General features: G+C 38.6%; 1 protein-coding gene across 1 annotated transcript; it reads right to left on the reverse strand.

The window, feature by feature from the left end:
- Window positions 1-12,949: 12,949 nt before the first annotated feature.
- On the reverse strand, window positions 12,950-60,548 carry TES (testin LIM domain protein). Its single transcript, XM_030857608.3, has 7 exons — window positions 60,398-60,548; window positions 34,491-34,576; window positions 23,100-23,352; window positions 21,586-21,921; window positions 20,403-20,618; window positions 19,826-19,984; window positions 12,950-14,201 (listed from the first exon to the last, which is right to left on the reverse strand). Exons 1-7 carry the CDS (start codon window positions 60,422-60,424, stop codon window positions 14,013-14,015), a joined length of 1,266 nt encoding a protein of 421 aa, XP_030713468.1. The 5' UTR covers window positions 60,425-60,548; the 3' UTR covers window positions 12,950-14,012.
- Between the last annotated feature and the right edge of the window lie 11,541 nt (window positions 60,549-72,089).

A 72,089-nucleotide genomic window follows, 5' to 3' on the forward strand; every position in this document is an offset into this window, starting at 1 on the left:
AAAAAAACGAACAGAAAGACCACATTCCTGTGTGTTCCTTTTCCTGCTTACAGAGAACACTTCAGTGGCCAGATGTGTGTTTCCTTGCTCTCACACTGCACTACTTTACTTCTGGTATTTCTGATCACCAAATGTGTGGTAGTTTTCCCACACCAGACAATTCTGTGACACCAGTTGGGTACCCTACAATTTACCTCAGTTCTGACACTATCTACCTGGAGATTGCAGATCCCACAAGTTAAGGGCCCAGTCCCGCAAGACTGCCTCTCCACGTCCCCCACTTCAGATGCCAGTCACACATCTGGGTTGCTACCTGTGTTCTGACCACTGGCTGTAAACTGGGGGGTCTCTACAACCTACTCCTCAGGTCAATTAATTTGCTAGAGAGGCTCATGGATCAGGAACATAGTTTACTTATGAGATTACTGGTTTATTATAAAAGTCTATAACTCAGGAACGACCAGCTGGAAGAGATGAATGGGGCAAGGTATGTGAGGAGAGGCACAGAGCTTCCATGTTCTCTCTGGGCACAGCACCCTCCCTGTATCTCCAAGTGTTCAGCAACCTGGAAGCTCTTAGAACCCCATCCTTCTGAGTTTTTATGGAAGCCTCATTACCTAGGCATGATTGATTAAATCATCGGCCATTGGTGACTGATCTCAGTCTCCAACCCCTCTGTCCTCCCCAGAGGTCAGGCAGTGGGGCTGAAAGTTCCAACCCTCTGATCACGTGGTTGGTTCCCCTGGCAGACTAAAGTGTGGTTGAAAAAGGCTTGTTATGAATAACTAAAGACATTTTTACCTCTATTATCACTTAGGGAATTTCAAGGATTTTGGGAGCCCTGTGCCAGGAACTGGACAAAGACCAAGTACATATTTCTTACTATAAATCACATTATCAAAACCTCCCACCCGTTCTCCTGGGTCACTTACACTCCTGTTAACGACCCAGTTCAACTATTGCCTTTCTCCCGAAGTCTGCCCTGGTCTTCTTCTCTCTGCTCCCTTCATGTTCCACTCTGTTGAGGGCTTTTTTTTTTTTTTTTTAGAAACTGAAAAAGAATTTATTTATATCTCTGTGTAAGTGACTCAGGTGGATGTACAGCAAGAAACACAGCATTGAAAATCAGCTATACCCCATTATAAAAATAAATTTTTAAAAGAAGAGCAAAGACTGAGAGAGAAATTCTTTTTTTTTTTTTATAGCAGTTTCTTATTAGTCCTCAATTGTTGAGGGCTTAACATGCTCATGCTTATTACTTGTTGGCATGTCTGCCTCTCTCCCCAAATGGTGAGCTTCCTGAGCTTATGGGCTCCTTGTACACCTTGTAAACATCACAAAATTTGGTAAGCCCTGAGTGATTGATTGTTGAATAAATGAGTGAACACAGGCTTGATATTTTCTACATACTGATGAGACTGCTGACATCAGCCATATCCAGTGATTGTATTAGATGATTGACACTGAAGGGACTTCTGTATCAAGCCAAAATTATGAGTATCCAAAATAGATTACTTATTATTATTATTCATTCCTCTTTTCTCACATCACTTACCTTTACTTGGAAATATATGTTACAAGGTATATGAGCAAAATAACTTGACTTATTTCTTTGAATATTAATCAAAGTCAGCAGGTATCAGACTTATTTCCATTTATAAGATTTGTGAATTAAGAAGGTATAATCATTTTATTGCCTAGTAACCAGAGAAAACTTTATGATATATGTGCATTTTACATTTCTGAAACATGATTTATTCTCTATAGTTTGGGAGAATATGTGAGTTTGATACATTTAGCTTCTAGGGCAAATTCTAAGCTTATAGCCACACATTTCCCAGTTTTTCTGTTCATTCAAAATGCCTTTATCAGTCTTTTTTTTTTCATTTAAGATATTTGCGTACTTAGTGCAATCTAAGAAGAAAATAAAAGATTTGGTTAGTACAGTGTATCTAGTTTCTTTGAAATGAAATTTAGAACTGGATAGCTAGTTGCAATTCATTTTGCCAGGTAAGTGCATGTTGCTGATAAGTAAACCCCTTTTCTTTAACATAACGTAAACAGGTGATGACAGGTGATGGGAAAGTGTTCTCACATTTATTCTGACTTTTATAAACACACCTATCTTATAATATTCTTAGCCTTCGTCTTGCAGTTATAGATGTGATCCATCAGACTTTACATTTGTTCAATAGAATTGATGAAAACTGTTGTCTATGGCAACTGTGTATTCTTAACCACACGCCTTTCCAGTTCAGCCCACCAAAGGATGTAATAAAAGTATATTAACTGAACAGGAAAGTTGGGTCATCTAAAAGTGTCGAGAAATGGACTCCTTCCTAATCAGAGACCTCAGAGCCTGAAAGTGCGCAACTTAGTTCCTGTCCCTTTGGAGACAATGTTAATGGGAATAAACTTTTCCACAGCAGTAGAGACACAGTGTTTTTTCCACATCGCACTCCAATTTTTTGAGAATGTGCTTGAAGTCAGATGTTGAACTAAACTCTAGATTTCTGTCTTCTATTTCAAATACATTCCACACAGATTATGGCACAAGTGAGGGGTATACCACTCAGCCTCCCCACGCACTATGATTCATAAGGAAACCCCTTTTACCGGCTGCCAACAAATCAAGAGCTTGGGAGAGCAGGGTTTGAGAGCGGGCGGATTCAGAGTGAGCTTGGGCTGGGCAGGAACACAGTGTGCATTCCAAGTTGGCAAAAGTGTGCAGTTTACAATTACAAGGCAAGGAGGAGCTGCTGTTGCTGAAGAACAGTCAAAGAGGCTAATAAATACTTAGTAAATGAAGCCAAAAATTGAACAGTTCTCTCTGTTTCTCTCTCTCTCTCTTTCTCCCTCTCTCTCTCTCTCTCTCATTTCTCCAGTGTGTTTTCAAAACTGAGACATTAATTGTAAAATTTCCAAAGTCCCTTATTAATTGTTAATGGGCAAACCACTGTGTTATACTTAGTAATCTCTGCAGCTACACACTGATCCATCCTTAAAATTACAGCTAAACTTACAATGCTGAGCTATGTGGTGGTTTGAATCAGCATTACCATACAAGGCAGCTTTGAATTCCTCATGGTAATCTTTTGTTACTCTTTTTAAGTTTCCCTAGCAGTGCCAAACGTCTTGAACTTTGTGGAATGAATATAAACTTTATAAACATAAACCTTTGATTCCACTTTGAAATCTGTTAAATAATGCCAAAATTATATTAATAATGTACATTTCAAAATCAAAGGCCTAGATTACTTTGTTTACTTTAACCTTAGAAAACATTTGTTGTTATCTTTGGACGACTGATAATTGGGCATCGCAACAGCTGCTTTCAGGAAGAAGATTATACAACCCAGAAGCGATACTTGGGCTGCAAAGCTGGCCTGTGTTTCTGGGTTGTTTGCAAATGTCTCAAATATTTAGAAAGTTGTCCCTTTAAAGTCTCCAAAACATTTGTTAGAAACAGTTCATAATGTAAGTATGTTTCCCTTGGCACCTCAGCAGGGCAGTTCTTGTTTTCTGCTCAAAATATAAGGGATTTGGTTGAGAAACAGAAAGGGTTTTGTCTTTAGCAGGCTGACATGGGGCTGCTGCTGGCTGCATGGCCCAGAATCAATGTGATGTGGAGCAACTTCTTAAGGAGAGAAGACCTTTCTTTAAAGGATGCGCTAATAAAGCTTTTGGAAGATGCAGAGGTGCATGGGAGAAATTCCTGTACAGGGCAAACAAGCCAAAGAAAACTATTTTTATGTGGTCCTGACATAGTTTATATGAAAGGGAAGAGACATGTACTCACTATGGCAGTATAGTGAGGTGAGTAAGAATTCAGACTTTGGGGGCAGATTGCCAGAGTTCGAATTTCAGTTCTTCCCGTTCCTAACTCTGTGACTTGTGCCAAATTACATAATTGCACTGTCCTCAGTTTCCTTATCTGTCAAATGATATAGTAAAAAATACCTACCTGAAAGGTTTGTTGTAAGGATTGAGTGTATATGTATAAAACACTTAGAACAGTGACTAGCTTTGCTGTTCAAAAGAATGTTAAGGTGGGGCTTCCCTGGTGGCACAGTGGTTGAGAGTCTGCCTGCCGATGCAGGGGACACGGGTTTGTGCCCCGGTCCAGGAAGATCCCACGTGCTGTGGAGCGGCTGGGCCCGTGAGCCATGGCCACTGAGCCTGCGCGTCCGGAGGCTGTGCTCTGCAACGGGGGAGGCCACAACAGTGAGAGGCCCGTGTACCACAAAAAAAAAAAAAAAAAAAAAAAAAAAAAGAATGTTAAGGCAATTTTAAAAAGGAGAAAGTGACTATGAATGAAATTTGTTTTAAAAAAAAATGTTCCAGCCCAAATTTGCTCTCATTTAATAATGCTTGCCCCAACACACACAAATAAGAAATGTCATTTTAAAGCTTTAAACTCTTCCTTTGGTAAAATCCTTATTAAGTTCTCCGAATAAGGCTCTGTGATTATCCTGCAATGAGTTTTTTGCTGGAGATAAGTAATGGAAATTCCTATGTTCATTTTATAAGTGAAGAAGCAAGAATTATTCTCAGTCTTCGATGGGAATACTGAACTCTCCCTCTAAGATAAAACACTTTATGTCAGCAGCTCCGCCTGTAGTGCTTTCTCTGCTTTATGCTGCCATCAGTAGGAATGGGCAGAGAAGAATCCTTAACAAATATTAAATGGTGATGATGATGATTTCACAATAATTCCCTACAGTTACTTCAAAGATTTTGCAAAACTGCAAAGGGATTTCCTGATATTGGAAAATGCTGGGTGCAGTGCCATTTGGTGGAAAATAGAGTGAGGCATGGAAAATCGATTCAGAATGAAAGTCTTGTATGTTGCTATGGTCCTATGTTGTCCTCTAGCTTCTCTTCCCCGCACCTCCCCCTGCTCCATTTCAAGTCTATTAGCAGAACTTCGTTTGGAACAAGAAAAAAAAGAGAAAATGTGTGTGGAAATAAAATAATGTACTGTATGCCTTTGTTAAGCAGGACTGTCAAAATTCACATACTCCCTTACATATGCTTCAATACTTTGAAGGTATTATATAAACTGCAATTAAAGGGAAGTAATGCATCTTAAATTTGAGAAAGAAATTATAAGAAATCGAGTAAATCACTGATTGTGATAGTATTATTTGTTGATAAACTGTAAGTTTTGATAAACTCTTGAGCTAATTTCCAGATTTTATCTCTACTCTTCTATCACAATGGATTGCTAGTTTGTTTAAGTGTCTGTCTCCTTTATGCGACTGTGGACTTCTTGAGGGCAAGGCCTATATTGTATATAGTTTTATACCTACAGTACTTGGGAACTTGTGGGTTATTAATAAATTCCCCCTCAGTCTTCCCTAAATAAGTGACTTTTATTTCATAGGATTTGGAGAATAAACAAGGCCCTGTATTCTGTATTCTAAGTTCTTTCCCTGAATCTTCAGCAGCATTGAAGGTGTTTCTCACCTTGGCAACTGGAGTGCTGAGGATTTCATTTGTCCAGTAGGAATCAAGACCTGAAGACTCCTCATAGGGATATAGGCCTTCCACTTGCTCCAGGACCATGATCCTAACCCATGGAATGTACTGTCTTGAAATACTGATCACCAGGTTTTCTGAATCCAGATTATTATAACTGTTTCTGATGTTTATAAACTCTGCAGATGGAGTTTATGGATTTACATTTATTGACTGTATGTCTGCAGAAATCCTTAAGCAAAGGGAGAGGAAAGGTAGATAAAAGGATGAAAGTTAATATCCCAAGTAATACATTTATATAAGTAACATTTTGTAGTATCTGGAGCAAATTTACATGTTTTGTAGAAATGCTTCTTTATGTATAATATTATGTATTATGTATAATAATGCAGAAAGGAGAATTCTTGCAAAACATGCATATAATAATTCTGTTCAATAAGTGTTACAGATATCATGACTGCATAGCAAATTACCCCAAAATTTTGTGACATCAAACAGCAGTTCATTATGCTCATGGGTTCTATGGTTCCAGAATTTGGTCAGGACACATGGGTTTAACTTTTCTCTGCTGATGTCAGGGTTTCAGCTGGAAGACTCGAGCTGGGGACTGGAATTATTTGAAGAATCATTCACTCATGTTTCTGGTAGTTGATGTTGGCATTGGGCTGGGAGCCTTAGTTCCTCTCCACATGGGCCTCTCCACATGGACTGGGTGGGCTATTTTTGGTTTCCTCACACTATGGTGACTAGGCATAACCCTTGAGAGCCTGGAGAGGTCATATCACTTGTTATGACCTAGCCTAGGAAGGGATGCATGCCACATTTTCTTCATCTAGGTAGTCACAAGGTCCTGCTCAGGTTCAAGGGGAGGGAGGCTAGACTCCAGATGGTGAGTGGCAAGGTTCTGGAAGAGCATATGGGACCAGAATTATTACCACAGCTATTTTTCAAAATGCAGTCTGCCACATAGGGATTGATATTCTCATTTTATAGAGGAGAAACTGAGACAAAGTTTAAGTGGTTGTTCAGAACTTGCAATGCCTATTGTGGAAGTACCAAAACTGTTTGTATAATTTTTATTTTTTCAAGAGAAAATATACTAAACTTGTCATAATTTTACCCTGGAAAAAATAGAGTAACATGGAAATCATTTCAAAAGTATCTTTGACATATAGTCATATTTCATAAGGAAACTCGGGCTCCTTTTTGAAAGTTAATATGAGATGCTAATGTAACTTTTATCCATTGACTTCTTTTTTTTTTTTTTTTTTGTGGTACGCGGGCGTCTCACTGTTGTGGCCTCTCCTGTTGCAGAGCACAGGACGTGCAGGCTCAGTGGCCATGGCTCACGGGCCCAGCTCTGCGGCATGTGGGATCTTCCCGGACCAGGGCATGAACCCATGTTGCCTGCATCAGCAGGCGGACTCTCAACCACTGTGCCACCAGGGAAGCCCCTCCATTGACTTCTTTATCTACATCTGCAGCCACAGGTTTTTCTTGAGCATCAGATTTCAGGTTCTAAACTGTACCCTTCCACCTGCCTCAAGTTCAACATGTTCCAAAGCTAGCCCATCATTTTTTTCTCAACCTAGCTCCTCCACAAGTGGATTTCCCATCTCTATGGTTGTTACCATCATCCTTCCAGTTGGCAGGGCTGGGGCTTCGGAGCTGTCCTTGACTCCTCCCTGTCCTTCTATCCCACTGTGATAGGTCTTTTAGACTCTGTATTTGCAGTGTTTCTTCTATTTATCCATCCACTCACCTAAGAAAACAGTGAAAATAACTTCTGCTATCAGAGAAAACATTTCAATATCACAGTCACTCTGGGATCATTTCCATTGTCTTCTCTTGGGGACAGGTCTTCATTATTTTATTTTATTTTTAAAGATTTAATTTTATTTATTTTGGGCTGCATTGTGTCTTCGTTGCTGCACGCGGGCTTTCTCTAGTTGCAGTGAGCGGGGGCTACTCTTCATTGCAGTGCACGGGCTTCTCATTGCGGTGGCTTCTCTTGTGGAGCATAGGCTCTAGGCACACGGGCTTCAGTAGTTGTGGCACACGGGCTCAGTAGTTGTGGTGTGCGGGCTCTAGAGCATAGGCTCAGTTGTTGTGGCTCATGGGCTTTGTTGCTCTGTGCCATGTGGGATCTTCCCAGACCGGGGCATGAACCCATGTCCCCTGCATTGGCAGGCGGATTCTTAACCACTGCGCCATCAGGGAAGTCCCCTTCATTACTTTAATTTCTGTTTACTTATCTATCTCTTCCATGAGACTATGGAGAATTGAGAGCAGAAGACTTGCCTTGTTCACCCCCAGTTCCCCAGCATCCCAATATAACACATGACCTAGTCAAGGGATGTTTGTAAAATGAGTAAAAAGTCTGCTTTATTTATCTGTATTAGTTAGGAAAGGTTAACTCCTATGACAAACAAACCTAATCTCAGTGGCTTAAAACAGTTAAAGCTTGTTTCTTGCTCACATATGTTCCAGTATGCATGTCCAAGGGCCTTCTTTATTTCTTGGCTCCACCATCTTCTAGGGGATCTTGAGTTTTAATGGCCAAGCCTAGAAGGGGACTGCTTTACTTTTGTTCATGTTCTATTGGACAAAACTGCATACTAAAGCTTGTGAGCCACTGAGTTAGAATGAGGGTGAGAGGGTGAGACTATCAACAGGAGGGCTTGAAAGGAACTTACAATATCCCTGATGAGAAACAATGAGGTTATCCACTAAAGTGTTGGTTATGGTCTTGGAGAGACAGGCACAGACAGACTGAAATGTGTTTCAGATGGCCAGATAAGTCAGCATGGTAGGGGCACCAAGGAACAAGTTATAGGTTGAGAGAGAGAGAGAAATCAAGAGAGTGTGAGGGAGCTTGACAGGGGAAGTAACAATGTCCTGCAGCTTGAAAATGGATTGGGTAGAGTGAGCTGGTGGGGGGAGCAAGCCAAGCAAAATCTAGTAATGTCACCCCAAGGACTTCACAGTGTCTCTTCCTCTGACTCCATGTCATCTCTCGCCACGTAAGTGGCATCCTGCCTAAGAAAGGTGCCCCCAAATGATGCCCCTGGCTCATCTCACAGGCCAACAGAAACCCCAAGCTTCAGAACTAAATAGCTGCCTGGGCATCCCATACCTTCCAGCTAAAGACTCTGAACTCTAAACGATCATTCACCTTAGTGGTTTTTGTCATTCGCCTACTCAACGGCCATTTCTTCTCTTCCTCTATCAAGAACATTAATTTTCTTCTGGGTGGCCATATGCCCAGCTCTCAGGGTATGAATTATGATTGGATAACTCAACCATAGCTACTATTTTCCTTTTCTTCAGATGGGGACGAGCATGTGAACTAGTTTTAGCCAATGAAATGGAAAAGTTATGTAGGTCTGCTGGTGCCTCCTGGGAAAGATTTATCTCCTTGTTAAGAAAGTAAAACCTTTTGCCGTTGCTCTGCTTTGTATCTTGGATGCTGTTATGTGAGGGAGTGGTGCTTGAATGAAAGGACAAACCTGAGAATGGAATGCAACACATAGAGGATAGCAGAGCACAGAGATTAAAAAGAGCTTGTTCTGAGCCAAATTTGGGCTAGCCTATGTCTTTAAGCTACTCTTAACTGTGTTACTTACAACCAAAAGCATTCCTAATTGATTACTTATACTCCTCTAGCAAACTAACCTTGGTATGCCCCTCAGTCCTGTTTGCCCCAGGTATCTAGATTTTTTTTGGCCTCGTTTGGAAACCTGATATCCATTCTACTTTGCAAATCCCCTAATTTGGCTCTATCCCTTCCTATACTCCCTAAATTTACCTCTATGCTCAACTTCTGTGAACTGCAAACTCCCTTGTACTCTCAACAGCTTCATCTTGCTCCAAATGACTCCTGGTTTTCCTTCCAGACCTTTCAAGTAGAGGCCAGTTACTTTTTCTCCCATATGGGCATTCCACAATGCCGGTGGGGTAGGTATCTTCCTCATTCTCCATTGTTATTTCCACTAATTCCTTTTTGTTTCCTCACAATCACAGCTCTTTGAAGCATATCTAGTATGTGGCCACAGACTTTACCACCCATTTCTACCCTTAGATGCCACCTTCTATCAAATTCCAGGACACTCCTTCATGGGTTTTTTGTTTTTTGTTTTAAATGACTTTAGCCTCTGGCTCACTCTTCTCTCCACTGATTTCCCTGTTTTTATTCTTGGTGACTTCAATATATTCATAGATGTCCAACCCACACTTGGGCCTATTATTTCCTAGACTCCTCAAATCCAACAATCTTGTCCTCTGTCCTACTCAGTGTAACTGTGAGGAGGAGAGGATCAGTGGGACTTAGCCAGAAGGTCTCTAGACTCCTGACCCCAGCCCGCCTTTGAACTATACCATGTTGCCTTCACAGTTAGTCACTACTTATGGGGACATCAACTCGAATGTCTCTGCATTCAATAATGGCTGGCTCTAGTAAAGGTACCCCAGGGTATAGGTTGGTTTTGCTATTTGTCTGAAGGTCGAGATATCCTGGGGGGAAGTATCATTGAAGAAAAATCAATAGCATCCTTCAAAAATGTCAGCATAAAATGCCATTGAAAACAATATAAAAGGTTAATGATACCTTGCTTTGAGGTTTCAAAATACATTATCAGATTAAATAGAAGCTACAATGGCATGTTGTCCCCGTGAAGAGACAAAATAATTAGCTAAAGCTATTTAAACATGTAGTAAATATATGAAAAAAATCTATTAATCAAGCCAGAATGTGTTTCAGGTTGTTTGATCAAAACACACCCATGTACCCCTTTCATATATGTGAATATTCAGTACAGTCGTCAGAGTTGTCATTGAACACTTCAATCGGGAGACGTCAGGGAGGGGCAGGGCATATCTAGTAAGAATTTGTGGTAAAGTGCTATTTTATGGAGACATTGATGGAGTCATAAGTTTTCCAAGGAATTAAGTGAATAGCCAGAAGACAAGTTCAGATATGCCAGGGCATCTTGAGACAGAGGCTTAATGCTGATCTTGGGCTGTGGTGTCTCTTTGGTAACCATGGTGAAGCTGGATGAGCTTAAACACTGCATGTTGAAAATTCCTTAAGAATGAGTCAATAATGAATTTCTTGCCTTTGGTGAAATTGGGCTGAAATACTTCAAAGTCAGATTTGGAAACCTGTGCTTGAAGACTTCAGAGTCACAGAAGTTTCAGATAGAGTTCATTAAAGGAAAAACAACCCTCATCCCCTCATTTCCAAAAAAATTTTTAAAAAATAAAAAAAGATACCATACCAAAAAGTATGATGACTAGAGTCTCTTTGAGTAACTTGTATTTCTTAAAGGGATTGGATAACCAAATCCACTGATTTTTCAAAATTACAACTGTATTCAAAGGTTAAGAGCAAAATCCTTCTGCTTAGAGATGAACAGGCTATGTGCAGATTCTGTGAATGAGTTCATGATTAGTCATTCTAACATGTCTGATTCTTCCAATAAGGATGATAAATGTATTACTTCAATATACTTTAGCAACTGATGTGTCAAAATCTTCTTTTGAACTTCCTGGGTCTCAGGAAAGAAATATCTCCCTTCTCTTTCCTCATCCAACATTGTTATTCTCAAGTACCCACGGCTGAACAGGGGAATAAGAGAATCAGAAGTCATCATTATACCTTTTAATATCCAAGATGTTGGCTTCTGCAGAAGGGAAAAAGGCATTTCTTTTCTTACTGTCTGTGGTGCCTTTATCATGGTTCATATTCTGGTATTCTTTTCCTCCCTGTCTAGTCCCTTTCAGGGTAAGGGTCTCTCAACTGCTAACTACATAGACATGTTAGTCAAATGCCTGCTATATTGAGTACAAAAAATGGATAAGCTATATGTATCTGAAAAATAGAACGTAAATGAGATTTGGATGATAGAAATTTCTATTTATTGACCCCATAAGAAATAAGTAGACCAAAAGTTTATTCTTCATTATCTATTTTTGAAGGAAAAAATGCACACATTCAGATAGAAATATTTATTACTTTCCTATCTTTTCCCCATTGCAAAGGAAGGATTTAACTCTGGCGCCAGTACCAAGTAAGCCATTATCTAGAATTGAGGTCAATGCAGAATATAAAATGATGGTGGAAAGTGAGGCGGTGAACATATCCTAAGGGCTAGAGGAAAAATAAAAATTATAGAATCTAGTAACCATCTTACACTCTTGTTAAGTGCTTATAGGACAAAGTATTTGAAAAACCCCTTTAAAAAAAATCTGATTAACAATTAAAAATGGTGCACATTCTCTTGCATTACATTTCATTACAGTTCATTCTGTTGTATTAGAAGGCCAAACTAAAACTTAGTCAGGGTAATGAGTCAAAACAAGTGGTTCTGTATTTCTCAGGCAAAGTAGTTTATTCTTTTAGGAAATGCCTAATAGACACGCAATCAGTGTCTCAGGTAGTAAGTGATGGATTTAGTCAAATTTCTTGAGCCTCTACATCTCCAAAACAGCCTGATTCAATCTCAGCCGCAGGAGAGTGCAGGCTGCGCAGGCAGACATGTGGAGTAGGCCTGTTAGCATGCAAAGAAATTTTTTCAATTTATTCCCACTTAGCCATGTGTGGGAAAATTAAGTTGTTCAACTTCATGGAAAAGATGGAAATATATCTGTTGCCATTTGAGATAAGGGTAAAAGAGAGAAAGCATAAAGTGATATTTATAGACAATGATGGATATCTGTGATATCTGTGATAGTATGCAGGATTAGAGTACTTCTTAGATAAGGTGATGTGTTCAAGACACTCTTTTCATGGCTGGGGAAGGCACAGTGCAGAGGGAGTAAGTGCAGATATCTGTATGTTAGTGAGTGCGGGGTAGGGTGGGCCGGGGGAGCTGGCTGTGGAATTTAGGAGAAGCGCTATTAGCCAAACAGACATGAGCTGAAAAAAATAAAAGTCAAATTATTCTGGGTATGTGTCAGAGAAAAGTGCTACTCCTGCTATGACAAATGCTTCAGAATAAGAAGAAAAGAAATCTCATGACCTGCTAATATTAGGAAGAATGAAGTTAAAACTATTCCACATTTGCTTCCCTTTTCACAATAGGCTGCCATGAAAAAATTCTTAGAAAACCAAACAGAGTTGCAATTTGAGTATAAGAGTAATACTTGTTAGACTTACCTCAAGAAAATACAGCTTTCCCAAACTTCAATTAAAATGACATTTTTTTCCTGAAAGAAAAAACTCGTGCATGACTTGAAAACCAACAATTTAAATGCTTTCATTTATTATAAAGTTTCATAAAATTTATCCCTTCACCATAATGAAAAGCCTAGTTTCTGTCCTGTTTTGTCAGAAGTAGCCTTTATGTGGGGGGTTATTTTTTTATGCTTGGAAACACCGCCCCCTGCTGTAACAAATGCTTAATTGCAGAAGGATTTTTTTGCTCTGAAATGAAAAGGATACGAAGAATAAAGATACAAGTACTAAAGTGAAAGAGACTTTATTTTGAATAATAATATACATATCATTCATTCCATTTAATTTTCATAGTGCATAGCTATGTATGGAAGTATATAAGGCAGAATTAACATTAGAAATATCTAAGGATGGAAGTATACAGGCAAAGAAGGCATTTGATATATATCCATGAAAAGGCATCATAGGACAGTATCCATTAGAAAAGAAAGAAAACCATGCAAAATGTCTATCCAAACCACAGCAGGCAAGTGCAAACAATACAAGTTATAGTTTCTTGGATACAAAAGTATGCATGTTCTTTGGATTGAAAGCATAATATAAAGGAGTGGCTTGGCTTTTACGTCCAAGCCAAAAATCATCTATAGAATTAAAAAGTGTGGATGCCACATGTGACAATAAAATATTCAAGGCCACAGATGGAGGTCATCAGCTTACAAAGAGAATACTGAGAGGCAGAGCAAATAAAAAAAATAGAGATATGCGATAAAGCCACCTCTGCCTAAGTTAGGAAATAGCAAATGCATAGGCATTAAAATGATAACGGCTCTTCATACTATGCTGCATTTCTATTTTCTCCGTCAAAAGAATTCATTGTGTATCGCTACAAAATTCAGTGAATATGATGAGGCAATAAACGTAGAACCTTGGCATTAGGGCAAGTTTAATTTCCTTTTCATTTTATACAAGAAGTGAAAAAGAATATAGAACATGAAATGCTCATCTTTCCATTCAAATACTAACTTTTAAATGTTTCATATATACTGTGTTTGGCACAAAGGGGGCAGGAATATGAAGAATGATTAAACCCAAGCTTCCAACTCAAAAGATTTTACATCTGGAAAGCCAAGAAAAGGGAAAACTCTTTACCATTTTTAAAATCAAATGCTTAAAGCAGGTTTTAAAAATTGATATGAAAAATTTGATAAGGAAAAACATCAAAGAAAGATACTGAACAAAATCTCCTGGTTTCCTTTATAGTTTCTTTTTTTCCTTTTGTTTTTCTAAATTGCATTTTACAGTAGAAATGCAGACCACTCTAGTTAGCTATGGCTCAATATTACTTGGTACCCTCCTCTTAAGACATCATCTTCTTACACTCCACTGAACAGAAAACCATCCCTTCTACTGGCATGAACTTCTGCCCAATGAGACACTTGCTGCAGCAGGAGCACAGAAAGCACTCTGTGGACGCGTGCCAGCTGAAGTTGTTATAGGTCACCCGCTGCACTTCAGGATCAATGGCATTGTGGCATCCTTGACATACCTGTTAAGTCAGTTATACAAAGAAGAAAAGAAGATGAGAGATCGAACTGTGATGGTAACATTTTCATGTTAGAACAAACTCAGTGCATTGCTTCAGATGGCAGATTAAACTGAGAATGACAACCTCAGAGATATACAACTGAGAATGACCTTCTTCTCGTTCACCTTCATAGCCAACAATTGTTAATGGGGGTCTATATGTGGAACACTGTGAGAAATAACAGTTGAAGTCCAAACAGGACTCAGTGCTTGTAAGATATCCCCACGGCAAAAAGTCTTGACAGCAAGTTCCAAAGCAGTGTGTTTGGTTCTAGTGTATTCTATTAGATTGTACATTAGCAATTATAAAAAAAAGTTTTATGATTTTTCCTATACTACCAAATGCTGACAAGGATGTGGAACAATAAGAACTCTCATTCATTGCTGGTGGAAATGCAAAATGGTTCAGCTAATTTGGATGACAGTTTGGCAGTTTCTTAAAATTAAACTTACTCTTATGATACAATCCAACAATCATGCTCCTTGGTATTTACCCAAATGAGTTGAAAACTTATGTCCACACGAAAACCTGCACCTGGATGCTTTATTTGTAATTGCCACAACTTGGAAGATGTCCATCAGTGGGTAAATGGATAAATAAACTATGGTACATTCATACGATTCAGAGCTAAAAAGAAATGAACTGTCAAGCCTTGGAGGAACCTTAAATGCACATTACTAAGTTAAAGAAGCCAATCTGGGAAGGCTACATACTGTATGATTCCAACTATATGACACTCTAGCAAAGGCAAAACTATGGAGAAAATAAAAAGATCAGTGGTTGCCAGGGGTAGGGAGTAGGGGACAGGGAAGTAGGAGAGATGAACAGGCAAAGCACAGAGGGCTTATAGGCCAGTGAAAATATTCTGTATGATACTGCAATGATGGATATATGTCATTTGTCCATTCTATACATTTGTCCAAACCCATGGAATACACATCAACAGTGAACCCTAAGGTAAACTGTGGACTTTGGGTGATTATGCTTTATGTCCATGTAGATTCACCCTTGTTAAAAAACGTACCACTCTGGTGAGTGTTGTGGATCATGCTCAAGGCGATGCATGTGAGGGGAGTAGGGGGGATATGGGAAATCTCTGTATCTCCTTCACAATTCTGTTGTAAACCTAACACTGCTCTAAAAAATAGGCTTAAAAAGAAGAGATTTTTTGTCACTCACTAAAGCTTTGAAGTGGTAATTTTACCAGTCTTACCTATGACACATGAGATTATTAACACCACTAATTTCTAGACAGTAGTAGATGAAAATCATGTTCAAAGTAATTAAGGACTCAGTCAAAAAGTACTGACAGTGTTTGAGAATAATGAGTTTGCACTAAAAATATAACTTGTAGTTAACTGGCTTCTGTCATGTCATAATTTATGTATAATCTAATATCATGGAACATTAACACTTACATTCCATATACCATTCAGTGTACATGTATGTTATGTAAAAATAAACATATGACATACACACATCCATACCCACAAACACACATAATTTTCTTCTTTAGTTGGACATGTATAGAAAGAAAATGAATGAATAACTGGCAATATTACAGCAGAAAACAAAACTACCCAGTTGAGAGCTCCAAAACACTAGATAGTTCATATGCCTTCTTGTTTATATATATTATAAATCAATGTGTCTAAAGTTTTTGTTTTAAATATTTTATAACAAATGAAGAAACCAACAAGATTGTCCAGCATTACATCAAAGTGACTAATCTTCCACACCCTTGGTATCTTAATGTGATTGTCAGGAATTCCTGAGAGATGAGGGTGGGTGGGTTGAGGAAGGTCATTTAGCCTAAGCCTTCTTACTTGAAAAGACCTGAAAGTGTGGCTGCCACTCAGTGGGTGAACTGGCTTAGGGTGTGAAGTGAGGCCTTGTTATAAATATTCACTTCAGACCTGCAATATACTTTCCATATTTTTTAGAACTACAAGGCTTCTAATTACAGAGATTGTAGCTCCTTAATTCACAGGTTATGTCAACCAAATCTTCCCTGAGAAGCAAGGGAGATACTCTCTTTGCATTATCGATCCACTATTCCTGAATACAACAAAAATGAGTGTTTTGATTACAAACATACTCCTAATTTGTAGCTGCACCATGCAAGCAATTGCTTTTGTGTATATTCATTTTTTATAGCTTTGTAATTCATTTAGAATGTTGCCCTTTGTTGTTTTCTATATTTCATATTATTTTTTCAATATTTTAAAACTTGTTTGTGTACAATAGAAGTATTTCACACTCAAGTTTTTATTCCCTTGATTTTAGACCATGATCTACCTTCTTTATCTCAGCCCTCTCATGTTTGTAGATCTTTTTATAATTTTTCAAAACTCACATTTTCATTTGCAATTAAAAAAAAAGTGATAACTACTGTTCAACTGCACGTAAAATTAAGGAAATTGTTTTGGTAAAAAAAAAAATAATTAGCACGCTGAATGGTATAGGAATTTAGGGTTTGTGGGCTTCATGAAATTTAGTTTTATTAATAATTTGATTGCCATTCATCCCAAAGTCTGACATGATCCCAGGTAAAAATTACCAATCCCTCATTCTTCATAGATCTGAAAGCTGCCCAGGTCCCAACCAAAGGTCTGGAGACTCCAGGACCAGTCAGGGAGATGATGTACTTCACCACTTTCTGCTTGGCATTAGATTTTTCCTGGATTCTTTTTTTTTTTTTTTTTTCGGTACGTGGGCCTCTTAACTGTTGTGCCCTCTCCCGTTGCGGAGCACAGGCTCCGGACGCGCAGGCTCAGTGGCCATGGCTCACGGGCCCAGCCGCTCTGCGGCATGTGGGATCTTCCCGGACCGGGGCACGAACCCGTGTCCTCTGCATCGGCAGGCGGACTCTCAACCACTGCGCCACCAGGGAAGCCCTTTCCTGGATTCTTAATTAAACCACTAATAATTCAATAAGTTCTTATTTCCTTCAATCCCTCCTACTTTTTATTTATTTGTATACACAATATAAAATTGATAATGACACTTGATGTAATGTGCTCTCTAGCAGGAGGATCCTGTGAAATCTCAGAGATGTGAATTCTGGGGGTGGCCATTTGAGACTAGAATTCCAGAGACTATGAAGAGACAAACTAAGTTATTTCTCATTTTCCTCCTTCCATGTTAATTTTTTCCTCAGAAAAGCCCTGTTTTGAATTGGGTTCTTGGCTTCAGGTCTAAAAATAATTTGTATTCTCACTCCTTTTTTTTTTTCTTTTTAAGATTAAAAGATCTAAGCAGATCAATTCCCTGAACTAGATAATCTTCCAATTTTTATATCATTTAGCATGTTGCATGGGTACCTCTCTTTGCTATCAGCTAAGGTTTATTCAGGTGATGGATAGATATGTTCATTTTAATATTAAACAAATGGCAATAGTGTATCTTACTGAGAAAGTAAACCTTCTAAAAGAAATCATGCCATATTATAAAGCTAAATAATTTAGAGATTCTCATTCTCTTTTTAATCATATCTGTGGTTATTCCTCTCCAATGATTATTGCAATGCAATGGAAAGAAGCTTGTAACAATAAAGGAGCTTCATCTGTTTACAGCTTTGTTCTATAAATATCTGAGTACCTACTGTGTTGTTCTAGTGTTGGAAATAGAACAGAAAAAAAGCAGACAAAATCCCTGCCCTCATGGAGTTTACATTCTATTCCTTGAAACCAAGGTAACATACCCCTGTAATGTGTAAAATACACATTATGATAATCTTCTTCTGTAGAGAAATTGTTGCAACAACATTTAGAGAAGCGTTTTTTTTTTAGCTAAATGACGTATCAGGCCATATGATGATTCAACATCTTATCCCCAGGTATAAGGAAGGTCCATGTTGACCCCCAAAGCAAATGAGAAATGTTAAAACACAAGTCAGTCACTCAAACATTTCCTAAGTACAAACACTGAGGGTGTGAAAATAAAGAGGCAAGCTCTATCCTCCAGCTGTTTACAGTCTGGTGGAAGAGACAGATGAATGATATTAACAATTACACACACGTGGGCAAGCATACACAGAGTCCTGTGGGAAGAGAGGCATCCAGCCTAGCCAGAGAGAAAGGGGTGGAGCTTGGGGTAGGGAATCAGGAAAGGTGTTCTGAAAAAAAGTTAAGCCTAAACTGAGTCTGGAGGAATGCGCAGGCACAGTTCAAGTAAAACAGGGAGGGAATTCCCTGGTGGGCTAGTGATTAGGACCCAGAGCTTTCACTGCCGCCGGGGGTCTGGGTTTGATTCCTGGTTGGGGAACTAAGATCCGACAAGCTGTGTGGTGTGGCTAAAAAAAAAATTATAAATAAATAAGTTAAAAAAACAACAGGGACTAGGAGGACATATCAGACAAAGGAATTAGTGTGAGCAGAAGACAAAGCACAGTGTATAAACTATGAAATGCAGGTAACTTGGGAAATGTATGATTTGGGTTAGATAACTAGTAGAAATGGCTGGACAGATAAGAAGGGGCTGGATCTATTAAGCAAGGCTTAATGATCAGATTTTCATTTTAGAAAGATTATCTTCCATCTTTATGGAAGGTGGCTTTGAACAAGAAGAATGGAAGTGGGGAGGCCAAATTTGAGGTCACTACAATAATCCAAACAACAAAAAAATAAAGATCTGAAGTAGAGTAGTTGTAACTGTGAGAATCTGAGATATATCGATGAGGCAGAGTTGATAGAAGATGATAGCTGACAGATTATATCTGGGGGCAGTGGGTAAAGGTTGAAAACTGGCACTGACACCAAAACTTCTTACCGTATTTTCATTGTATCATACTCCGAGAACTATACATAATAAATATGTCATTTTATTCCTTAGCTAGGAGTCTCCTCTACTTGATAGCTCAGGGAGATCTTTAACTAGTACTTATTTATCTGCATATAAAGTAAACATCTATCCTTTTAATACCCCCTGGGTTATAAGCTTTACCACATATGGCCAACTCTTTCTTTATCTACTCTTTATTTATCTATCTCTGGGCAATCATTCAACAAAAGCTCTGTGTAAGCAGGGTGTATGTGTGTGTGTGTGTATATATATATATATATATATATACTTTCACATTAAATATTTGAATGTTTGGCTCATGCAAATAAATATAAATATGCAAGTCAAATTTTGTTATATATATAAATTCAATGAGAGTTTAAGAAATAGGTACTGTACAATCTACAGGTAGCAAAAACAAAGCCACAGTGGGTGATCTGGTAACAAGAACAGAAATATAAACATTAAAATAGAGCTAAAGCAATATGAAAAGCCCCTAAATACCTTAATTTAAGTGAAATCTGATCTGTATGATGAGAATCAATCAATCTCACTCCCATTAAGGAACTTTTTTTTGGTGGGGATTTGATTATCAAGTAGCAGTTTATAGTGTAAACTGCACAGGTAGAATCTTGAGGTGGTTCATCCTAGTCAGTGCATGTATTGTTTTGAATTACCTGGATTTTAACACCCTATGGTAGGAATCACGTGTTTCCTACTTAAGAGTAGTGCTCTCTGTTTCTCCTTTGTAGGAGGCTTAAATAAGGCAGGTCAAGGCTACCACATCCCAAGATGTCTCTTACCACAGCGTGGTTCTTCACATAGCAGGGCTTGCACACGGGCTTGTCATTGACCATCACGTATATTTCCCCAGCTAGGATGTTGTCACAGTCAAAGCAGCAGAAGTGTTTCAGATGCCAGTTCTGGTTTTCTGCCTGGGTATACTCATTGCTGAATATTAGCTGGGAAGAGGATAAAAATAAAAGATCAATCATGTTTTTTCCTTTCTACTACAAATAACCAAGCTAGGTTCTTTAGACCAATAAGGGATTTAGATCCACAAGGAATATCAGTCAACTTTTTGGGGTGTGAAGTCTGAAAACAACCGAAAGCTTGAACTTGGGTGATCATTTAGTTTAGTTCAAATCAATCTTTTACGTTTCTGGACAGAATTTCATTAGGTAACTCAGTTAACATGGACACTCAGAATGACTGAAATTTAAAGTTTTTTTCATTCAACTTCTTTGGATATAAATAAAGCAACTAATGCTTGGTTAATTCATCTTACCTTCTCGCTAAGGGTGGCCTGGTTACCATGGTGGAGAAACCATAGATGGGTGCAAAAAGGAGCCTGCATTTAGGTGGCCCCAGAGAACATACCTCATCACAGCCAGCACACCGGGGTTTCTCACTGTCACAGTAATGTCTGCCACAGTACAGCTTGCCATTCTTCCAGAAATAAATCATGTCGACCAGGAGTTCATGGCACGTACTGCAGACGAAACAAGCTGGGTGCCACAGTTTATCGTAGCCGGCCCTTTCAGCATAGATGGCTGGGTCTCCTTCCTTCATACTCAGTGTGCAGCAGTAGCAGGACTGAAAGCGAAACCAGCCAAAACAATCTAGTCATCCTAAGACTGGCATTTCTCATCAACAGTTTTAGTAGGAATTCAGAGAAACCACTTTCAAGAGAAATAATTTCTACTGAAATCAGTAATTTGTCCATGTAGGCAATATGGTGTTAGTATTTGTGAAAAGGAATCTCTAGGCTTTCTCCAGCTTCTCCAAACCTAATTCTTGCACCCTTATGTGTAACACAGCACTGTTTTCTGAATTAAAGCTGCTTATGGAAAAAGGCTAATAGTAATTTTCACTTCAATTTTAGTAGTTCTCTCAAAAATGACTACTTTAGAAATTATTGTACTTATTTTTTCTTTTTTTTAATACAGGACTAAGCCTTGTTGGTTGATGTGCTAACGGGATCTGTGAGAAACACATTACAGTAAGTTTAGTTCTTATTTTTTGTTCATCTGTGTCACAATTTGCTTCTACTTTCAAGGCATTAAAAAAAAGACTTCAATATCCCTCTCTAGAGAGACTTTTTAAAAGTATGATTGACCATATATCCACATAAATTTAAGTTTGAATTTTAGGCATGTTCTCACAAGCAAAACTGAATTAACCTAAGCATGTATTATTCTTATTTATGGGAAGAGATAGACAATTAACATCAAAATTATGTTTAGAAACAGACTCTAGATTGTATGTTGTATTCCAGCACGACACCAATGCTGCTATGTATACATAAAACTCACAATTATCTTCGGCAACAGATAATCAGAAAACCTGGCTTTAGACCAAGGCTTCAAACATGGTAGATAATTCTCTAAAATAAGCCTAAACTGAATTATAATTCAATTTATTTCCCTCATCTACTCCCTTTTGGAAACAGAGTAACTGTATTCCTCCCCGTCGACCCCGCCCCCCCACCAGCCATTCAAAGAAATGGAATGAACCTGTAAAATATACCAATTGGCCCAACATGGTGACTGTTATCACTTACATACTGAGTTCTTTTGTGTTCGGCTGATTTGTCCTCCATGGCCCCTACCGCTGTCGTGGTGCTTCTATCCCCTCCAGGAATGTATGTTTTATTGGGCCCTTGAGCGTTCATGTCACAGGGTAGTTTGACATCTCCTACTCCCAGAGCCTCGCTCTTATATTTCTTCACAAACTGCTCCATCTCCTTCACCTCTTTGGGAGACAACTCATGGCACTTTGAAGGGTCCTGGTCATGAGCAGGAAGTTGCTTTGCCAACTGCTTTTTCCGGTACTGCGCCCCCTCTGAGCCTGCCACTGGCTGCTTCTCTTTGGGCAGCATCTGCATGTACTGCCTGGCCTAGACCACAAGGAGACCGGTGTTAACTGGGAGATGCCTTGGCCATCATATAAATGATATTTTACAACACTCATTAGAATCAAAATACTGAAGAAAGAAGTCAGTTTTATCCATTACTAACAATTGATCTTCATAATATTAGTATCTTGAGACGTTAACACGTTAAAAATGGTACAATAAATAGACTGAGGTCAGTAAAAATGAACACATTTTTCTTCATGAAATTAAAGCTTTTCTTTTTTCCAGTTTCTTTTAATGTTTACATGTGCTAAAATCACTTTGCTGTACACCTGAAACTAACACAACATTGTAAATCAACTATACTCCAATAAAAATTTTAAAAAACAAACCAAAAGGGCTTCCCTGGTGGCGCAGTGGTTGAGAGTCCGCCTGCCAATGCAGGGCACTCGGGTTCGTGCCCCAGTCCAGGAAGATCCCATGTGCCGCGGAGCGGCTGGGCCCGTGAGCCATGGCCGCTGTGCCTGCGCGTCCGGAGCCTGTGCTCCGCAACGGGAGAGGCCACAACAGTGAGAGGCCCGCGTACCACAAAAAAAAACCCCAAAAAACCAAAAAAACACAACTGTATAGTTGCAAGAGAATACAATTTTTTAGGCAGCATGTTTAGAATGGTCTAAGGATCATCAGTATTTTCATCACTATAAGAAAATGATATCACAAGATTCACTCTTATGATTTAACTAACCTTCTTAAAAGATTTCCAAATGTCTCCTCTAGTTGTTGTATTAGTGGAAGTACCTTGACACAAAATTGCATTTTTTTGCCTTACATAGTAAAAGAAATATAGTGTTGAACATCTTTTGAATTATAAAAAATGAAAGAAAATTCTATTCTTTAGATATTCTTAACTATCTTAAGAGAAATCTTCTCAAGAGTAACATAGAAGTTACTAGATTTATACAAAACATCTGTTTTTCATTTAATTATTGAAAATGTCAGACCATTTCTTTGAAAAAGTTAACACAGATTATCTAGGTAGTCAAAAATTTTATGAGGTATCTAATCTTACTTTCAAAAGACCAATAGGAGTTGTAAGTCAAAGTAATGGGGACCCCAGAAAAATAATAGACCTGAGGTCGATTAGGGTCACTAAAGGAATTGCCCTAAGTAAGTAGCCCATGAAGTTTAATACCGGGACTTCCCACCCCCTTATTATTTACCAATGCCTGATTCTGGACAGGAGGAGCCCATTCATAGGTAACTGTGTTGATGGAGACATTCTTCTTGGCAGCAACTGGATTGGTCAGTATCATAACATTGCGTTTATACATGGGAATTCCATCTGATTTTAGCTTTGCAATCAGGGTGGTATACTTGGTGTCTTCAAAAAGTTTCCCCACTTTTCGATCCTCTTCATTGCTCAAGAGGACATCATGCTCTTCTTGGCCACACTTGCAGTTACGACATATTTTTCTATAATTTTGCAGATAAGTAGGCAATGATTAATTAGATCTAATCAGTCATACATATATAGTTCAAAATATACTTTTACAAATATTCCACATAATGGTATGCAAAGTCAAGTCTTGGGTAGGGTGAGGAGATTACAAGTAGCCATCCATAAATTTAAACAAGGAAACATATAAATGCATCTTCGCTTTATAAGACTTTGAAAAAAGTTAGGTTTTGATTAAAAAGTGCATGCTCAAGGGGGCATGTCTGAGGATAACCCCATCTGGTATTCCTCATTCTCTCAACCAGATATATAAATAAAACAAAATCACCAAAAAACTATCAGAGTAAGCAGCTTCATATTTTACTGCATGATAACAGCCATTGCCCATGGGTTTTTGTTTTTGTTTTTGTCCCTAAGTGAGAGAGAAGGAGGTTGATATATCCTTTTCTGATCAAGGACGGTAATCCAAGATTTAGGTTTAGCTTTTATCATTTCCTTTCTGTCCCCTTTCCAATTTCCTTTCCTCTCTTTTCTCATGTTCTATTTCCTTTCTCCTTTCTCTTTCCTTCCCTTTCCTTCCCCCTTCTTTTATTTCTTCAAACACGTAGTGATCACCTATCATGCGCTCCCTTATGTATAAGAAGACAGATAAAGTCTCTGGCCTTCTTATAGTTGAAGGACACCGACTCCCTTCCCCAGACTGGTCTGGCATGTAATCTTTCATTCATGCAATGTATATGAGTGTCCATGTGCTAAGCAATGAACTTGATAGTAGGACATAATAGTGAAAAAATTAGGCCCAGTCTCTGACATTCTAGAACTTACCACCTGGTGGGGAGACAGATATTAAAAAATGCACACACATACAAACACACACACACACACACACACCTATAATTGCATTTGTGAGAAGAAAGAAAAGTACAGGATACTTTGAGAGGGTATAATTTTTTTATTTGTTTCATTTTAATTAATTAATTTATTTTTTTGCGGTACGCAGGCCTCTCACTGTTGTGGCCTCTCCCGTTGAGGAGCACAGGCTCTGGACACGCAGGCTCAGCAGCCATGGCTCACAGGCCCAGCCGCTCCGCAGCATGTGGGATCTTCCCATGCAGGGCATGAGCCCGTGTGCCCTGCATCGGCAGGCGGACTCAACCACTGAGCCACCAGAGAAGCCCGAGAGGGTATAATTTTGACTTAGAACTGGTGAGGAGAGGACTCCATAAGAACATTACTCCATAAGAAAGTGACATTTACGTTGAGATCTGAAGGATGTGTGAATTGTGTATGTGTGTGTATTTGAGAAGAGGTAATGAAAGGAGAAGAAAAGCCTCCAGACATTCTGGGTAGAAAGAGTATTTGTGGTGGTCCTGAATTAGGAAAGAGATTGTGCCCTTAGGTCCCATGATCAGATAAGTCTGGTATGACTACAGTGAGGTAAGTAAATGGGGTGGTGACAAGGTTGGAGAGGTAGGCAAGCCTGAGATCATGCAGGGGCTTGTAGAAATTTGGCTTTCATTATAAGAGCTATCAGGAGGCACAGAAGGCTTTTAAGTAATGGAATAACATGATTAGATCATTTTCAAAAATTGTAATACTTGTCACATGGAGAATGAATTAGGGGTAGACATAACTGAAAGTAGGGAGACCAGTTAACATGTCAATGGTGCATCCAATTTGCAATGGCAAGGTTCTAAATAACAGAGATTCTACTGCTACTTCGCAAGTGGAATTTACAACTTGGATGGTTATTGTTTTGGCCTGGGTAAGATGTGTAATAGCTTGGACTAGATTATTTGATGTTGGAGATAAAAAGAAAGGAACAAATTTAAGATATCCTTGAATGTGAAACTGACTAAACTTTGTGCATATAGTGATGGTGAAGGGAAGGTCCAGTCTGTTAAAAAATGAACCCAGGTTTCCAGGATGAGTAAGTTGGTGAAAGGAATTAATTTCTTAGATCGTAAAAGCAAAGGAACAGATCTGAGGTATGGGGCAAAAGGTTGGTGAAAGTTATCCAAAACTGAAATAATAAGTTTGAAATGCCTATGAGACAGGGTAAAGATATCAAGTAGATTACAGGATATATAGATCTAGTGTTAAAAACTGTAGCCTGATAGAAAATATAAGTTTGGAAGTCAGGGAGTTAATTGAACAGGTCACTTTCACTTCCTGGGGGAAGAGCAGAGGAAGAAGATGAGGACTCAGGAAGGAGTCTGGTAAAGGAGCAGAAGCTGGAAAAGGTGACAGAGGAAAACAGAGGAGTAGAGAGACTTTGTGGGGTTAAAAACATATACTGGTACTAAAATACAGGGCAATGATAGCATATAAGTTAAAGGGAGGAATCTGAGTTTTAAAAAAACATTCTAATGTCCTTATATTGTTCAGGAAGATACTGAAGATATAGATTAACATTAGAGGTTAAACATGTATGTTAAAATATCTAGATAACTAAAGAAATAAATGTAATTTCTAAACTAAAAGAAAAAGGAATGAAAGTATAAAGATGTAATTAGTCAAATAAGAGAGGAGAAAAAAATAAACGGAGGCAATTAGGACATGCAGAAAGCAAAAATTAGATGGTTGATATAACCCAAGCATATCAACAGTCACAATAAATGGACCTATTTCTCCAGCTGAAAGATGAAGGCTTTCAGAAGGATAATACAACAAAATTAAGCAATATGCTGTCTGTAAGAAATGCTTAAAGTTTAAACACACAGAAAGGATGAAAGTATAAAGATGCAAAAAGATTAACCAGGTAAATGCCAACAAAATGTAAGTTAGATACCTATATGAATATCATACAATTAATGCTTTTTCCTTTAATGACTAATAAAGAGAGTCACTTCATTGTAACAAACATTTAAAAACACTTCTATGATATAACAATTCTGAACTTAATACAACCTAATAACCTAACTTCAACATATATAAGCAAAAGTAACAGAACTATAAGAAATAAATGAACAAACCCATCATTATGGTGAGAATAAAAAAATTAGAAATGAATATTTGAATAACACAATTATCAAGCTTGATCTAACAGACACATAAAAATATCATATCCAGTGATTGGAGAACATATATTCTTTTAATAAGTTATTTGAAACACTTTGAAAATCTAAAAGTCTACTATGCCATAGAGCAAGGCTCAAGAAATGCCCAAGGACACATCATCAACCACATTATCTGAACAGAATGCAATTATGTTAGAAATCATCAGCAAAAATGTAACTACAAAGTACTTTTTTTAAAAAGCCTCTTAAAAAATTCAATGTTGAAAGAAAAAATCACAATAGAAATTAAAACCAAAATCATTTTAGGAAAAAAGAAAGCAAAAATATTACTTCCTGAAACTTGTAGAACACAACTAAAGGGATGCTGAGGAGGAAATTTATAGTTAAGGTATGCTCAAATTAGAAAGAAGAATAAAAATTAATAAGCTAAGTGTTTAATTCAGGAAGTTAGGAAAAATTCAGACTAAACCTAAAGTAAAAAAGAAGGAAAATAAAAATAACAGCGGAAACTGATAAGATAAATGTTTGCTTCCCGTCAGATATAGGAAAAGGATTCAATACATTTCAACATTTCTTCTGATTACATTTTAAAGTAATTTTAGCTGTAGAAGGGAATTAGGATTTTAGAAAGGGTTTCTGGAAAAAAAAAAACCCACAAGACTCAGCATCCATCACACTTAGTGCATTCATTTTAGGATCTGAAGCAAGAAAGCAACCTTGCCATTGTGACTTCATTCATTTTGTCCTGTTACTAACCAAAGCAGTAAGAAAGTTCAGAGAAATACAAGTCATAAGGATTCATCAGAAAGGAAGAAACTAAACTGTTGTTAACCACACATGCTATGACTGATCATATAAAAATGTATCACCATCATTAAGAGTTTAATAAGTCTTAAGGATTTAAAATTAATATAAATCATTGGATTTCTCTACATCAGAAAATTAGCAAAAAACAAAACAACTAAAAAACTCTTTGCCAAATAACACATTATTAAATAATTATTGATTTTTGTGTCCTGTTTTCTTAAGGTGAGGTATGCAAACTGAAAACATTAGATCTGATTTATACAGTCCCAGAAAGAGAGAGAAAGAAAGAGACAGAGTGTCAGAGATATGAAGGTAGAGAGGCTAAATACTTGCCTTGTGCACACACTAGTCAGAATTCTTTATTTGGTAAGAATTCGCTGAAGAGTTTGCATATTCCAATTCAGCTATAAAAGACTCTTACATCTGGTTATCTCATACTTCCATCTAGTGGAAAGGAGCATACTATTCTACTACAGTATGTTCTTCATTCTTGTTCTTCGGTTAACAAAAACAATATAATTATACATAAAACTATCACATTGCTTTTGGATCAAGTTTTAAATCACACCTTCCTGAGGGTAAAGAGGTGGGTTGGGAATTTAGTTCTTAATATAGATAAATAGATCCTTATATGGCTGTGAACTATGGCATGCATCCTAATATTAGCAAAGTGGTTCACTAAAGAAGGAAGTAATAATTTTACAAGGATGTGATGAATACTGGAGTTCCTTTGGAAATGTTTATTATCCAGTTCTACACCAGTACAACATGTATGCTATGAAATGAGGGGAGTTAGATTCTAGAATATGAAAGACAAATAGTAAAAGAGTAAGTGAAATAAAGCCTGCGGGCTTTCTAAAGCATGAACTATACTACGACAAGCTGTAGCATGGTTAAATAAATTATATTTACTGTGAAAATGTTATATAAAAGAAGTATATTAACCAGTGATATAATAGCCATCTCTATATTTTTTCTTATTTTTCATCTTGGCTGTTCTTGGAATATTTACATTCTGAGAAAATCTATATTCCCTGTCCACCCCTTCACCCACCTGAAATACCTTTATTAAAGCAAGAAAAATCAGGTTAAAACACTACACCAATAGCAGCAGTGATGAGGGAAAAAGAAGTAGCTAAAGAAGTCAGACTATGCCTGATTATCAGTTTTCTAAGTGGGGAAAACCTATGATTGACTCATGATAGTTTTGAAAATCCCAATATATTATTAGCCTCATCTGCATCCTTACGCCAGCATGGTAACCTGCAGTAACAGAGCACTTGGCAGGAATGTGACTCAAGAAGGGTAGGATGGTTCTTTTAGTCAGAGTTGTCATCACTGAAGGAGCTGGAATGACCACATCCCTTCCAGACTCCTAATACCAGAGCTCCATTTCTACAATAAAAAGGGACAGCTACAAACCACTAGGCAAGAAATAAACCCATAAAATCTGGGCCAGGTGCCAAGGGCTATCCATGTGGAAACGTGTGCCATCTACTACTTATCTAGGTTTAAAAAAATGTTTTAAATCCTTTTCTTGGGATTTTAGTCTATAGTGTTTATATTTGAATCTCCCATATTTAAGTTAAAATTATTTTATTTTTAGAAATATCATTTAAGAACTTTCAAAGTCATCTGGAAACTAGCCAATAAATTTATTAAAAGGAGAATTTTGTTAAGGAATTAGGGAAGAAAGAGATACCATTATCTTTGTATCTAAGAGAAGGCGTGAGGATGAGTGGGACATTTATAATATATTTAATTTCAGTCTAAAATAACCCAGATTCCATCCCTTTTAAGAAAACAAGGAACTTTAAAAAATTGGTTTTATGCCAACCGGAAACAAAACAAAAACAGGGCTTAGGTGAGCTCAGTATCCATGTGCTAGGGGCTATGTTTGTAAGGTTTGTAGAGTATCTTTCCTCAGATGATTCACACATAACTTCTGATGATATATGTAGACTTAAATAGTTTATTTTTATTAAATTTATTTGAGCTATTCCAATTCAATAGCAGTTTGGGGGAGTATATAACTCAGTTCCCATACTTAGCACAGTTGTCTTACCTCTAAATCTTCTAAACTGCCCTAAAGCAATTCTCCCCAAGCTCTCCATGGGATGTTAATTAAAGTTGTGTGAAGGGAAAAAAGGGTGGGGGGATTCTGAGTTAAGTTAGTTTAAAAGTCTTTTTTATGACTTTCTAAAAAAGATGTGAGGGTAGACTGGTAGACTGGGAAGCTCTAAGATGTGGGAGGAGGAGGGTTATTTGTACTAAAAAGTTTTTGTACAAAAATGTTTAATGCTGTTAACACATACACATGCAAAGATTAATATGCATAACAAATCAGAACTGTGTTCTCAAAATTTTACATTACAACTTCAGAGTTCTTGAGTTAAGTTCATGAGAGAGAGTACCAAAATTTACCAAAAGCATTGCCTCAGAAAAGTAGATAGATTTACAGTTTCAAGCTGAAAGCAGTCAAGAAACTATCCCTCATCTCCTCAATAGAGAAATTATTTTTGTAGTACTATTTGTAAAAATTATTATTTTTCCAAGGCAAGTAGTAGCAACTGGAGTGCTTTGACATGCTGCCAGCAGTCACAGTGATTTAAAGGAATGGTCATGGCACTGCTATAAACCAATAATTTAAAAGAGTTGGAAGCTGCCCTTTTACAACAGGGATATACATATATGGACTTAAGCGTGGGCCTCTGTTATAGAATTCAGCGCAAGCATTAATCCATTTATGGTGGGGAATTTTCAGTTTTCAGCCAGCTCTAACCCAATCAGAAATTCTCCGGACAGATGTATGCTATATTCAAGTAACACTTTTCTTGTAAAATGTAACTCTTTTATTGGAAGGATTTATCAAGGATAAGACAAACAAATAATTATATTACTTATATGATAAAGAACCTGTGGTTCCAATGATATGAAATAATTGGCTATAAACTCTTTGATATCTTAGGTTTCTGCCTTGCATTTCATAAATATTTGTTATCTCTAAATATTACTTGAAAGTGTGCCCAGAAGATAGTAGCTCTTATGTGATAAGTATCAGGTCTCCTCAACCTTTTATTTTTCTCTGGTCTTGTAATTACTGGTGCACTGAAAAAAAAGGAGAGCTCACAGTTAAAATATTATTGTCCACCAAAATGTCTATGCCGCAAAAGTGCCACATGTAGGGTGGATAGTCTGGTGCAGTCCACAGTTCACTGGGCAGGAGAGTGTAAAGATGGTTCTGAGTTTCTGTTCTATCCTGTAGAAAGGCGGTGATAAGGAAGGTTTTGGCAAGTTTTGGGTCCAAATTCCAGCTCTGCCATCGATAAGCCTTGCTTAGTAAGTTATTTAACTTTCTTAGTCTTTGACTTCTTGTATATAAAACAGGAATACTACCAGTTATCTCAAAAGGTATTATAAGGATTAGGTACAATCAGGTAAATAAAGCGATAAGCAGAATTTTAAGTCATCCCATGACCTTCACCCTTCACCCCTGGTGTTATTCCTATTATTATGTTACTTTATATGGAAAAGGGGAGATTATCCAGGTGTGCCTAATCTAATCACAAGAGCCCTTAAAAAATATTGTTTTCTCTGGCTGGGAGCATGAGAGGAATTCAGAGAGATCGAAGGTGCAGAAAGGATTCTAAGCAATGTTGTTGGCTTAGAAGATGGAGGTTGCCAAGTGCTAAGGAATGTGAGTGGCTTCTAGAAGCTGAGAGCAGCCACTGGATGACAGCCAGCAAGGAAACAGGGACCTCAGGCCTACAACCACAAGGAAATGAATTCTACCAACCTGAGGAATGAGCCTGGAGGCAGATTCTGACCCCAGAGTTTCCAGATTAGAGCTCAACCTACCCAATGCTCTGATTTCAGCCTTTTGGGACCCTAAGCAGAGACTCCAGCTAAGCTGCCTAGACTTCTGATCTAAAGCGTAAATGGATATTGAGTTAATTAACAGGTGTTACTTTAGCCTGCTAAATTTGTAGCAATTTGTTATGCAGCAACAGGAAACTATTGTAAGTGTTTATTGGTGTGTGACACAGAAGATGTTCATGTATTATATTTCTTATTAATAACTAACAGGCTCAAACAAGTCATTTTTAACTCCCTTGGGTTTTAGTTCTTTGATCTGTAAAATGAGGTTTGGCTAGCTAAGTTACGAGTCCCACTCTAAACTTCCATACATCTAACAGTTCATTTTCAGCTTTTTACAACTTTCGAGACACACCTTGAATAGACAGTCATGCCTGTTGGATCTCTTCCACTCACTCTCTAGATCCATTCTGCACAGACCCTGTGTTGTGCCCTAGGAGGCTGACCCCTAAGGACTGAAGCAGTGTGTTACCTTGTCCCCAGCAATGGAAAGCACCAGCAGGAAGTCCAAGTGATGAAGAAAATGAGGTCTTAGTATTTATTTCCTGGCTTCCTACAAGTGTACAAGGTGCTAAGGGGGGAAATGATTTACTTTACTTGGGAGTGTGTGGAAGCAGGGACAGAGGGTGCTATGGACTGAACTGTGTCCCTCCCCAAATTCCTATGTTGAAGCTGTAACCCCCAATGTGACTGTATTGGGAGACAGAGCTTTTAGGAAGTAAAGTTAAATGAGATCATAAGGGTGGGGTCCTAATCTGATACAATTGGTGGCCATATAACAAGAGGAAGAGAGAGATCTTTCTCTCTCTCTATGTACACACACAGAGAAAAGGACATGTGAGGACACAGTCACAAGGTGGTCATCTACAAACCAGGAAGTGGTTCTGGTGAGGATGCTTTGATCAACCATGCTGATGCTTTGATATTGGACTTCTAGCCTCCAGAACTGTAAGACAATAAACTTCTGCTGTTTAAGCCACCAGTCTATGGTATTTTGCTATAGAAGCCTGAGCTGACTAATACAGGGAGTAAAGAACTTCTCAGAGATAGTGCTTGGGCTAAGACTTGAAGAGAACAGGAAGGACTTTTTGTTTCCAGGTGGTGAGATGTAGGGTCTTTCCAGGCAAAGGGAACATGAGGCAAGGCACAGAAATTTCAGGAAACAGCATGTGTCTAAGTAGTTGAAGCACAGGTGCCTGAAATGGGAGGGGAGGCTGGAACAGTAGCAGAGGCCAGATATTGAGGTTTAACAACAAAGGCCAAAGACTTCGCTTAAAGGATCAACTCCAGTGGGAAAACACTGAAGGTTCTTAAGCTATTGGGAAGTACATAATAGTATCCATTTTCAAAAGGCCATTCTTGTGGCTGCATAGAAGGCCAGACTAATAACAGTGAAGAATAATTAGGCTCTGATTTTCACAATGTGCTCCATGAGGCCCTAAGGGTCTCAGAAGTCCAGGGTCACCGTGAAGATGGAGGAGGAAGCTAAGTGGACAGGATCCTGAGACCCCATGTCCACTTCAGTCCCAGCCCTGAAGTTCTGTGGCCCTGGACCAGACCTGGAATCTTTGTTACACTCAGGACAACCAGCCTTAGAAAGTCTGTAAAAGGTCTTCAAAGACTGTACTGAAAATGGCTCATCTGGAGGTAAAGGCACTTACCCTCAAGCCTTCCAGTTGTGGTGAAAAGGTCAAGGAATTATCAAAAATTCTGAGAAATGTGTCTGGAATGCCAGGAATAAGACAGCACTACTAAGTAACACCATTTGGACAGACTATATAAACCCAAGTTAGATTAGAGGCCATGACAAAGCCCTAGTCTTTTATGGCTCTTAGCAGATTCTCAGACAATACCCAGGTAAGGAGATGAGATTGTGTGGAAAAATTAAAATAAATAAGTGATTTTCATGCCATAGATATCTGTTCTTATCTGACATTTTTATCTGAAAATATCAGATGATAGTTATCTACAATACAAAAATAACATAGAGCAAATAAGAACTACTATAAACTAACCTGCTTTAGAGAAAAGACGCCATCACTTAGGAATGAGCTTTAAAAATCTCATCAGCAGTTTTTGGCAAATGTATAGTCAAACTAAAAAGAGTGTATTTTAAGACTGTGAAGCAAGCACTGTGCCCAGCAGAGGGCAGTGCAGCTCTCCACAAAACTCAGTACAAATGAGAGTCACGCTCACATTAGGAGCTGAAATATTCTAATCCATGAAAACTATTTTGTGTCTAGTGACTTTACCTTTCTAAAACGTGACAGACATATTGACAAACTGCTATGTCCCTTGAAGAGGCAGCACAGGAACAGCTATTAAAGTCCTGTAAATTTGAAATTCCCTGGAACATATTAGCTCCTTCCAGATAAAGAACTGTATCATCATTTGGGGAGGTCTAAGGTTTTCCTTTGCCTTCACTATTTAAAACAACTGTCTTTGTTTCCTAAAACTTACTAAATAAATGAGCTTTTAAAAGAGCCTAATATCCCAAATTTTATTTTACATTCTCCTTTAACTTGCACTGTATACAACCTCAATAGCTGAGGACATTTTTTATTCTAGAGCATTTCCTATGGAAATACGCAGTACAAAAGTGGCTCTCAAGTAAGATTCATTCCAACAGGCAGCTTCCATCCTAATAATGTATGGTTGATCGTTTTAATATTTTTCTTCTAGCAATGTTGTGCTAATTCTAACTTTGAACAGACTTATAAACTACTATTACGGTCTTGACAGCCGCTGATGAACATTTATGTTCTTCAAAAGAACAGGTTTAAAATACCAATTTTAGGTTTATATGATGTATGATAATATTTTTTTAAAAACATGCAAATAAGAGCTATACAAAATACATATTTTTGATCCACTAACATTCATCCTCCACATATAGGCACTTGATTCAAACAAAAACAATGGCGATGAATTATTATTTTTTTAAACTCAAGTGTTTCAAAGATTTTCAGTAGTAAATTTACAAATGAAAATTTTGGAAAGACCTAGATTCAAGTCAATTTCCTGAGAACTAGGACATGACTGCTCAATTCATCATATTTATTGTTTATCGCAAATGTACAGATGAGATGTGCAGTTATACGTTTTTAACAAAAGAATAACTAATAAATAGTCCTTCAAGATTACCACAAAATAGTCCTTCAAGATTACCACAAACTTATTTGCCACTCAGAAAAGAGACGTATTCAGTATTTCAGTCTCATAGGGAAACTGAAGAACAGTAAATAAATCAAACAATTCTAAATATAGTTACTATGCCCCAATTAGCTCGAATAATGATGGGAAGTCAGAATAGCTTTACTTCTTAGAAAAGAATATAACAGATCCACAACTTAGCAACCATGCTGGGTAGCCTGTAAGCGATCTCTGCTGTCTGAGGAAGCAGTGACAAAAAGCAGGAATTACTATTGTGGTTGTGGTTTTCAAAACATTACCTCCAGAAGTGCAGTTCGAACCCCTCACATTTTCCTTTGCATTTTAAACAGGGGGCTCCAAATCCTTGCTCATGTCCTAAGCCCATCTGTTAAAGAGAAAACAACGTGAACCTGTTATTACATTTTTTTAAAAAAAATCTTAAAAAATTCAATAAATTATACCTTTAATTCCATTTACCACTCCTGTTGATAGAACTTGCAAATAAATCTTTTATGAGTGTCACATTGTTTAGTCAGTGATGACACCCAGGTACACTAAATGGCGATTCCAAGTACACACACAACATACTTTGTATTCTTATTGCTTTTTTTCATGAATAGAAAAGCATTAGAATACAACTACATAGAAGACTACAAATATTGCAGGTGACAAAAAGTCATGAATTCATCTCTTTGGCCACTTCATGCCCTGTATACAATAGATACAGGGAGCAGTCAGAGGAGCCAGAGCTCGGAAAGCAAGCCTAGCCCCAAATGACATATTTTTTGGCAAACATGGAATATGCAAATGATTTAGGGAAATACAATTTAATATTATTTTATTTTTTGATAAATATAATAATAATAGCAACAACAAACATATTGAATGCCAGGAATAGAGATAAAGTACTTATCTCATTGAAATCTTACAGAACCTCATAAAATGCTTATAAAGTAGGCAATATTGTTCTCCATCTTAGAGATGACAACTGAAATTCAGAGAGGCTGTAGAGCTTGCTTAAGATCAAAATGTTAATAAATGGTAGAGAAGAGATCTGACTCCAGGTCTACCTGATTCCAAGGTCTGTGCTCTTATGCCTGAGGTAGGGGTGGAGGGGTTGTACTACTGTCCTCATTATAGCAGACTATTTCCCTTTCCCGTATTGAACAATAACCCTCTGGAACTCGAGACATGACTTCATAAGCAGAAGAGGGGGGGTGCAGATGAGGGAAGGACACAAGAAGGCAATGGAACCTCTTTTACCCAACTATTGATACTAGAGTAAAAAAGATTGACTGGCTTCGCTTCAGCACATTGGCAAATCACCAGTGCCTCGATTATTCTGTAGCTTAAATATCACATCAGTGACTGCTGACAAATTTGTTACTGCCTAGTATCTGGAGTAAGAGTTCAAGCCAGATGAGAGATGTTTTTCAGTGGCTCCCTGTTGTAGCTTGACCAAGTTGTGTTTCTCCTGTGCAATCAAACCACATTGTAACTTGTTCCTTGAAAGATCAGCTTGACCATGCCCTGAAGTTTAAATGAAGCCCTTCCATTTTTCCCTGAAGAAAATGACCACATCCTCTTACGATAACTAAGGGCATATTCAAAACCAGCTGGTCCACCAAGCTGCTTAGGAGAACCTACAATATTTTAAAGGTATACCTTCTCAAGAATACTTTCTAAAGGGGATAAAAATCTGTCCAGCATTAACTAAACTTTGTCACCTTTGCCATGTCTCCATTACCAATTTTCAAAGATTTAAAATTCTCTAAATTGTATACTTTAAAACTAGACACTTTTTTTTGAAAGAATCAAATTATTTCCTTGTCACTGATCATTATAGTTCACAGTACGGAAATAAAGTGGGTTACGCAAAAGACAGAGAGAATCTAGCTATTTTAGTTTTCTGGTCTTTTGCAAGGAACATAATTAAAGAGTTTTCTCCATTACGATATCCACAGTAAAATGAACAGCAAATCTAAAAAGAGGTCTATTCTTTTTCAAGCCCTTTCTAGTTTTCCATTACAGGAGAGGTAACAATCCTGAATCCTCCTGGTATATGGATTTGCCTCATACTGTGTTTCATGCATCTCCTGCTAAACTCTGATCCCAAATGAAAATTAAGATTACATTATTAAGCCTTAATCACATAGCTTAGCTTAAAGCAGGTGCTTCAAACTCTCTTGTATATAATTCACAGTAAGAAATACATCTTATCCCATGAAAGAAAACATGCAGACATACACAAACTTATATGTAAGTGTGTATAAAATCCTGAAACAAAGATTTACTGGCTTATATAATAATGGAGAACTAAGTATGCTTCTGCCTCTAAGTTAAATGGCCACCTAAACAAATTCTTGCCTGCCTTCCAATCTAAATCATCTGGTCTGAGCAACACTGGCCTTAATAAAATACCAGAAACATACTGGACCAATACCATCTCATTCTGTATTTCTGAATGAAACTTGGAAGCTCAGCTAATGTAACTAGAACCTCAATTAGTCACCAGAGATTTTACACTAAGGCCTCAGTGTAGCTCACTGCTGATTTACAAAGTCAGCCTTGGAAAGGGGCAAGTTGTTTCTTTCCTACCTGCTTTTCAATCTTCTTAAAATGGTTATCAGTTTATTTATCAGAATTATTAGAACTGGTGGTGTCTCATGAACATCTACTCTTTTAAAGTGCCCCACATATTCTTAGTGCGGGACAGGCCTAGGCGTCCCCCTGGTGTAAGAGATCAGGAAACTAAAATTCAGAGGAGAGTTGATTTGCTCCTGGTCATACAGCTAGTCGACAGCAAGCTAACCTAAAACCCAGTCTGACTTGTGCTGCACTGTGCTAGTGCTGCTGGGGCAGACTCTATAGGGTGTCCAGTGGGACCCCTTCCGTTTTCTAAAAAGATTCCCTGCCTCATTTCTGCTTCAAGGAAAAGAACTACAGGCCCCAAGCCTCCTGCAACATGTCTCAGTGGAGATGAGTTTGAGGCCTCTATAAAGAGAAGCCTTGAATCAGGCAGGGAGGTTGGGAAAGCTCTTTTGAACAAGTGATAGCTGAACTGAGCTGGAAAGGATGAGCAACATCTAACTCAGTAAAGAGGAGGAGGAAGTACATTCAAGGCAGAGGGGACACCATATTTGAAGCCTGTGACAGAAGAGGGATGGTTAGAGCTGAGGACATCTTAGAGTACTTGAGAGGTGATACAGCCAGCCTTGCAGCAGGCCAGGTGGGGTTCTCTCCCTTTTTTTCCTTTTCCTGAGGAAGAAATATATATCCTGAACAATTTGGTACGGTGTCTTAGGCCACCAGATTTAACAGAGAAGACATTCCCAGAGAAAGGATGATACTCTAAGGAGGAAGCTTTAGAGAAAAGCCATGCAGGCAATGGGGGTGGAGTGGAGAATGGGGGAAAGGGGGCAAGAGCCCCTCTTAAGTTCTGCTGGCCAAACCTCAGGGTTAGGGAGACCCACGGAAATAAAGTGCATTATGCAAAAGACAAAAGAATCTAGCTATTTTAGTTTTCAGGAGACCCGACTCTGAGAAAAGCAGTAATTTGAGAAAAGGGCTCTGCAGTCTGCCCTGGAAAGCTCAGACAGCACTGCTCCAATGTTCTTCCACCCCTGCCGGCCGGCCTGCCTGGAAGGTCACCTTAATCTCCATACAGGCTGTTTCCTGCAATTTGGGTTTGTGACCACCTTAAGAACATGTCCCTTCCCACCTTCCCAAACACACACACTTTCCTCTTCCCCCAGGGCCCAGACATAAGGAGTGAGGGGACTCTCAAAAATCACAAAGAGACAACAAGTAAATGAAAGAGAGTGGAATGAGGTCATGGCAATATGATACACTCTCTCCTGCTATAACCCAAAGGAAGCAGTTCTAATTTAAAAACAACACTCAAACCAAAAAAGCACCTAGTTTTCAAAACCACTGTTAGCAGCTAAAGTGATTAGAGAGTTTCAGACTGGCAATGAATTTACTCTCTTTAAGGGAATTTCATTAAATTTCCCTGTAAATGAAGCTATAAAAAGTCAACCTCCTTGACACCCAGCATTGAAGATCTCTAATTTATGCCACTTACTAGGTGGATACGTCTTCCATAATCTTACCCTTTTTATCAACCTCAGTTAGGATACAAAAGCACAAAGCCACTCAGACAACAAAGATCTGTGGGTCACACTCCAGCATTTTCCCTGTTTCGTCGATGTGCCTAGTTCCAGGCTAAATTATAATCCAGAGTGCAGTGTGTTCTCTAATCCTGTTCAATCCAATTTAGATGATAAAATTGCACCCCAGCAGACACATCCCTACTGGTGTGAGGCAACTTTCTTCTGCTTTTGTTCCCACGCCAATTTAGCCATCCAGGAATCTGCTACCCTCCCTTTAACAAGTCAAACATATATCAAATGAAGTAAAATGTACGGATTTTACTCTGTAGTAAAATGAGTTTCAGAGCCAGAGCTGCCCTAGGCACAGTTTCTCAAGACCTATTCCGAGACCTTTTGGGCAGAGGTCACAGGAGCTGGGATTCCCCAACTCTTCTTAGTCTCAGTTTGAGGGTCTGGAACCCCATCTGTCCTAAGGGCTCAGCCAATTTCTCTTCCTCCTTACTCTGTGTTCAGGATTCCCTTAAGTCCAGGATCCAGAATTCTTCTCACTATACCTTGTCCCTCCCCCTACCCGCAGCACAGACTGCATCCTTTGTCAGGGTCCTTCTCCTTTCCTCAAGAGCCATGGCTGTTACTCTTAGACATCCGGATCTTACCGGTTAGTTTCTGCCCAGGTTTCTGGGCTGGAGAATTCTTGGTGAGGGATGAGAACAGGGAAGGTGTTATTTAATGATACCCATGGTGTGTGGGAGGGGGTGGTAGAGAGGAAGGGAAGTCCAGAAAGTATTAGCCTCAGCTAAGATAGCCTAGCTGCTTAGAACGTGAAGTTCAGATCCTTGGAGTAATATAAACACCAATATATGTGTGCTCATATGTCGTATGTCACGAGAATTAGCTACACCAGGTATTAAGGAAATGATCAAGAATTACATGGCTAAACAGTGAAAATGCAGAAAGAGCACTGGAAGAGAGTCAGGAAAACTGTGATCTGGCCCCAAGGTATTATATCACTGCCAAGTCCAGTGATTTTAGAAGTCATTTTTCTTCTTTAGGCTTCATCTAGGTAATGAAGGAATTGAACTAGATCAATTCCAAGACACCTTTTAATTCTAAAATTATGACTGAAAATCATGTTTCAGATTAACTTCATCTTAGTTGTTATTCAGCATGGTCATCTGCTCAACATTTAAACACTAAATAGAAAATAATTATTTGAGAAAGCTAATATATTATTGGCTCTTACAGGTCAGAATCATTTGGAATTCAGCTTGGAATAGTAGTTTATAAAGTACACATAGGAAACAAAAAATTTACGTTCTGAGGGATAAGACACAGTTCTGTTGCACATAATTATTTCAACAGCAAATGTGATACAGTATTCCCTGCAGAGTCAATGCTTGGTGCCTGAAAACACATGCTTTTTCATAAGCACACAAGTCCCAAAGCTGTCTTCTTCATATAATTTTAGTAACGCATTCTGGTCAGCATCAATACAAGGTTATGACAGATTAATTTTTCTTCTTCGGTGTCCAAGAAAACAGGTTCTTTGGATTGACTATATTTGGAAAAACTACAGTCATGCTTTAGGAATACCTATCAAGGTCCTTTGAAAAAATAAAAATGACGTATAATATTTATTCTGAAACACTAGTCATAGACAAATAAGACTTTTAAAATATCCTTAATTATAGGATCCAGATACTGAGCTTATAGCACTATGATCTGTGCCTCCAAACATCCATCATCTCCTGCTTATTTTAGAGTAAGAAATGGGAATGGGTTCAATTTCTCCATATTCATAATTTCAGGCAACCAGATAGGTTGGCAACATTTCAAGTGACCCTTATGACCCAGGAAAGGGTACTGCATGTCAGATACTTTAAAGAAAGAGGAAAGAAGAGTAGAGAACATCTGGTATTTCAAACACAGTCTGAGTTGATTTGGATACAATTTGGGTCTGGAAGATATTATTCAGTATTCATGGTGAGATCATCTGATTCATGCTGTTTTCATAACCAAATTTCCCTCTGGAGCAAAAAATCATATGTGGTTACTAAACAAGCAAGTGTTACTAAGACTTCTTTAATCATCTTGGAATGAAGCTGACCAAGGTAGATTATATGAAATACACATATATTCTCTGTCTCTGTATATGTGTATCTGTATTCATCTACCTATACATATATATGTATACATACATGCATTCATATTACACTCTTAGGCATTTTAGATCTTGTTCACACGAATGAATATTCTGGACAAAGGAACTGCATTTCTATGTAAATAATTCCTCTCAGCACGTGGCTCTTTTAGAAACCTGGTATAATCTGTGAAGTTCCCCCCACCCAAACCCAAATCGATATGTTTTCATTAATCTCTCTGACAGATTTAAACAGTTTTAGATTTTTAGCTCAATGCCTGTTTCACATTATCTACTAAGATTTTCAGTAACCACCCCCATAGAAAAAAAAAAAAAAAGGTTAGGTTGCATAGAAAACCAGACTTAAAAGTAAAAAGAGAGGCATCCTTTAACTTCTATAGTTTGCCAAGTGTTTTAGGTGAGAACACTTTATAGGTGAGAATAATTTATTGTGATTAAGAGCCACGATTAATCATTCCTACTAAAATTGCTGTTATCTTTTCCTTTAATCATAAGAACGAAAACTTCCCATCTCTCACTCAAGTCTGAAATACATGAGAACAAGAATGAAGAAAAAGTCATTACTTAGTCAGTCACTTAGTCACGAGGCCTTCTTTATCCTCGTCTAAGCCATGCTTTTTAGGTCCCTGTCTTTTCTGGTCTCTTCTCTAAAACCTACAGTTTCCTCCTTCATCTCCACTCCACAGTTCGTGTTCAAACTTCTATCACATCAACCCGGGAACATACTCTCCAAACTAATCACTCCTTTCATATAATGTCATAGTGCTGCTCCCAAAGTTATTTTAATAAAACCCAAAGATGATCATAACATTCCCCTTGTTAGATGTTTTTAATGAGTGCAGTGAATTTCACATGTCTTAGCCTGGCAGAGAGAAAAAAGCCTTTTCAACCTGGCACCACCCTTGCTCCTACAGCTCCCTTCCTCACACCCCTCCCCTCCAGCCATGCTCTGCTTCTAGACGAGCTTTCTCCTTGCCTGGATCTCATTCCTCTTCTCCATCTGGTAAAATGCTACTCTCTACACACCCAGTTCAAACAGCAGTTACTTGGTGATACCTTCCTTGAACTATCCTCAGCAAAGTTCTTCTGAATTCCTATTGGTCTTGGTTCAAATTCTATTATTTAGTCCCTTTTTTCTATACTATGACATCCATTTACCCCACTAGACTGTGAGTTTCTTGTTCATATTTGAATTCCTGACGCCTGCTACACAGCCTGAGATTTGTAGAAATGCCAAAAAGTGTTATCTATTTATTTAATACTTGTTTTAATTATCAAATGATTTATGACATAGCACCTTTACCCCAAGGAATTCCCATTGCTTTTCACAAGAAAAATAAAAAATAAAAAATTTTTTTAAAAAACGGCTCTAGGGCTTCCCTGGTGGCGCAGTGGTTGAAAGTCCGCCTGCCGATGCAGGGGACAGGGGTTCGTGCCCTGGTCCAGGAAGATCCCACATGCCGTAGAGCGGCTGGGCCCGTGAGCCATGGCAGCTGAGCCTGCGCGTCCGGAGCCTGTGCTCTGCAACGGGAGAGGCCACAACAGTGAGAGACCCACGTATCACAAAATAAATAAATAAAATAAAATAAAATAAAATGGCTCTGGCAGGGGTGATGGTGATAAAAAAAGCAATGGCAAATATTTATTGAGCAATTATATTATCAGGCATGGTTATGAGATTTTTACATGGATCATCTCATTTTATACTCATAACAATTCTATGAAAACTATTCATTATCTGCATTTTCATCCAGATGAAGAAACTAAAGCAGAAAATTGTTAACGGACCCAATGTCAGTTGCATTGCCGAATGCCTGTTCTTAACCTCCAGTGCCTAAACATAGGTCATGAACATGGAAAGACCCTGGGTTAGATAAATATTTAGTAACTAAATTTTTTAAATAGAAAGAAATATAATTTTAACTTGAGATCAAAATATTATAGCCAAGAATAAAATAATCAATGAAGGGTCTTTAGTTTTCAAGACCACTTATTCAGAAGTAAGTGGGAATAAAACTCTTCATAGCAGATTCTAGGATTCATTTCCATATCCCTTCAGCTTTTCAGCACATGAAGTACAAAGCCAGAGCCCTACATGATGAATTTGTATCATAAAATCCGCTGTGAGACAAATGGACTGACACCTTTTTGTTCACACATAGTAGTAAATCATCACTAACAAATCATTGTGGTAGGAAAGAAAAGGAAACAAGTGATCTTTCAGTCTAAGTAGTTTATAATAAATTCTATTCTGGAGGTACTGGGTCAATCTTCCTGGAACTTTAACAAATTAAATAGATAACTCCCACCCAGTCTTCCCCTACATTTCTTAGGTCAGTACCAGTATTAGGTAAGTGATACAAGGACTGTAACCAAGGCAACCTGTCTACTTCGATCTGGGATGTAATCAAATTGCAGCAGATTACCTAAGACATCCATACAACTTCAATAAATATGGTAACGTTTTTGATGAAGATCAGAGGTAGATCCCGCTGCTTTTTTCTAGGAAACAATAATGAATTTTAGTTTTGGTAGGATACCTTGAAGCGATTCTAATTATTCTTTTTCTTAATGAGCACTGGTAGTTGTGAAGGTGGAAGTGGTAGTAAAAATACCTCAACCACCATTTGTTAAGATGTTAATACCTACCAGGCACAATACATACATCACCTTATGAAACTCTCAAGACGACCTGTGGGAAAGTGTTATCACTCCTATTTCACAAATAAAGACACTGAGACTTGGAGAGATTAAGAAATTTGTCTAAGATTGCCCCGCTATCTTGTTGGCAATATGCCAAGTGCAGAGCTGAGATTTGAATCTTGGCATTTCTAACTCTAAATCCTGAGCTCTTGACTATAAAGTCACCACTTTTTTTCTCCAAAATGAGACTCTGAAGATAAGTAATAATTTAAATGAGTAATATGCCTCATCTGTAACTTCTGTAGAACAATAGATTTTGATCTGAAAGACTGCTTATTCGTCACCAGCCAGGAGCTCTCCTTCCTAGACAAACCTGAGACTGATTATAAGAAACCTGTGTCAGCTGCACTAACACTGAATGCCCTGAGGTGATTAATCACGCACACAAGAGGGCCCTCAAAAGAATGGGTCAGGAGTCAAGGAAAATATCCAGGGTCCCGATGCAAAATAGGTCTCTTCCAATGTTATAGCAAGAGAAAAAATGTTTTAAAAGAAACAACGAAATACAAACGAACAAATTGAATCTCAGAGTTGAAAGATCTTTATTCAAAACATGGAGACATCACTAGTACTCAAAATTACTTACTACATTATAGAAACGAATCCGTACATTTATGCAGTGTCCAGGGGTTACATAATGAGGCAAAAACTGCAATAATTCTTTTCATTTTTTTTCAAATCATTAAATTCCTAGATTTATAATGGAAAACCTCTGTATTAATTGCAAATTACCCTAAAACTTAGGGGCTGAAAATAACAAATATTTGTCATCTCATAGCTTTCTGTGGGTCAGGCAGGTGGGAGTGCCTTACCTAGGTGGGCAGGCTCAGAGCCTCTTGCAAGGTTGCAATCAGGGGTCAGCTAGGGCTGCAGTCATCTCAAGGCTCGACTGGAAGGAGATCCACTTTTAAGCTCTCTCACATTGGCACCTGTGACATGGCAGCTGGTTTTCCCAGGGGCAAGTGATCGCACAGAGAGTGAGAGTACCCAAGACAGAAGCTGCAGTCTTTAATCTTGAAAGGGATATACCATCACATCTGCCATGTTATATTCCTTGGCAGCAACTGACCAGGTCCAGCCCACACTCAAGGGAAGGGGAATATACAGGAGTATGAATTCTAGGAGGTGGGGATCAATGGGGGCCACCTTAGAGACTGTCTGCCACGGCCTCTATTCTGTTTTGATTTTAAATACTAAGCGATTTGTGATGACAGACTTTACAAAGGGAGAGGATATAGGGTGTGCTTATCTACAACCCCTGACTTTATTTTTTTCCATTTCAAATATTTAAATGTGTCTTCACCCCAACGGGCATAGTAAAACAAAACTTTGCTCATTCCTTTATAAATGCTCTTATTCACCTCAATTTAACTGTTCACTCAGTCAAGATCAGGGAACAGTCTTCCAGAAGACAGGGTAGAATATGATTTTTAGTCTCTAAGTCTTATTCTCTAACCATCTCAATGTATATACATACACACTTGTGTGCACACATACTTGTGTTTTAGAACACAGCCACAAACCAGAATACAAAATATCAGGTTTGACTAGCAAGAAATTTCTAGAAATATATTTAAGAGAAAAATTTCACAATTTTTATATGTCATAGTCCTCCTTAATGAATAGAGAATAAAACTGGAAAAAGATTGATATAAACCTTATTCTATTACATAACTCTTCTGGTGATGGAAAGTAAAGGAAAAAATATATAGCACTTCTTTGTGATATCAGAATGTAAATTACTTGATTCAAATTAGGTAGTATTTATAGTCACCAGTTCATAACCAACTTCTCAGTACTGTACACTTTTTCGAAACCTAATGTATCCTCACCGTATTATTAGGGACAAAATAATTTAGATTTTTTTTTAAGAGACTGCACTTATTTTAGGTAGCAAATTATAAAAAGAAATGTATTGTGTCTGTTCAGTTTATGCTGGCTCCTTATAAACGTTTTTCAAACTGACTACTATCAAATTATTTTTAAACTCTTACCTAAAGGCAGTCACTTGAGATGTTCACCAATAGAATACCTCTTCCGCGAATTCTACTCAAAAAGGGCCTCCTCCTAACTCTGTTACTTTGAGAAAGACAATGCGGGCTATAAAAATGTCACAGGCTACAATTGCTGATGAAATGGCTTCTTAATTAGGATAGGCTGAGCTCTGGCTCAGTGGAAAGACTCCGTAATGCGTTTGCTTTTATACACAGGTCTCAGAGACTCCCAATTATTAGCTATAAAAGGGATTTTAAAAACTTGATTCCAAAAGCCATCTGTAGGAGTCTCTTAAAAGAATTTAGATCATGACAAACAGTTCTAATTTGGTCTTGTCACTACCTCCACAGCTGGCTCTAAAGAGTGGATTCCACAGATAGTGCTGTGTATTGAGAAGCCTTTAATAAGACTGCATATCCCAAAACTTGAATATTACCATCATTGTTTACCAGGCCTAAGGGCTACAGTATTATTTCTTTAGGAGTAACCTGTTATAGGAGTGGGGTGAGGATAACTATACAATTAAGTGATTATTGCCACTAATTGCCTATCTAATCAGAGCACACGTAGGAAAAGAGGACAGTACAGGCATGTTTTCAGAGCCAGAATGAAGGGAAAGGCTTGTGGCACTGGCTGAGAGAGCTGTTAGAGAAGGATGCCCAGGGAATCATGAGCATCCAAAGGACCTGGAGAGAAAAGCCCAACGGAGAGAAGGCTTTCACAGAAAATTGGGGGTAAAAGGCACAAAAAGACAATCTTCTCATTTTCCACTTTTGCCCAGGATTGGCATTCAGGTGTATTTAGAGCAAAAACAAAGTCTTATAGCACAGATAGGGGTCTTGGAAACTGGGAAAGGAAGGGAGAGATACAGAAACCCTACTGCCAGATGCCTTATGCTTATTTACTTATTGTTCAGCCTTTTCACACCATCCCTTACTCTGGAAAAAATGAATTATGTTTATATGATGTGTTGTGTAAACATAAGTGCCTTAACTAATTTTTGATCCATCTTCTGATTTTTGATCTATTAGAGAAATGGTTTAGATTCACATGCTTTTTGTTCTATATTTAAACTATAGCCCAAGGACTTTGTCACTACAAAAGGTACACAGACATCATCTTAGATTTGTCTAGGGTTCAGGGGAAATAGACAACTTTCAAAATCAAAATTAGATTTGACTAGGTTAGAAAGGGGGCCCATTCTCAAGTGCCCAATGATGTCAGGGAACCTACAGTGTCCTGATTCTTTACTCTTTCTTATGTACAGAGGGCTATGAGGGTAATTCTGAATGAGAAAAGCCTTCTCTAAGACCTTTTCCATAGCTTTCACTGTGGGAGGCTGAGAAGACTTACATCCTAGCAATAGAGGGGGTATAAGTTACGATCTGTTGCCTAACAAACCACCCTTAAACATCGTGGCTTAAAATAACAATCATTTATTCTGTAGTTTCCGGTCATGATATTCTGCTCATGCTTCTGCAGTTTAACACCTTGGACTGGGTTCAGCTGGATAGTTCTTCTGGTCTGAGCTGGGCTCACTACATCCGTAGTCACCTTTCAGGTGAGCTAGGGACAGCTAATATAGGGGAACCTCAGCTGAGATGTTTCATCTTTTCTATGTCATCTTTCATCCTCCAGTGGGCTGGACTAGGCTAGTTCACATGATAGTAGCAGGGTTCCAATAAAGTAGTTAGAAGCAAACAAGCCCTCGTGAGGGCCAAGCCTGCAGCACACACAACATCAGTTCTACCACTGTCTACCAGCAGCCCAGATTCAAAGGGTAGGAAAATAGACTCCATTTCTTAATGGGAGGTGCTGCAAAGAATTGTAGCCATTTTTGCAATTTACCCCAAAAACTCTGAGGAAGATTCTATTCAGGAAAACATACCTATTTCCTATACTGGACCAAAGTACCTGGTAATGTTAAATCAAGTGCCCCTGCTAGGGAACCTAATTAATATAGCTTTGAAATCTTTCCCATAATGACTAGCACATGGCATGTACTCAAACAAGTACTAGAAACTTATAAATTTTTATCATAAAAAATTAAAATCAAAATAATTTGCAAATTATAAAAAGGAAAAAATGAAATCTAGTAATTTAATAAATTCCAGTTATTGAATTTTAAATATTTCTTTGTGTCCAACAAAGCATCAAGTATCAATAATTTTCTGAAAGCGTGTTATCATAAAATTCTTGATGATAGATTCAGGTGCTTGTTAAATGGTTTGAAGATCTATGCAGGATTTTCTTCCCTCTAAATTGGATTTCTTGATAATGATTATGATACATCTATTTATTGTATGTGCAGGCACCATACTTTGTGCTTTAAAATGTTCGTGTCAATTATTCTTATACCCCCGTGAGATAGATGGCTGCAATACATTTTCAGATAAAGATCCTAAGGATTACAGGGTTAAATAATTTTGCCAAATTCACATAGCCAGTAAGTGCCAAGGCTAAGACTGAACCCAGAATTCTAAAGCTGATAACCTTCCTGCAATTCTGGTTCTCCCAACATTTACTTATTGATACTAAGGTCTAGATAACTAAACAAAACCGATCAGAGAACATTAATAATAACACTGATCAAGTACTGTCTATATGTCAGGCACTGTTCTAAGTGTTTACAAGCATTACTTTATTTAATCTCACAATAACCCAATAAGGAGGTATTATCTATGTTTTACCGATAAGTCCCCTAAAGCCAAGGAGGCTAAGAAACTTGTCCAAATTTCTAGAGGAGTGTCAAACTGGGATTCAAACCTATGAAAGTTCTGTTCTTCTCCCTCTAAACTCCCTGTGTTCCAGAGGGGTGGGCAACAGTGGTCCACTGGATGATTCCATCCTCCGGCTTGATTTCATCTGGTCCATGAGAAAAGTGCCAACAAATAACATCTCAATTGTTTTTACCTGTGACATCTTAAAAGAAATATGGATATTAAGCCACTCAAATCTGTCTTGCCTCCCTCTACCATTAATTTCTGCCTATTTCTCTTGGGATAATTTTCTATTCTGCTACCACTGGCAGAGTCTAACACATGGCATCATTTGAATATCTGTAGAATCTATTTCCAATTTGTTGTAGTATTTCAAAGGTCAGATTTTTTAACTCCTCTTAAAAACCTTTGGCAACTTGACATTTTCCAAAGAAATGAGTTCTACATTTCTTCACATGGAGATCATATGACCTAGCTGGGATGAATTTGGAGAAGTCTGTTAGTCTCAAAACTAACAGAAGAGTGACTAAATGAAAAAAAGAACCCTCTAAAAATCAAGTAAAGGATACCCCAAGGTCAATTTTCCTTTATAATTTTTCAGAAGGGTCAAAAACTACCCTGCTTTGAAATACCAGCTGTCTATGAAACTGTGCAGAATATCTTCTCAGAATGGACTCCTGATACATGAGAGAACTTCAGAAAAGTATACTTATACCCCCAAATTTAAAAAAAAAAATCCCACTGTAGAATATGTGATAGGCTGAAGTAATGATCCCAATTCTTCATTCCCAAGTAGTTATTAAACATCCACACCCTTGCCTCATAGTCATTAAACTGGACTTTTCCTCCCCTTGAGTTTGAACTTGGACATGTGACTGCTGTGACACAAGCAGAGGCTTAAAATGTGCTCCTGCAGTTGGACATGCCCGCTATTGCTCCAAACTTTTGCTTAAGATATCCAATGATCTAAGGAAGATGAAAGATACGGGGAGCCAACGTAGTCCCAACCCACAGCTTGGAACCAAGCCCAGACTATATCAGCTAGACGCCAGTGAAACTTCCTCCTCTACCTCAAGAGATGACAAAGTGTATTAAATAAAAATCAAGATTAGGATAAAGATATAGATCCTCAGCAGTAGGTTAGGTTCCTGTACAAGCTCAGTGGCACACTTCCTAAATTCAAACCTGAAATCTAGGAAAGTCACAAATCACTACAGATCATGTACCTTGGCTTTGTTTTAGAAGCGTCAACACTGAAAATGTTATGGTGTGAATACCAAGGGTTTACCGACTTTTTGCAGCCTTGTTTCTTTGGTTCATTTATTTATTCTTCCTGGAATTCCTTCTTTGCCTACTGAAACCTTATTTATCCTACAGAAGTTAGTTTGAATGTTGTTTCCTCCATAATGTTGTTCCCAATCTACCCAATTAAATTACTTCTGCTTCTGAAACTTCATAATACAGTAGCCACCCCATATCCACATTTTTGCTTTCTATGGTTTCAGTTATACACGGTCAACCATGATACAAAAATATTAAATGGAGGGCTTCCCTGGTGGCACAGTGGTTGGGGGGTCCGCCTGCCGGTGTGGGGGGCGCGGGTTCGTGCCCCGGTCCAGGAGGATCCCGCGTGCCGTGGAGCGGCTGGGCCCGTGGGCCGTGGCCGCTGGGCCTGCGTGTCCAGAGCCTGTGCTCCACGGGCGGGGGGGGGAGACACCGGCGGTGAGAGGCCCGCGTACCACAAAAAAAAAAAAAAAAATATATATATATATATATATATGTATATGTATATAAAATGGAAAATTTCAGAAATAAACAATTCCTAAGTTTTAAATTGCATTCTGAGTAGCGTGATGAAATCTCCAGCCTTTGCTCAGTCCTGCCTTGGATACGAATCATCCCTTTGTCCAGTTTATCCAGCTAGGTAGTCACTTAGTAGCCAACTTGGTTATCAGACTGACTGTTGCAGTACATTGCAGTGCTTGTGTTCAAGTAACCCTTATTTTTACTTAAACACATTATTGACTGGAGACGTATTAATTCGTCTTTTGTTACCAGAACGTTATTGACCGAAGACGTATCAATACGTTTTTAGACAGTGGTACAATTAACATAACATGAGAAGTTGTTAGAGCTTAAAATTGATCAAGGGTTCATTATACAACTTATGATTGTCATTATCATTCACATTTTGCTCCGTTAGGTTTTTGTTCCAATCTTGTATATATTATAAACGTAAAACTTTCAAAAATGATGCATTGCGAAATGTTGAGTGAAGAAGAATTTTTCGGTGAATTTTATGCAGATACTTTCTCTGACTGTCTGAGCGACATATATACTAGTGTCTCAGAAAATGATAGTTCTTCAGAATATAGTTCTGATTCAGATGATGTGAATATTAGACCAACAAAAAGACAAAAAAACCTTAGTGATCTATTCTGATATGGAAAGTGAAAATGAAACTCACAGTGCTAGAGAATGCTCCTTTGCTTCTACAGAAGAGTGGATTGAAGACAGCACTTCATGAAAACTGGAAGAATTTACAGCTGTGTCACGTGTAACTATAGACTGTAATAACCTGCAAAGTGTTAGTGAAATAACAGAATTAATTTTTGGCCAGCCAAAATAAAAATCGCTGGCCAAGTGCAGAAGCAGCGATGCTAGCAATTCGGATCTGCCAAACAGGAGCCTTAAAGTGCTTCCTTTAGGTGAAAAGGTGAAAGTTCTCCACTTAACAAACAAACAAACAAAAATTGTATGCTGATGCTGCTAAGATCTATGGTAAGAAGGAATCTTCTATCCAAGAAATTGTGAAGAAGGAAAAAGAAATTCATGTTAGTGTTGCTGTCGCACCTCAAACTGCAGAAGTTATGGCCACACAGTGCATGCTAATTGCTTATTTAAGATGGAAAAGACATTAAATTTGTGGGTGGGACACACAAACAGAAAACATGTTCCAGTTGGTAGTAACATGTGGCACCAGAAAGCAATAGAGCCCACATGAAGACTTCAGCAAGGGATCCCCTAAAATGTGTTAACAGCATTTACTGCAAGTAAGGGATGGTTATAAAGATTCAGGAATAGGTTTGGAAAGAAAAATATAAAAATTACTGGAGAGGCCGCGTCTGCCAATAAAGAAGCCACTGCTGAATCTGTGGCAGAGTTGAAGAAGTTAATTAAGGAGAGAGGCCACATCCACAAAACTTTTATTACTACAGCATATTGCTATAATTTTTCTATTTTATTATTATTGTTGTTCATCTCTTAATGTTGCCTAATTTATAAATTAAACTTTATCAAAGGTATGTATGTATAGGAAAAAGCAGTATATATAGGGTTTGGTACTATCTGGGGTTCCAGGAATCCACTGCAGGTCTTGGAACATATTCCCCGCAGATAAGGGGGGGGGATACTGTAGTTGTCTATTCCTATTATTGCACTGCTACAAAGTGTGGCAGTCTGCAAACTGTTGGTTACCAGTCTGTGATCAGACATAGAAAGAAACTGAGAGAAAGCAATTAGGAATTGTTAAGCAATTTGACAGTAGTTTTATGTCTGATATACTTATTTTTTTAAAAATTGGCCTCGTATTTGTCTTTTTTTCCTTTTAGTAATTCATTTTTTTTTGTTTTAAAAGTATCGGCCCATGACAGATTCAGAGTTTTGAAAAAATGGTTCTTCAACATAGATATTTTGAGCAACACTGTATTACAGCATACAGCACTTATTTCATTCTATCTAGCACTGTAGTTAACGTACATGTCTTGCCCACTAGCTAGCTTGCCTACCTTCCTTCTTTTATCCACCAAAGCTGACATCACAGTATTTTGGGGGATACAAGCTCCACACGTAATATTGATAGAAAAGGAGTTGAGATTCTGTAGTCTTACATTTAAACTAAACTTTTAATATTCTCTATGAAAAACAGAGGGTGACTTTGTTTTGTTTAACCCCCGATTATTTTTATTGTAGGCCAGTACCCCATGAAGGAAATACATTCTTTACCTTTACTTTGTGACTCATTCTATCAAGACTTCTATGATGTTACACTTACAGAAATAAAAATCCACCTAACATTTGCATAATCATTTTGCAATGAAACATGATATCATTTCATCTTCAAACAAAGCACAGGCAAGTTCATGGTGGCAGCAGACTTATTAATGGACTCAGCACCAAGGCATTGGTGCTAGGCTTTCAGCCTCCTTTTTGCTAGGCTCACTGTTCAGATAAGAACCTTTATAACCAACAGACAACCTGAAACCCCTTTTTAAAATCTGTATGGTGGTCAGAATGTCACCGTAATAAACACAGGCTGAATCACTTGTGATTTGAGGATGATCCAGCCTCATTCAGAGATTAATTATATTTATATACTGGGAGCCTGGCTGTCATTTGGCAGATAAGCTCTCAGCAATGCTCAATGCCTGGCTTCTCCTACAGTTCCCCGCCTCAAGCCGTGCTCAAACCCAAGCAGTCCTGCTTTCTTGGCAGACTAGCCAAGGGTAAGAGAAATTGGCAATCCTGAGCTATGCTCTTCTCCTTTGTTGAATATGACCGAAATAAAAGTAACGATACCTAGAATCAACCAGTTTTTATAGCTAAATACTCATTGTGATAGAAACATGAAACACTTTCATAGCACTGTTCCCAAATTATACCAAGTAAGTTTCTTTTCGTTCTTTCCTCTATCACCTTCTGTTCTTTCTTAATGTTCTTGTCACTGGCAATGAACAGTGATTAAAGTGGTTGAGAAGAAAGAAAGAAAAGTAATTAAAAAGTCATTTTAGGGTCACAGCATGAACTTTCATTAGAAAATTACAGTCAGGCATATTATTATCTAATTTCCTATTATTCAAGTAGGGAGTTAGGTAGATCAGGTACTTAGAAAAATAAGTGAAACCAAATATGACTTGAGCTCTTTTATAGGAAAATCAAAGATTGGAGCTAGACAGCTGAAAAGCATAACCTCTAAATTTAATCCTCTAATAACAGTGCTTAAGGCAAGTTTTAATATATGGATTTTACTCAAAGACTAGGGGTGAATTTATCAATTATCAAACTATTTTTCCTTAAGATCTTGAAAATTTATGAGGTTTTAAAACCCATTTTGATTTTGGTTAGTCTTTTCTCTATTTTCCTCTCCTTGAAAAAGTTGATTTCATAATTCATAATTTATATAATGCTCCCTGAACATCACCACTTTGTAAAAAGCAAAATAATTTCCTAAATGTACTATATATTAATGATCTAATAAACAGATTTTTAAAAGTCATTCTTTCAGGTACCATGACAGTAGTTACCAAACAAAAATTAATAATGACTGTAAACAGTAAACGCAATACAGGAATGACTCTTGCAGAGCATTTGTAATCAGGCAAAAGACAGTTTGTGTATTTTATAGGTGTAAGATTGTAAATATTTTAGCTTTATCTAATTATGAGCTTTTTTATATTCTAATACATAAAAGCTACCTTCTCATCTCTTTTTCATTTGCCATTACTTAAGATAAATAATAACCCCTAATTACAAAGTTTGCAAAACCGGGAACCAATACCAAGAATCACCACTAAATTAGGATATTCTGGGACTTCCCTCATGGCGCAGTGGTTAAGAATCTGCCTGCCAATGCAGGGGACATGGGTTCAAGCCTTGGTCCAGGAAGATCCCACATGCCACAGCCTGTGCACCACAACTACTGAGCCTGTGCTCTAGAGCCCACACACCACAACTACTGAAGCCAGCACACCTAGAGCCCGTGCTCAGCAACAAGAGAAGGCACCACAATGAGAAGCCCACACACCACAACGAAGAGTAGCCCCTGCTCGCTGCAGCTAGAGAAAGCCCGCATGCAGCAATGAAGACCCAACACAGCCAAAAATAAAAAAGTAAATTTATTAAAAAAAAAAAAAAAAGGACATTCTGTGTTGGAAATCTAATGTACTCCTGACCTGTAAAGAGTTCACTAAGGGGTATAATCCCATTTGCGCTTACTTTCTATCATTTATTTTGTCATTTACTTTCATTTACTTTTTTTTGCTCTATCATTCCTCTCAACAGTGTAAGTTCTATAATACAAGGTACCTTGCCTTTTTGTTCACACTATACCCCCAGAGTTTAGAACAGTGCTTTGCACATAAACTACTCACATAGTTTTTAAATGACTCATCTTATTTGGGGAGAGATAACTTTTAAAGACAATAAAAGCTCCATTATTTTTCACTTTCCTGTAATTAAGTACCAAGGAAAGTGATACATCATGCCTAGGCTTATTTGACTCATGCTAACAGAGCAGTTTATATGCCTTTGAAGCTTTATACTACAGATTTAAATTAATTAAACTTAATGTCTTCAAATCCCCACAAATATTTAAAAGGCAAACTAATTAAGTAAAAACAAGTTGAAAAACAGCTAAGATCTATGAAAAAAAATTATTTCATTTTTCTCATGGACTTCACAGGAGTATATACATGCCATTTCATTAAAATCACATATATTTATATATTCTTGGCTTGTATGATTTTTAAGCACCGTGGAACACTATTATACTTGGTAAACTATAATGTTTTCCATAGTCAAAAAGAGTAACAGCGTTTTAAGAAATCTTAGAAATCACTTGGTTCCCCTATTGATTTTTTTTTTTTTTTTTTTTTGCGGTACGCGGGCCTCTCACTGTTGTGGCCTCTCCCGTTGCAGAGCACAGGCTCCAGACGCGCAGGCTCAGTGGCCATGGCTCACGGGCCCAGCCGCTTCGCGGCATGTGGGATCTGCCCGGACCGGGGCATGAACCCGTGCTCCCTGCATCGGCAGGCGGACTCTCAACCACTGCTCCACCAGGGAAGCCCCCCTATTGATTTTTATAGATATGAAAACTGAAATCCAAAGTAGCCAAGATCACAAAAACTAGAGTGGACCCAGATCTACTAACTCTCAGCCCAGAGTGAATTTAATGATATCATACTGATAAACAGGAGTGAGAAAGCTGATATAGTACAGAAGATCTTTCTGTATACTACTACAGCTCTTTACCTATACTGGCACTTACTGACCTTTTCTAATTTCTGAACACATTGTAGTGATCTGGTTTGTAAAAAACATATTCAGATTAGCATGGGGCAAACTACTTCTGGTTCTCAGAAAAAGAACATAGGAAGTAGTACTCTTTTACCAATTTATCATTCTCTTTCTACTAAATAGGCCCCTCAGAGTAACCCTGATGGTCCATGATGTTAATTTCGTGCTCACAATGCTGGTATCATCCTAGAGCTCAGTGAGAGCCTCACAAAACAGTTCAACATTTTGGTGTTTCCTACTGCTTCTCGGTAGCTCTTTAATGAACAGTTCTCTTCCTAGCATTGAACTTTTTTTGTTTTTAACTGCTCTATTCTAAGCTGCCTGGTCTGCCATTCCAGTGGCACTTTGAGCACTTTGCTGCTAGGAGAAAGAGAGGTTTAGCCTACCATGCTATGTGTAAGGCTTTCTATCAAGTCTGGGCTTCAGCAGGTAGAACAGATTCTTGAACAGGCCAACCATGAGTGCCTCTATACAATTCCAGATGTCACTGGTTGAAATCCCAAAGCAGAGAGCCAAAAGCAGGGTCGCTATTGTTCAGAACCATATTAAGTAGCTAGGAGGCAGCATTATCATTGCTCCCAACAAAAGCTGGGAAGTTGGAAGAATCCAGAAGATACGTTCCAGAATATTATTGGAGCTTATGGAATTTCTTTGACTGTAAAAGTCTCGCAGAAGTTCCTTTTCATGATATTTTTACTTATTTAGACTTGTTTCCGTGCAAAGAAGGTCAAAGGCAACTTACACTAAAGGGCATACATATAACCATGGATAAAGTATAAATAAAATGTAGAAAACCAGTAGGGTGGTAATTTTATTGGAATAGAAACCATTTCTTCCAATATAATTCCTTTAAACAAACCAATAAAAAATGTTGAAACAGACCTCAGGTTATTTCTCTTTTTATATTAGGGTACTTCATTCAAACATACATGTAGTGATCAAGGCAAAGGATATCAGAGGACTCAGGCTAGGTGGCATGATGGGAGTTGCATGGATTCTGAAAACTATGGTTCAAGATCACAGTTAGGTTCTGCCAGTTTCAGATTAATGTATCTAAGCCTTAGTTTCTTTATCCTTAAAGTGAGGCTAAGATCTACTTCATAAATTGCTTTGAACAGCAAACAAAATAACTATACAAGTATAAATAGGATATGAATTTCACTCTCAAGAAGCTTGCAATCTAGGTAAGAAGAAGACTATAATCTAGAGGGAGAAAGTGATGAATGTCCTAAGAGTTATGATGACATACTTTGGGAATACAGAAGAAAGATTTTCCATCCAGATAGGAACAAGAAGAAAGATCACCTGGAGGGTGATGTGTGGTGTGGGTAGGGTAAGGAGTGTGTCTTTAAAGATGAGTAGTATTTAGTATTGAAGGTGAGCAAGCAAAGTCAAGGAGAGAGATGATGGTACACAGCTAACAGCCAGCAGAGACATAAATCACTAATTCTACTTCATAGGATAAAGTTAAGGAACAAAATCAATAGATAACCTACTACAGTTCTATTCAAACCAATATTCAGACCAAGTTAGAGAAAGTGACTTTTCATATCCAATTAATGTAATGACTGATACTATGGGTTGGAAGAGATAAAAGCCCCGCTGAGGACCACTTTATTCTATACTTGTTCTGAGAGAGTAACTGCCTCTAAGGTAAAGCCCTGGAAGCACGCTGCCCTCCCATTACCCCAAGCCTTGCCAATGATTCTCGCAGAAAGAATGGCTTCAAGCAGAGAATTCAACTGTAGATTTCTGCCTCCAGGTCACCATTTACTTGCCTTTTCCATTCAATCAGGGGCCACCTTAGAGAAAAGGCTCATTCTAATTTCTAATGGAAACAATCTTTGTGGTTCAGTACTCTTTCCAAGCGCAATCACTTGGTTTCATTTTGTTTTTTTGGCAAATGACAGAAGCTTTCAAAACATGTTTGGATGCTGAGAAAGGGGGTTTTTAGTGACTTGTAATCTTTAAAGTACATCTCATCTTTTTAAAATTAAATTAAAGAAACAAAAGAGTCCTAAGAAAAAAAATGCAAGACATCAGGAAGGATCAAAAGATGGAGGTTAGAATGGAGACAAACAATGAATAAGGTGTAAAATTTAAAGCTCTGCAGCAATTCCAGGCAGCATAAGGGAAATTACTAGAGTTCTCTTTCTCTCTGGTATGTTTTTAAAGGGAAAAAAAAGTGATTCTCATGGAAGAGTAACACAGAAAGGAAAGAAGAAAACATCTGGCTGTGGGCCATGATCTACCAGTCACCACCAAAATGAGACTCTCTTTCTGCTTCTCAAAGTCCATTGCTTTTTCCAAGCAAACATAGGGTCTACTTACACGAAGTCAATTATAATGAAGAGATCTAGACAAATAACTCAGACGACAGGGCCAATACGTAAAAGTCAAATTCTACTCTAAAATATTATTGAAACAAAAACTCTGTATAACCAAACTAGCTCTCACATCCTAGCAACAGCTCACTTACCTCAAACAAAACAAAATATAGTAAAATCTAATTATAAAAATTCCTTGCCTTTGTGACTGTGTGTTTTAACTGGTAATGAATCCAAATTTATGCCAATGATATGGACACCCAAGTTCTCATTTTATAAACAAAGAATCTTATAATAGTATCATCCACCTAGGTGGTTGTGAAATAAAGACAACCCTTTTTAATTCTTTTTACACAAAATGTTAATGGGAAAGGAAAGTAACATTTATCATCTGCCTGGAGAAAATTTCTTATGAAAACAACAGTACAAGGGTTTTAGAAGGAAAAAATGCCATGTATCTTAAACCAGAAGTCAAATTGTTTTACTTAAATGGTTGTGTCTTTGTTCCAACTTCCAACCACGCCTTTTAAAAGGTACATTCAAACTATTAGTTTTCTTGTATACCCAAGTCAAAAAGAAAGGAGACCTGAAAACTATCTAGGTACCAAAATAGGGTAAGAAGGCTCTGATCATAGATCAGAGATGATCTTGTAATGTTTCCTTCTTCTGGTGTCTTAGAAAGCAATTTCTAAAGGGAATGGAAGTTTCTTTTTGAGATTATGAAATGTGTTCCTGGGAACTCTAAATTCTTTGTGCTGGGAAACATTTTGTTGAATTCACAGAACATTAAGTCTGTCAAGGGTCCTGCACAGACACAGAGGGTATGGTTGGCAGTCAAATTGGACACCTTTGGGATCTTTTAGTACTTTGCAATTTACTAGTTAAGGACTCTGTCCTGAGAATCACCAGTGATGACAAAGTAGTGAAACAAGGATTTGTTACAGTCATGGTATTGTCTGTAAAAGCTTTAAACTTATGGAATCCTTTTTCTTGAGGGTGGGGGAAGGGGAGAAGGAGGATTAGAGAGAAGGATAAGATTCTTGGTTGAAAAGATAACCTTTTAAAGTAAAGGGGAGATGGAGGAGAAAAATTACACCATATATCAAGAGCATTACTTATTATAATCCACATTCTAAAACTAAGTAAATTGTTTATAAATAATGTCTGGATTTTTCCCTTCCTAGCACATGTAATTCTTAACTCTGTACTTTCTCCCTCAGAATTACTTGTTCTTTGTCTCAAATAATTTCAAAATCACTTTTGGATGTTGATTTTTTTTTTTCTTATAAGTAGATGTTATTTTTCAGAGCAGTTTTAGGTTCTCAGCAAAATTTAGCAGAAGGGACAGCATTCCCATATATCTCCCTACTCCCTTTCGAAGCTTCCTCCAGTGTCAATATCCCACATCCGAGTGGTACATTTGTTACAAATGATGAACCTACACTGGCACATCATCATCCCCCAACGTCCATAGTTTATTTTAGGGTCCACTCTTGGTGTTGTTCATTCTGTGGGTTTTGAAAAATATATAATGACATGTAACCACCATTATAGTAGCATACAGAGTAGTTTCACTTCCCCAAAAAAATCCTCTGTGCTTCACGCATTCATTCCTCCCCTCCCAAAGGATGTTAACATTTAAAAAGTAATTTTTGAAGCAATATATGTTTAAGCATAGACAAGACCTCCCAAATTTTTGACAAGTACTAAATTACCCATTCTTTCCCACTTGAAAAACAAAATAAGAAGTGTTCATCAACAGAAGACTAATTAGCGGCAAACAAAATGCTTTCCTAGTAGCAAGCAAAATTAACAAAAAATTTTAGTGTCATCTAAAAGCAAAGAAAATAAGAAACCAAACTGGAAGATAACAGAATGCAATCAGGACTGTCAGAATTTACACTATGTTTTCCCGTCCTTGGATTCCGTTTTGAGTGCCGGTTCTAGCCATAAGGGGCAAACTTTTTTTCCCACCGCAGGTTTTCATTTTTCAACAGCCTCCTGACCTACTATTTTGCACTTGCATACATTTTCAAAAATCCAGTTCTGGGCATGAAACAGAATTAATGCTCAGGTCAGGAACTTTGTCTTTAGAAGATGAAATAATGGCAATGTTGGCAACCCACAGTGGGCAAGAGAAGAAAATTAGGTTCTATTTTTTCCCCTTTTTCTCTCTGCAAAACTTCCTTCCTTATTTGATAAGAAGCAGCTAGCTTAAATTTACCGCAAAGTAAATATGAGCAATTCCCTGGAATGAGACCTTTCACACCGAACGTTACACTGGAATGTGACATCAGCATTCCTTTTCAGACACAGTGTGGTCCCCCACCCCTTTCTGCCAAGAAACGTAAGGCTCCCCAAATCAGGGAGCGGCTCAGGTAGGGCCGTGGGTACTGACGCCCGGAGGGCAGCCAGGCAGGAAACGTCTCCTGGAGCTAAACCACTGGTGACAATCGTCCTTTGGGGATGGCTGCCAAACAGGGAGAACATTTTCTTTGGAAGAGGGAGGCAGTGCTTTGGAAGTCAAGTAATGAATGACCAAAAAAAAAATAAAAAACATCATCACCTTTCACGTTATCACCAGCCGCGGGTGCGAAGGAAGCGCATTCAATCAACGCTCACTCTAGAGAGCCTCGGACAGCCGAGCTGGGCGGGGAGGAGGTCTGAGCTGTCAAAGTCACATCAGTGACCCCAAACCACAGAGGCTTAATAAAGTTGAACTTCCTGAGGCAGGAAGAAGTAGTGTCACAGCCTCGCCTTAACGCGCCCTAACCTCATCCTTTTCTTTTAGGGAGGCACAGGCGCAGCTGAAACATCTTAAGGAAAGTTTCTAACACTTCCAACCGTTGGACGTGGTTAGACGGGGAGAAATGTCCCGTGCCACCCTCGCGCGCGCGCGCGCGCACGACTCTCCGTCGCTCCCAGGTTTCAGGAGTTTGCGAGGCCGCCGGGGATCCCCTCTACCGAGAGGGTCGGGTACCTGGGCTCCGGGTTCCGGAGACCCAGAGCTGGCTCGGGCCCGGTGGCCTGTGCGCCCCACCCGCCAATGGCAGCCAGAGGGCGGCGCCCCGCGCAGGTGAAGCGGCCGCTGCCCCGCTGCCCGCACCGCCCTACCTTCTTTACTTTGGCCTCCAAGTCCATATCTGTGTGTCAGAGGGGTTTCTCCTGCTGTCCGGGATCTAACACCCAGGCTCGCCTGGCCTCCGGCACCGCTGCAGGTACTAGGAGAGAACTGCTGGGTCTCCGCCGCCGCTGCCGCAGCCACTCGCCCGGCGCCGTCAAACTTCCGCCGCCCAGTCCGCTACAGACGGCCTGAGGCGGGGACCGGGAACAAAGAGGCCCAGGCAGCCAATGGCAGCCTGGCCCCGCCGGGCAGCCGCCAATCACCGAGCGCCGCACGCACCTTCGCGGCCGGAGCGCGGCGAAGGCAAGGTGAGGGGCGGGGCCCCGTCCGGGGCGGCGCCCTGCAGAGCGCAATTCAGTATCCCTGACCGGGTGTCTGAGGCTGCCCTGGCCTTCAGCCGACCTGCTGGTAAAGAATTGGAACCCAGCCTACCTCCAACTGAAGAAGAGCCCTTCCATTCAGTAAGCTTGTACCTGTTTTTGCTTGGGACCTTGGATATGTGTCCAGCGGAGTAGTATACCACTACTGGCTTCTTGGTTTCTTTTCCTAGCAAAGAAATCGTGGAGGTTGTTAGGGATCCTTGTGATGGGTGTTGCACCCTAATTTCACTATTAAGTTGTGGAGATGGCCTTTTCTTAAATGCTTTTCTCCAAGTCCCAAGCACTGACTGGGAATCTCCTCTCACAGCCTTAATGTCAATGAAGATGGTTATGTGTTTTCTGAGCACTTGTTAGTTCAAAGATGAGGATGATGTGAACCACTTCAGAGACAGGTTATGTCATTCCTTTGGAAGTAGAGGTTTGCCCTTTGTCCTTGTGTGAAATGGTGTGAGGGTGCTCATGTGCGTCATGTTTTGATGAAGCAGTTTCATAGACATAACAAGCAACACTGAAGCACTAGAGCTGGATACAAATCATGGCCTCATTCAGGAGCAGTTGCAATGAATATACCATTAGCTTGGTGGATCTGAAAGGGATCCTAAGGATTATTGAGTCTAGCTTTCTCATTTTGCAGGGAACTGAGGACCCCAGAGGTATAGGGACCTGCCCAATTTCATAGTCTCCTGGGGGCAGAGCTAGTGCTCATGAGTCTTTAAGCAGTGTCTCCAGCATGTTTGGGACAGCAAACACAGAATTTTGACTAATTAAAAGAAAAGAATCCTTTTTTTTTTTCCCCCAGTTCACGGTAATGACAGAAAATTATAATGGTCAGGTAGCAGGTGACCTCTTAATCTGGCATCTAAATTTAAAAAGGAAAAAGTCCCAAATCATGTAGATATATAGGTCCAGATTTCTCTCCCCCTTACCTCTGGAAATTTGGTAACTGAAAACACCCCAAATTCATTTTAGCTAACACTTTTAACCCTTTGCTTACTTGGCTGTTTATTAATGTTGTTCAACATGAAACCAAGCAAGACCCTGCAGGACCTTCCCAGGGACAGACCCCTGGTGTCCTCTGCTCCTTGTCTGTAGAAGAGCTTTAGCCACCTAGGCCTTTCCCAAGTTCCAAAGAGCAGATTTAAACAGAGAACTGAGAAAATGCAGAAACAAAGGAAAACAGTCAAGCAAGGCTAAATAATAATAGTTTAACCATAAAATAAAGTCAAGGACCTTTAGTTCCTCCTTAAGGGCTATAGATAATATCCTGAACCATATCCTTGAGTTGATTTTGCAGAAAGCAGACCCTCCCCCCCAAGATGAAAACTGCTGACCACCAGAGTGTAGACCCCAGACCAGTTGGAATGAATGAATCTTCAGGGATTCCTGAAACAGCACCCTGTTAATTCACCATTGACCAATCAGAGAACTGTGCACAAGCTGGTCAGGTACCCTGCAGCCCACACCCCTGATGTTGCCTTTAAAAACCCTTCTGTAAAAGCCATTGGGGAGTTCCAGTCTTTTGAGCATTAGCTTCCTGTTCTCCTTGCTTGGTGCCTTGCGATAAACACTATACTTTACTTCACCACCCTCTCATGTCAGTAGATTAGCTTTACTGTGCATTGGATGAGCAGACCCAAGTTCAGTTCAGTAACAGAACATTGATTTATAATGTGATGTTTTCCTTATCCTATTAATAAACTAAAAATGGAATGACCAAAATGGTCATGAATTTTTCTTCTCACTCAGTTTAAGTAAAACTTTCCCATCCCATTTTCCCAAGTCATCCTACAATGTTTGGGCCCCTGCAAAGTTTACCCAGTGTAAGCTCCAATGAGCATGAGGTTTAGTTATGACAAGGCAACTTGATCTCTTTCAGACAGCTTAAAATGTCCAGTGAAACAGTTTAAATAAGGCATCAAACAAATGTTGTAACATAAATTTTGGGCTTATTTGGTGAGATTTCAGAGACAACACTAAGAAAGATATCTGGAAACATTTTATTACCATCATATTTTGCCCTTCTCTCTCTCTTCCCTCTCAACCCTCCCAGCATCACTTTGTGTATCATTGGCAAGGTGAAATGCAGTGATTTCTACCTGGAGTCATTACTATGCCAATTATGTAGAAGGTAACTTTGAGGTAGATAAATATTAAGTTAGGAGGATTAGATTTCAATTTCTTATTTAGCTATTCAAGTGTTAAGCTAAAGAGATATTGAGGAGTTAGAACTGGCATTGTTTGGTGACAAGATGTAGTTGATAACAGAAAAATGAGTAGAAGATGACACATGTTTCTGGCTTGATCATTTATATAGCTGGTTCAGGAAAAGGGAAAATACATGATAGGCAGTGTTTTTTTAGTTGTGTTTTCTTGGGGGTGAGGTGGGGACAAAGGGTACAGTTTTGTTTTTTAACATCTTTATTGGAATATAATTGCTTTACAGTGTTGTGTTAGTTTCTGCTGTATAACAAAGTGAATCAGCTATATGCATACGTATATCCCCATATCCCTTCCCTGTTGCGTCTCCCTCCCACCCTCCTTATCCCACCCTTCTAGGAGGTCGCAAAGCACGGAGCTGATCTCCCTAAGGGTACAGTTTTTAATATATTGGGTTTGAGGTTGGGGTATTGAAGTAAGGTATCCAAATATAAATCTTAGAGATGAGACTTGGACTGCTATGGTAATTTAGGAGTCAACATCTTACATAGACAAATAATTGAAAGCCATGGATGGAGTAAGATCAGCATGGGATATTGCAAAATAAAAGAATATCAAAGACTACAATTGAGCAAAGCTGAGCAAGAAAAGCACAGGGCTTCCCTGGTGGCGCAGTGGTTGAGAGTCCGTCTGCCGATGCAGGGGACACGGGTTCGTGCCCCAGTCTGGGAGGATCCCACATGCCGCGGAGCAGCTGGGCCCGTGAGCCATGGCCGCTGAGCCTGCGCCTCTGGAGCCTGTGCTCTGCAACGGGAGAGGCCACAACAGTGAGAGGCCCGTGTACCGCAAAAAAAAAAAAAAAAAAAAGCACAGAAAGGAGTTGAGGGTTAGTCAGATGGTAAGAAAAAAAAATTAGAGTCCCAACAACTAAGAGAAGAAATTCAAGAAGGAATTCATCAACAATGTCAAATTGTGGAGAAGTGTCAAATTCTCATTGGGTTTAACAAAAAGGAAGTCATTGGTAAACTTGGGAACTGATAGCTATATCCCATGTGAAATAGGCTGTGGGCCAAACTGAGGCAGCAACAATTATGGAGAGTTAGAAGGAGTAACCAATGATTTTAAGGCAGTAGAAAATTGGAATTGACTGGTTGAAATGAAGGGAGGGAGGATGAGCATAGAGTGACTCTTAGGAATCTATTTTGGTAACTGGTATGATGGCTGTAAATCACTCAAGATAGGAAACAGGAGGAGGAAGTTTGATTGAGAAAGATGAGGGGTTTCATTTGTATGTAATGATTTTGCAAGGCCAATTGGATCTGAGTTTGGCAGTCAAAAGAAACATCTGGGCTGGAGATACAGATGACTGATTATAAATATGCAGGCACACACATCTACATATACACATGTGCATATAAACACACACACATGGTCAACATACTGTAAACACGAGGAAAAGGAAACACCAATTGGAACGTTTTCTATACCAGATAAGGTAAATTTTCAAGGTAAAGATGACTGTACCTGTCTCCTCAATTATTAATGTGGTCCAAGGTGGCCTCTTTAGTGAATATTAATCATTTATTAACACCTGTTAGAGGAACTCCTGTGCTACTGACATAGCTATTATTGCTCATCAGCAGCTTGTATAGGATTACACATTGTTCTATAGGGATATACCAACATTTCTCAGAGCAAACTATTACCTGTAAAAATTTTTTTAATTGACTAGGCATTGGGGATTGGCTAAACAAATAATGGATGATTCACATGATAGGTTTATGTTAAATTGTTTTGTAACAGTAAACAATTATAATGTTATAGGAACAAAATAGAATTTGTATAGATTGTGCTCACAACTATGCAAAAACATCATGCACAGGAAAGAAACATGAGGAAAATTCACTAAAATGTCAGCAGTGGTTTGTCTGTGATTGGTGGGTCCATAGGGATTCCTTCCTTCCTTTAAAAAATATTCCATGATGATCATGGCATATTTCTTAATGGAAAAACCTTATTTAAAAATATAATATAGTGAGTCCCCTACATACGAATGAGTTGCATTCCCAGAGCGCATTTGTAAGTCCAACAAAGTTAGCCTAGGTACCCAACTAACACAATCAGCTGTATAGTACTGTACTGTAATAGGTTTATAAAACTTTTCACACAAATAATACATAAAAAACAAATACAAAAAATAAAGAAAACATTTTTAATCTTACAGTACAGTACCTTGAAAAGTGCAGTAGTATAGTACAACAGCTGCCATACAGAGTCTGGCATCAAGTGACAGGCAGGAAGAGTTACTGACTGGAGAGGGAGACTAGGTGGCGGATAGTAGAGCTGAAGGGTCATCAGCAATAGGAGACGGAGGGCAAGCTGCAATTTCACTCACCTGACATTGATGGCACAGGTTCTGGTTCCTTGCTGTATTCAGTTCTACCCTCTTGAAAAAATGATCCAGTGTTTCTGGATAGTAGCTCTTTTCTTCTCGTCATAGATGACACAGTAGCCCTGGATTGCATACTGAACGGCTGCTGCAACCTTCGTGTACAATTCTACGTTCGGTTCCTGTGCCTCAGAAACTAACAGTGCCTCCTCAAATAAAGTAAATCCCCTTGCTATTTCCTGCATTGTGAATCTCTTAGTTCTTCAGTTACTTCTTCTTCCTCTTGTCTCTCTTCGTCCTTTCTATGGACCTCCAATTCCATCAGGTCTTCATTAGTAAGCTCCTTGTATTGCACAACAAGGACGCATCTTTGAAATTTCCCAACTTGAAGGTTCCTATGTAGGGGACTTACTGTATTCAAAGCATTTTAGGAAGATAGGGCAGTGGCAGCATAATTTTTCAATCTGCCTGAAAATCTACATTAAAAAAAAAAAAACTGGTTAGCAAAACTGAAAGCTGTGGACAACCTTTACAATAAAACTGGGTGACAAGGTATGTCCATAAATCCCCAAACACAAGAGGTAAGGACAAACCACCAAGAGCCACAAGACATGCATGTATAAAAAATTCTGTCGGGGAGGGAGGGAAGCAATAAGTTGGTGTCCGATGGACAGGAAAATTCAAGATGTTCTCCTCCAGTTACTCATTTTAAAACATTGCAGGCCAATTTTCTAACAGCAACTGAAACAGTGAAAAGTGACTGAAGGGGCTGAAGCAATCTCACCCTATGATATGTGAAAACTAACCCACCAGGACTCCTTTCTAGGAGAGGATCCCACAACAAGAAACTTTGTCGAAGGAAATCAAAATCAAGTAGGATGGGGCAGGAGAGACAGTGGAAAGTGAAAGGCTAGAGGAGTTCTCTCCATTAGAGTAGCCAGTAATCACATGTAGTTGTTTAAAATTTAATTAGATTAACTAAAATTAATTAAAATTTAAAATTTAGACATATTTCAAGTGCTCAGCAGCCAGAAAGGGGAACAGAGTCAGGAAATCCTAAAAGTCCTGCTGTATTTTTAAACACTCCATAAAAACAAGGGAAGATGGAGCTCTCTCAAGTTGGACATGGTTTTCTGAACGCTGCGTCATTGTAAAAGTTTAGGAAAATTAATATCACATAAAAATAGGTAACAGTAAATGTTATATTAAGGTCAAATCCAATACAAGGTTATAAGAAAAGAGAGAAAACAGAGCAGAATAACTTCCCTACAGATAAAGAAAGAACGTCAGAAAGATGTGTCCACAAAACAGAACAAAACTATAAGCTATTACTTTAAAACAAGTTAAAGACATTACAAAGTTAATGCATGTCATGAAAGAACCACACAAATCAGAGTTAGAAAAACTCAGAAGTGAGGTGATAGGACTCAGGCAAGAATTAGAAATGAAGAAAATAATATTACATAGATGAAAACTTAAGTAAAAAGAATACTAGGCCAAAAAACTGATAATGCCTACAAACAATGGATAGTAAAAATTCTTTTTTCTAACAAAATAAAAAAATAATGAAGGCAGAAATACAAAGTTTTCTAAAGAATGTTACAAATATTGAAAATAAGATAAAGAGATCAAACATATGGATGATAGGAGTCTCTGAAGAAGCAAACCAAACCAAAGGAACAAACACTAAAAAACTGTGATTCAAGAAAATTTTCCTGAATTAAAAAAAAATGATATGAAACTAGATATTGAAAGATCATACTGCATACTTGAGAATATATTGACTCAAAATAACCAGCACAAGACATATTCTAGTGAAGCTACTGGACTTTGAACAATAGGAAAAAAATCCTTTGGGTATCCAGCTTTAGGAAGGGGTGTGACTTACAAGGGGAAGACAATTATATTAACATCACACTTTTTCTACAGCAATGCTCTAAATCAGAAGAAAGTAGAGTAACATATTTAAGCTATTCAAGAAAGATAGTATAAACCAAGGATTTTGTATGAAGTGACTTTCAAGTATAAAGGGCACAAACTTTTATAAACATAGAACTTAGGAAATACAATTCACATGAGCCCTTCCTGAGGAATCTTCACGTGGCTGTTTTCTCTGTGTCTGAGTCTAAATCTCTCCTGTCTCTCATGAAGACACCAGTCATTCGATTTAGGGCCAACCCTAACCTGGTGTGACTTCATCTTAACTAATTACATCTATAAAAACCCTATTTCCAAATAAAGTTGTATTCTGAGGTTCTGGGTGGATATGAATTTTGGGGGGACACAGTATGACCCATTACAGTGGGGGAACAAAAGTAACATACCCACAATAAAACTGCTACTTGGAAAAAGCAGAAGCAATCAGTGGCCATTGTTCCACAGCAAACACTATATCTTGCAGAATTGAGAATATAAGAACTAAATTTACTGTCAACGGGGCTAGTTCCTTTGTCTTCTACTATAGATGCACTGGATTATTACTTCTGGAAAACTCTTCCTTATCCAGTGTTCCCTAAGGTGAATTTCTAGAAAGGCATTGATTGAGGTTTTCCTTCTGGAGAGCTGTGCTAGCATACGCACCTTTTTGGAGGACTGAGGTATTTGGGGTAACATAACACCTTTTGCCAGGCTTGAGACTTAAGGTAACTATATGCCTGTCATTTTTATTTCAGGGGAACTTTAATTCGGCATTTCTCAAGCATGAGACCAATGACATTTTGAGCCAGATAATTATTGATATTTGTTGCAGGGGGCTGTCCTGTGTATTGTAGACTGTTTAATAGCATTCCTGGCTTTAACCCACTAGATGCCAGTAGCATCCCTCCCCAGTTGTGACAACCAAAAATATCTCCAGACATTGCCAGATGTCTTCTGTGGAGCAAAATCATCCTCGGTTGAGAACCACTCAGCTTTAAATGATTCCAGAAATCTATTATCTATTGTTGTGTAACAAACCACCCTAAAATTTAATGGCTTTACACAATAAGAACAACAAATTTATTTTGCTCACAAATCAGCAGTTTGAGCAGGAAAGGCCAGAATCCCTTGTCTCTGCTGCATGCATTATCAGCTGAGATGGCTGAACTGGAGTACTGCAAAATGGTTTTACATGACTGGCATGTTGGTGCTGGACCTCAGTGATGTTTGTAGGGGGGCGCCTCAGATCCTCTCCAGCTAGGGCCTCTGTGAGCTGCTTGGACTTCTTTACAACTTGGTGGCTGAGTTTCAAAAGCAAGTGTTCTAAGAGAGTTAGGTGGAATTTATGGCATTTTTATGATCTGGCTATGGAAGTCACATAGTGCCACTTATATAGTGCTCTGTTGTTTGAGATAATCATAAAGATCTGCTCAAGTTTAAGTGGAGGAGACATAGACCCCCACCTTGATGGGAGGAGTATCCAAATCACAATTTAAGAAGAGTATAGAGGATGGGAGATATTGTTGCAATCTTCTTTGGAAAATATCATCTTCTACCTTCTGCCCTATTGTCAAAAAAACTCACATCCCTTCCACATGCCAAATATAATTATTTCATTCTCCAAGATCTTCAGGTCTTCTCAGTACAAAGTCTATTATCTGTCATCTAAATCAAGTCTAGATGTGGATGATACTCAGGTGTGGTTAATTGGTTACAGCTCTTTGAATACCATTCCTCTTGATCTGAAAAACTCTGAACTAAAGAAACAAGATATCTGTACCTCACACACACTTAATACATAGTGGGCCAGTCCTAGAATACCTGCTGTAAACCATCCCTTTCAAAAATGGGTAAAACAGGAGGCATATAACAATCACTGTTCCATAGCAGTTCTGAAATCCAGCCAGGACCATGTTGTGACTTTCTTGATTAGGACTCATTTCTACTCCCTGGCAATTGTTCTTCATGGATCTTGGCTCCACTCTCTGGAATCTTGGCTCTGCTCTCTGAGGCATTCTTCCTTTTCCATCAAAAGTACTCCATGTTTGCTTTTGAGTCATTGTCTCAATCTGCCTCCTGAATGCAAAAGTTAGGAATCCAAAACCCTTTGCATTTTGTACTGACTCTCTCCCTTTCAGTCCAAGCTGGTATAATTATTTGAAAAATCATGTGTGTTTTCTTATGTGTCAATGTATAATCTATTTTATTAAGCCAAAGTCGTATCCACAAACCTCTCTGATACTATCCTTTCTTTATCTTGTCCTACCAGTGTGAAATTTCCATGAGATATCACATTTAGTATTCTTAGAAACTCTCTGTTTTAAATGCAGAAGATTTCTGAGGCACACCCTTAAGATCCTTAGGGGGCCTTCCATCTGTCTAAAAGTTTATATATGAGTCACTCTGTTAAACCTTTCTGATGTCTTAACAAAGGCTGTTACACACCAGCCTGGATTTGATCTTTTCCCAGAAGTCATTTCTCAATTCTTAATTTAAAAATTATTTGACATATGGAAATGTTGGGTACGGGAAACAGTTTTACTTTTGAACGCAGACAGTACCAGTCCCTTTTTGTTTAACAGTGCATTTCAGTCTTTAGTTCATCTCTCTTCTCACATTTTATCATAGATGGTAAAAAGAAGCCAGATGGCACTTTCAATATTCTTCGGTCATCAAGTTCTAGGTATTTTATGTTTTCTACATTATTGCAGACAACAGTCTTGGCAAACTTTCTGCCACTACATAACAACTGCTTTCTTTCTTCCAGCTTCTAGTAACACTTTCATACTTTCCTTTAAGCCCTCACTGACAGCTTCCTTTAGCTTCAGATAACTGTTGCCTAGAAGCCCATTAGACTTTCAGATAGTATCCTTAAGGCCCCTTAAGTTTCTTCTCACTTCTTCCCAAAGCCAGTGCCACCTGTTTTAGATTTTTTTGGGGGGGCTGGGGTGGGGCAGGACCCTACTTCCAGTGCTCAAAAGCTGTTGTTGTATTTATTGCTTTGTAACAAAGCATCCCGAAGTTAGCTGCATAAAACAGCAATTTTAGTAGGGTTAAAAATTATGTGGGCCAAGAATTTGGAGAGAGCATAGTGGGAAAGTATTGTTCCATGATGTCTGGGACTTTAGCTGGAAGTCTTAAAGGCTAAGGATGACAAAATGGTTGGGGAACAAAATTCTCTGGAGGTGTCTTCACATGTCTGATTAATGATCGATATTGACCAGTACTATCAGCAAGAACATCTAAATATGACCTCTCTATGTGTTTTTTCTGCATAGGCTAGTTTGAACTTCCTCACAGCATGGTAGCTGAATTCCAAGATCCCAGACAGCAAGGTGGAAGTGCATGGCATCTTTCTGAACTAGCCTTGTGCTCAGTAGAGGGTTAACTCAGCAGATCTGGGTTGTTCAAACCCTGCACATTCCACATATAAGATTGGCTTTAATTGTCACCTAGGAGATAACCTCTAAACCTTTGGAATATCCTTCCTGAGAACAAAGTCTTTGTATATCTGGAGACTTAGGATATACTGGATGGTTTATATTAAAAACGTGACTCATGGTAAGGGCCTTGGACTGTGCTGTATCAATTTGACCTCTTGAGGGACTGTAGACTGAGTAACTAAGATCCATGCCTATGTGAATGACTACTAATAGTAACGGTGGACACCGAGGCTCAGGAGAGCTTCCTTGGTTGGCAATACTTCATGAATATTGTCACACATCATTACTGGGAGAATTAAGTGCTGTCCTTATAACTCCACTGGGAGAAGACAACTAGAATCTCATGTCTCTCCTGGATTCTGCCCTATGTGCCTTTTTCCTTTGCTGAAATTAATCTGCATCTTTTCATTGTAATAAAACATAACCATGAGTATAACAGCTTTTCTGAGTTCTGTGAGTCTTTCTACTGAATCATTGAATCTGAGAGTGGTCTTGGGGACCACAGACATAGGAAAAGGCTTGTTTCTGTTACATCATGTTTGACACTTTTGCTGGAAGACTTGAAAACTGAGGTTGTCTCAATGGTGAGGGTTAGAATTGTCGGATGGTGTTTCATGTGTCTAGCTGATGATGGCTGGTGATTAGGACTATCAACAAGAACATCTATAAATGGTCTCTCCATGTGTTCTTTCAGCATGAGCTAGTTTGAACTTCTTCACATATGGTAGCTGGGTTCCAGATTAAACATCAGAGAGCAAGGTGGAAGTGATTGACATTTTTCTGAACTAGCCTCATGAGTCTCATGGCATCACTTTCACTAAATTCTGTTGGTCAAAGTAGTCACAACGGTCCACTCAGGATCACGGGGTCATAGAACTTTACTGTGCAATAGGAAGGATGTCAATATCACATAGTAAGAATATAGCATGGAAGATATTTTTGTGGCCATCTTTGGAAAATACAGTCTGCCACTCTTGTCAAGTAAAATCTTGTATCTCTAGCCTATAGCCATAGATTTGATCTCTTAGCAACAAGTTTGGGTTTCTATCTACCCCCTCTAACCTCAATTTAATTGCCTGCTCTAGGCCACTGTCCTCAAACAGAGATAATAGAAAGCTTCGCCTTGCCACAGGGCTAATCCCAGGTTACTGTGGCTTGAAATGAGGGTTTTGGAGAGTAGTGTAGTAGGGAGTACACAGGAGATACTTTGGTGAATCATGGGAGATTAAATGTTCCCCATTTCCTTCCTGTGATTTCTTCTGAAAGCACCACTCTAAGCCAACACACTACATTTAGCATGGGACAAAGTGTTCAGTCTTTGTAATGAGCAGAACACATGATTTTTTTACCTTCTGCTATTTTGGATTTCTGGCAACAGGTGGAAAGTGCTTCTCTA

The sequence above is a fragment of the Globicephala melas genome, chromosome 9 (genome assembly GCF_963455315.2).
Source record: "Globicephala melas chromosome 9, mGloMel1.2, whole genome shotgun sequence".
NCBI lineage: Eukaryota > Metazoa > Chordata > Mammalia > Artiodactyla > Delphinidae > Globicephala > Globicephala melas.

Excerpts from the sequence above, each read along its gene's own strand:
- TES (XM_030857608.3), bottom strand. The coding sequence starts at position 60,424 with ATGGACTTGGAGGCCAAAGTAAAGAAG. Across the intron at positions 23,353-34,490 it reads TTCGAACTGCACTTCTGGAG|AAAAATATGTCGTAACTGCA; the intron begins GTAATGTTTTGA and ends GCAAAATTATAG. Across the intron at positions 19,985-20,402 it reads GGTGTGCTGGCTGTGATGAG|CTAATATTCAGCAATGAGTA; the intron begins GTATGTTCTCTG and ends TCCTCTTCCCAG.